Raw genomic sequence first — 72,089 nt, 5'->3', positions numbered from 1 at the left:
CGGGTCCCATGCCCGGTATACCTTCTTAAAATCTCATAAACTAACTTATACGAGAAAAATAATTTAAAAACCATATTTACTCATAAAAATAATTGAGAAAATTTTTCCTAATAAGAAAATATAGGAAAGGCGTGCAATAAAATAAAATAAAGCCTAGAAAATAAGAAAATTACGGGTTCTCACATTTTGTGTTCCTTGTCTAAGCATGATTATCTTTGTGTGTCTTGATGGTACCTCACGAGCGTAAGCTCACCTTCGCTATTTTTGTTTTCCTTACAGGAACAACTTTTGGAACTATGTTTTGGGAGCAAGTTGAGGTAGTTAGGAAATTCTTTGTTTTGTATAGCTCCTCGATAGATGGAAAAGTGTATTTTCATCCGACGATTCCTTTTGACTTGTACACGCATCAATATATATATCTCGAAGTGTTTCCACGTGTATATGTGTTATAAACTTCTGTAGTATTTTATATTCATTCGTGTTGGATAAAGTACTGGTTTTGGTTGTGATCCGGTTGAGTGCGAAGGTTAAACGAGGAAGAAGAAATTTTTGGCGAGGTTACTGTTCACCAAATCTGGCCAAGGATCCGGCCAAGTTTTGGCCGGATACCTGGCCGGATATGCAGGGAAGATTTGGAAAATTTTTAGTTTGGCCTCTGCCTCCAATCCGGCCAGATTGTGATGTGAATTGTGATGTGGCAGTCACTGTTCATCCGCGGCTTATTTTCGTTTTTCGTTTGTTTTTTTTCCGGTCGTTGTAGCGCTCGAACACTATATTATCTTTTGGAACAAGTATTTTGGGTGTGATTAGTTTCGTAGTCCTGGCGAGAGCTGGGCAGGCAATCCGCTAACCCCTTTGCTCGCCCTAAGGGAAGGTGGGGCTGTCACAAAGCGTAAGCTCTGCTAACAGCTGTGACGCCCCCACTTCTCCCAAGGGCGAACCCAAGGGTATCCGTGGGACGTCTGCCCAGCTCTCTCCAGGACTCAAGACAATTCAATTCAAACTTAACGATACATACCAAATAATACAAGTCTAAATGAAGAAAAGTCACTTCCTTAACTGAATATCCAAATCTTACATCATGTTCTCAAAAGAAACATCAAGTCCCAAAATACAACCATTAAAAGTCGACTAAACATTTACCACCAAGATTCCAATCAAAAGTATAACCTAGTCGGCTTTTCCAAAATCTTCCAATCCAACCTGTTAAGGAAAACAAACTAATGGGATGAACCAATACTCAGTGAGGCCAAGAAACACACATGCAAGCACATAATTCAAGTAGCAATCACAATTTAGCAAGTAAAACAGTAGTATTCAAGTAATTAACAATTCGAGTGAGAAAAGTAAACAGAAACAATTCAAGGATATTGTAGCTCTCAGGAGCTAAGTTCCACGTGCTTCGCCAAACCTCGATCGAATACCTTCCCGCGATGAAAATCCGTCAAACGGGTCATCATTTAAGTCCGTAGAACTCTATTTACTTCACAGTTCCGTCCACCGTAAACCGCACCAGGCTTGAACAACAATAAAGGCGCTACTACGCGAGTAGGCCAAGCAAAATCTCTCAATAGATCAAGCTTACAGTTTATCTCATGGCTCACCAAGGTTCCCGACCAACCCCATGCCGGTTCGAGTCCAAGGTCGGCCAATGAGTTTGGGCGTCCCCCAGTTCAGTTGTATATCGAGGAGATTCACTCCAATGACATTTATACAGTTCAGTTATTGTGAGGACCCGAAAATTTTCTCATTTTGTGAGAACCCGTAATTTTTCCCAGTTTCTAGGTTTTATTTGGGTTACTGGCATGTTTTCTGCATTTTCTTTATTCAAAAGATTTCTAGATAATTTTTATGAGTAAATATAGTTTTTAGGTGAGTTTTCTAGTATTAGTTAGATTTTAAGAAATTAAGAGCGTATACCGGACGTGGGAGATAATTAGAAGTTACCAAGTGGATTGATGTGAGAGGGAACAAAGAGATATGGATGCATTAACTAGGGTGACAAGTGTTACCATATGATTAGTTTTCACTTTTTGAACAATATTCACCCTTTTACCATTTGGTTAAAATAACTCAAAAATTGACCAAAAATCACTCAAAAATTAGCTCCTTGATGCCAGCCCTCTCCAAGAAAGAAAGAAAGAAAACTCTCCAAGTTCTTGCTTCCATTTAGCTCAAATCCATCAAAACAACCACTTAAACTTGCTTTTGTTCCATAAAACCTCTTCACTTAGTGTTGGTGAGGTGATTGGTGAAGTTGTTTGGAAAGCTAAGGTGACTAGTTGCTCTCTCTCTTGTGTTGCTAAGGTGAGTTGTGAAGGAACCCCTCTCCTCCATCTAATTATGTTTAATTCATGATTGGTGGTAGTTTAAGATGTAATTTTATGGATTATATCTTGATATTGGTTGAATTGGTGAAGTTTTATAATTATTGGTGATTTTTCTGTTTTCATATGATTATTATTATGTGGTCTTGTATGATGATTGGAAATGATATTTAAGGAAGCTAGAAGGTGGAAAAAGTGGTTAATTGCAGGAAATTTCTGTTTTGGAAGGAAAATTGGAAAACTAGGGTTTCATGTCCTACATTCTGCCAGGCACAGTACCTCATAGTTATAGGCCGAATTGGCCTTCGGTTAAAACATAAAAGTTGTAGGAAATGATATTTTAGAGATGCATACAAAATTTCAGGTCAATCGGAGCAACTTAGCTTGTGAAAAGACAGAATTACCCCTGCTACCCTGTTTTTACCCGAACTTGAGAATTGCTTCTGTAATTGGTTATTTTGGTTGGGAATACTTCGGAATTGGTTGTTGACATCTTCTGATGAATTGTAGCCGTGTATATTAGCTTTCGGATGGATTTGGAATTACTTGATTTAGACTTAGGTAGCCTGACTTATGATGTTTGAACCAGAATGTGGTTTGTGAACCTGTGTTTTGCGGTTCTGGGTTAGTATCTTGAATTTTTGACCTGGTTACACCCAGAACTGGATAGAGTAGCCTTCTTCAACATTGTAGCCCTATCTCTTAGCTTCGAAACGATGTGTCTTTCACCTCCATCTGACAATCGTAGGGTCAATGGTGCCAAAACCGTAAAATGATGTCAAAAACTATTTTTTTGGGTTAGAGCTTATTCCATTTCCGGATTTTCCTGGTTTACTCTAATGCTTATGTATTCTTATGGAGCCTATTTTGGTGGTATTGGGACTTGGTTTATGACTTGTAATTGAGTCTTATTGTGCTTATTTGAATATGTTAGGACGTGACGGTGGTGCAAGACGCTCTTAGGCGGAAGTGCATGAAATATCATTTGCTTGATTGGTGAGTGTACCACTCACTTGTTGTTTACAATGTGGCTTTGGTATATGTGAATTTGATGCCTTGAAGGCTTGGTTGCTGCGTTGAACTTAATTAAGTGAGGGTGTACTTGATCGCCCTCACCCATTTGGTATCTCATATGACTGTCTACTGTTTTACTGCAATGATTGAATGATACATGAAATACTGAATTGGTTCATGAATTTGGTGTCGCTTGGACGAGTATCCAACGACCATTACTGATACGACTGAGCTCAACCCCATTGGTAGTCGATTGGATCAAGCCGGCGAGGGCTTGGTCGTGAAAATTGACGAGCCATGGGGACTGTTATATGGAATCTTGTAGTAGTGAGACTCTTGATTTCGGTATACTCGAGTATTACCAAATTTCTACTGTTTGGAGTTCGGGCCCGGTAGGGGTATGTTGGGTGGAAGGAATGGAAGTAAAGTGGAGCCTACGGTTGGTTACTCTTAAACATTGACGGAGGGTCAATGAGGTTCGATCAAGAATGCAAACGAGGAAAATGGCTCTTGAGAGCCGCCCGTATCCTTTTATCACCACTATTGATGTGTGCCTTTGCTTACTTTTGATGTATTGGAATGAAAAGCGTGATGCTTATATGAACTTGGTTGCTTGAGTGGTATTATCTCACTGGGCATAAGCTCACTCTATTTCTTTTGTTTTCCTTACAGGAAAATAAATACTTTTGGACTGGATTTTATAATGGGTTGCCGAATTGAGCTAGATGGACATATCTTTTGTATAGCTCCTTGATTGAAATCCTAAATGTACTTTTGGGTCCGTTTCTCTTTTGATTTGGCAAACCGTACATGTATCCACTTTGGAATAACTTTTGTATGCCACTTTGGATTGTATATGCTTAATTTCAACATGTAAATATTTGCTTGATGTTTGGTTGGGTTTTGACGTGTCAGTTACTATTCATGGCCGACTTCGATTTCATTTTTTTTTATTTTGTGTTTTTGACTTGTTTACGCGCGTTTGTAAGTTTCGGAACGTATTAGATCGCTCTGAACTGAACCGTTAGTTCTGGCGAGAGCTGGGCTGGCAGTCCGCTAACCCCTTTGGTTCTCCTTAGGGGAAGATGGGGCTGTCACAGGTGGTATCAGAGCCTAGGTTTGAATTGACCTGGGTGTATTAGAAATGCTTGATTTGAGGATTATTTTGGTTACGTCCTTTAAGCTTATTATACTTATTTCTTCTTTTGGTGTAGGATGGACGGTCATGGTGAGCCTAGTAGTGCCCCTGCTGGAGAGCTACCCCGTGGGGTGCTTCCGGTGATTCCGTACCAGATCCGTCCCAGAGGGGCTGTTGTGCGTTGGAGCCCAGCTAACCGCCTTCGACGTTGCGAGTGTCGACACAAGTACGCTTACCCTAACGCTCTGGTGTTGGCCGTGGCCGAGGAGCGTAAGGAGTTGGCCGAAGATAAGGCTAGGCTTGAGGCCGAGGTGAACCAGCTTAGGGCGGCCAATGAGAAACAGGCCGAGCGCATTGAGGGGTTGGTGTATGACGTGCTTGAGGTAGAGGATAGGGTTGATGACCTCTGCACTTAACTTAGTGAAGTTCGTGAGCGCGAGTCTAAGCGAGCTCGAAAGGTTAAGGTTCGAGCCACATCGATCCTGAAACTCTGCACCGACGTGGTCGAGGGCATGAGTGACGAGGACTCGTGTGCGGGGCCCGAGGCTGGGGTTGGATCCACCCCGTCGGGTGGGTCTACTAGCCCATCGACGGACTAGGTCTCGACTCCTAGGTTTTTGGGATAGTTTTGTTTCTTGTATATAGGGATAGCAAAAGAGCCTAAGCTAGCCGTTTGGTATGTTTGGCTTAGCTACGTGTATATTTCTTTGGATGGGCCCTTTCCCTTGTGGATTGTCCATGTTTGTACTTGATTTGATTGTACTTGACTTGACTGGTTGTTGATATGTGTGTTGTTGCCTTGTTTGGAATGTACATATATGTTATTGGAAAAGTTTTTGGGTTTTACTTACATGCATTGATATTCTATTGGTTTAGTACTTTTGCCTAGACCAAGTAGACTTCATGGAAGGTACACGGAGTGGACGGGGACGTGGGCGCGGAAATAGACAACCCACACCGGACAGGGGTACTGGGGAACTCTCATCTGGACCTAATCCTGACCCCAACGTGCAAATCGCTGCCGCTATGCAGCAAATGACCAATTTGCAGGCACAAGTGGTACAGCAACAGGGCCAAAATCCAAACCCTAATCCTGGAAACCCTGGCAACCACATCGAGAGCGAAGACAGAGCTCTCGAACGATTTCAAAAGTTTGCTCCACCCAAGTTCCGTGGGGGGCCCGATCCGGATGTCGTCGAAAGGTGGCTCGAGAAGATGGTCGATATTTTTGCGGCCTTGCACTACACCGAAGAACGGCAGGTGACTTTTGCCGTTTTCCAGTTGGAAGGGGCGGCCCGTTCCTGGTGGAACGTAATACGGTAAAAATGGAAACGGGAACAAACGCCCAGGACTTGGATGAATTTCATAAGGGAATTCAACGCGAAATTTTTCCCTCCTCTAGTTCAGGAGAGGAAGGAAGATGAGTTCATCCGACTCCGCCAAGGGACTCAATCTGTGGCGGAATACGAGAGTCAATTTACCCGCATGTCCAAATTTGCGCCTGAGATGATCATGACCGAGCAACGGCGGATCAGGCGCTTTATCCAGGGCTTGTATGTTGAAATCCAGAAGGACCTCGCAGTGGCTCAAATCAATGCTTTTAGCGAGGTCGTGGAAAAGGCCCAACGAGTAGAGAGTGCTAGATTGCAAGTCCGGAACTTCCAGGCAAAGAAGCGGGGTTTTCCTGGGAGTAGTTCAGGACAGGGTGAGAAGAGGACCCCCTCCAAGTTTGAACGAGGAATGGGAGGTGGACGACAGTCGGGTACAGGCAGAGGGGCTCCGTCTAGGGGTGGCCAAGCTGGGCGAGGCCAAAGAGGAAATTTTCAGGGAGGCTCAGCTTCAGCACCTCGCGGTCCCTGTGGGCATTGTGGGAAGCCAAACCACACGGAAGATAACTGCTGGAGGAAGGAGGGCAAATGTCTGCGATGTGGAAGCGCAGACCACCAGTTGGCTACTTGCCTAGTCCTAAAACAAGACGGAAAGGGGAGTCAACCACCGTCGAGGACCAATGCCGGACCAGCTAAGGGAGATGGGTCCAAACCTAAGGTGCCAGCTAGGGTGTATTCGTTAGAGCCCCAACAGGTCCCAGATTCCTCAGAGGTCGTAGAAGGTACGATCCCTATTTTCCACCGTTTTGCCAAAGTTTTAATTGATCCTGGTGCCACTCATTCCTTTGTTAACCCTGATTTCATGTGTGGAATCGATATAAAACCTGCTAGTTTACCATACGACCTAGAAGTTAGTACACCTACGGGGAATCAACGTTTGGTTAATAGTATGGTTTATAGGGATTGTGAAGTGTGGGTAGGAGAGAAGAGATTGTTAGGGGACTTGATAAGTTTGGTCATTAAGGGGTATGATGTGATTTTGGGTATGGACTGGCTAGCCAAGTATAATGCCCAATTGGATTGTAAAACGAAAGTGGTAGAATTCCGCATTCCGGGTGAGGCAACCTTAAGGTTGGATATAAGGGGTAGGTTAGCCTCATCGGCTTTGATTTCGGGCATTCGGGCTAGGAAACTGCTAAGTAGAGGGGCGCAAGGATTTTTAGCCTTTCTGATTAACACCCCCTCGGATAAGTTAAAAGTGGAGGACGTGGCCATAGTAAAGGAATTTCCGGATGTATTTCCTGATGAGTTAGTAGCCCTACCTCCGAAAAGAGAGATAGAATTCAAGATAGACCTGCTACCTGAAACTTCACCCATCTCAAAAACACCATACCGAATGGCCCCTGTAGAGCTCAAGGAGCTAAAGTTGTAATTACAGGACCTTCTGGAGCGGGGATTCATTCAAGAGAGTGGGTCTCCTTGGGGGACTCCTGTACTGTTTGTGAAGAAAAGGACGGTGGTTTGAGGATGTGTATCGATTATCGGGGCCTGAATAATATTACGGTTAAGAATAAGTATCCACTGCCCCACATAGATGAGTTGTTTGACCAGTTGCAGGGAGCGGTAGTCTTCTCGAAACTGGATCTCCGCCAAGGGTATTACCAGTTATTAATCAGGAAGGAAGATATTCCGAAAACCGCCTTCAACTCGAGATATGGGCATTACGAGTTCGCAGTTATGCCCTTTGGATTAACCAATGCTCCTGCCGCCTTCATGGATTTAATGCATAGGATTTTTAAGCCCTACCTGGATCAATTTGTCGTAGTCTTCATCGACGACATTCTGGTCTATTCCAAGACACGAGAAGAGCATGGGCAGCACTTGAGGGTTGTCTTACAAACCCTAAGAGACCATCAACTGTACGCTAAGTTCAGCAAGTGCGCATTTTGGCTGGAGAAAATTTCTTTTCTGGGACACGTAATTTCTCGAGAGGGTATTTCAGTTGACCCGGCGAAAGTAGAGGCTGTGACTAATTGGAAGTGGCCAGAAAATCCCACCGAGGTCCGCAGCTTTCTAGGGCTGGCTGGGTATTACCGACGTTTCATTAAAGACTTCTCCAAACTAGCAGGACCTTTAACTGACCTGACGAAGAAACATGGTCGGTTCGTATGGAATGCCCGATGTGAGACGAGTTTTCAAGAACTAAAGAAAAGGTTGACCATGGCTCCAGTACTCGTCTTGCCAAACGGAGTGGACGGATTTGCTGTGTATACTGACGCATCACGAGAAGGCCTGGGTTGCGTGTTAATGCAGAACCGTAATGTGATCTCCTTTGCCTCTAGGAAGTTGAAACTTCACAACCAGAATTACCCAACGCATGATCTGGAGCTAGCTGCCATAGTTTTCGCTCTTAAAAAGTGGAGACACTACCTATATGGCGTAACCTTCGAGGTTTATTCCGATCACAAAAGCCTTAGGTACCTCTTCTCACAAAAAGAATTAAACATGAGGCAGCGACGAAGGATGGAATTTTTGGAGGATTACGACTGTACCATCAACTACCATCCAGGAAAGGCGAACGTAGTGGCCGATGCTTTGAGTCGCAAGGCGCAAGTAGCAGGGTTAATGATTAAAGAGTGGAATTTGCTCAAGTCGGTTTGCGAGTGGAAACCCTACCTTGGGAGTCATAAAGTGATTTTTGGTAACATTAAAGTAACCTCTACCCTCTTAGAGCGGATTAAAGAAACGCAAAAAGAGGATGCTATGGTACGGAAGTGGGGAGAGAAAGTGGAAAAAGGGGAAACGACTGATTTCAATTTAAGTCCTGAGGGTATTTTAAAATACCGAAACCGAATAGTGGTGCCGAAGGATGAAGCGTTGAAAAATGTTATTCTTGGTTTTGATGATCACAAAGTATTTTGAAATGTATCTAACCTTCTTCGATTATAAGTGTCTTTACATATCAAAGAATCAGGTATGAATAGGTCATGAAATGCATTTCAACCAAAAGAAGAAGCAAAAACAGGATACTCACGTCGGACGGCCGAAAGGAATCTGTCGGACGTCCGAAAGGATAAAGAGCATCAAGAAGGAAGCTCTGTCGGACGCTCGTGAGGAAGCATCGGACGTCCGGAAGGATCGGACGCTTGCCATCGGACGCTCATCAACCGCATCGGACGTCCGAAAAATTCCAAGCTAACTTGCCAACTCTCTGCCTACGATCGGACGCTGCGGTGTCGGACGATCAAGACGCATCGGACGTCCGAACGTCAACTTGGATGCCATCGGACGATTGGTTCGGACGATGATTTGATCGTCGGATGTCCGACAGCCCCAACGGCTAGTTGACTCTTCAGCTGCTTTCTATCCGTTGGAAGCATTGATGAAGCCCATTTCTGGTTCCCTTTAAAATCAAACTGGTCTGAACGAAATAGAGACTTTTGCACACTTTGTTTACAAGATCTAGTGAGATATTTTAGCTAGAAAATAGTCTCCAAAGCAGATTTGTTTTAAAGTGGTGTGAATTTCTGTTGAGCTTTTCTTTTGTGAGTGAAAGGATCTTTAGTGTAGCTCTGTTGAGGGTTTTCTGAGTGATTGTAAAACTTCTTGGCTTGACTAAGTGAGGCTTAGGGCAAGGAGGAAGTGCTCCCTCCATTGTACATCTAGTTGATCGACTTTCATCAAAGAGAAGTTGCTCTTCCTTGTGTTTGGTCTTCAAGTTTGGGTAAAGCTTGGTAGACACTTGGTTTGTTTCTCCATTTTACATTTCTGTTTAATAAAATCTTCATTGCTTATCTATACTTGCTTCTCCGATCAATATTGCTATTGTCTTCTAATCTACTTGGTTGATCATTACTAAAAAGGAAGGTAAATTTTCATTAACGAAAAAGTGCATAAACTTGGTTAAGATTTTAATCAAACCAATTCACCCCCCCTCTTGGTTGTCTGTGGGACTAACAATTGGTATCAGAGCTTGGTCTCCTTGAGATTAAGCTCTAACGGCTTGGAGTAAAGATGACAACCAGTCATGCTATGTTTGTTGAGGGGCAATCTGTTACTAGGCCTCCCATGTTCAGTGGCTCTAACTATGTTAGCTGGAAAGAACGAATGATTATCTTTTTGCAATCTATTGATATTGAACTGTGGTTTATTGTGAGTGAAGGACCGCATGAAGCTAACTTTCTTGATGCAGATACAGGGCTGCTTCGGCCAAAAATGAGAGCTGAAATGAATGCTCAAGACAGGACTAACCTCACATTGAATGCCAAGGCCATGAATGTTCTCTATAGTGCCTTAGATTCAAATGAATCAATTAGAGTGAAAGGCTGTAAATCAGCCAAAGAAATGTGGGATAAGTTAAGAGAAATCCATGAGGGTGGTGACAATGTGAAAGAACAGAGAAAGGCCATCTTGGTCACAAAGTATGAATCTTTTAAGATTGAACCTCTTGAGGATATTGACAAAATGTTTTGCAGATTCACTGACTTGATCAAAGATCTCGAGGTGTTGGGCAAAGAGTACACCTTGGGAGAGAAGAACAGAAAAATTCTCAATGCATTGGGCAAAGAATGGGAAAATAAAGTGACTGCAATAGAAGAGGCTAAGGATTTAAGTTCTGTGCCTATTGAATCTATCATTAACTCACTAACCTCTTATGAGTTGAAACTGAAATCTAAAGTGCAGGAGGAAGAGGATGCTAGAGCAAAGAGAAACATTGCTCTAAAGATTACTCAAAGTGAAGATGATCCAGCTCACTTGGATGATGAAGATTCGGATGGTGATGATAATGATCTTGCTCTTATCACCAGAGGCTTCAAAAGAATTTTGAATAAAAGAAAGTTTAGAAGGGGAGGTCCTAGCAATCAATTCCAGAATCAACCATCTATCGCAAAGTACAAAGGAAAACAAGATTTCAACAAGAAACAGTTGGACAAATGCTTCGAATGTGGACAGATTGGACACTATGCAAATGAATGCCCCATGAAGAAGATGAAAGATGGAAAAGCTGATCGAAAGCCAAGATTCAACAACTTTCAGATTACTTGGAATGAATGCAACTCCGAAGGGGAAGTTGAAGAAGAAGAGGAATCAGCTCAAATGGCCTTCATGGCTATTGGAAATAATGAGGTAACTTCCACTCACTCGCAATCTGAAAGTGATGATGATGAAGATGATGATCTTGAATCTTTTGTTGAAAAGCTACATAATGCCTTGAAGGAATCTTATGATAAGAACAAACTGTTAAAACAGAAAATTGCTTTTCTCATTCAAGAAAATACAAGTCTGGTTCAACAAAATAAACATCTAAAGACTGACAATGAATGCCTTGTAAGAGCCGGATGTGATGTTCAAAACGAGCTTGACAGAAAGACTAATATTTGTGAAATGCTGAAGGAAAGGCATGGTGATTTGAAGAAAAGAATGGACATCTTGGATGAAACTTTGAAATCAAGAAAACAGGATTTTCTCAAAAGAAACATGTCATCTACTCATCCTTCTGCTTGTCAAAGAACATTTGCTCACAACAAAATTGCACATGGCTTCACAACATATAGAAGAGGTGGATTGAGATATATCAAACCAGTACATGTTAAGAACTCTTTCATTATGTGTGATTTCTGTTGTCAAAGAGGGCATTTGAAAGGAGATTGCTATGTGAAAAGAAATCAGAACAAAGGGATGAAATGCATGTGGTTAGTTAGATACAATGCTAACTATTATGGACCCAAAAATTAAAATGGGTACCAAACACCTTATTTTTTCAGGAAAAAGGATCAAACAAGTCCAAATGGTTTATTGATAGCGGCTGCTCAAGGCACATGACCGGTGATCCCTCTCTATTCATAAAGCTGAAATCAAGATCAAGTGGAAAAGTGACATTTGGTGATGATGTGAAAGCTAAAACAATTGGAATAGGTGATGTTGGTAAGGATGGTGAAACTTTTGTTCATAATGTGCTCTTAGTTGATAACTTGGGTTATAATTTGCTTAGTGTTAGTCAATTGTGTGATAAAGACTTGAATGTGTTGTTTAGAAAGCATGAATGCATTGTACTTGATTCCAAATACAATGTTGTGTTCAAAGGTAAGAGGTTCAACGACATTTATATTGTGGTTCTTGATAAAATTGATTCTTCTAGCTTAACATGTCTTAAAGCTTCAAATGAAGATCCTTGGTTGTGGCATAGAAGACTTTGTCATTTTAACATGGAGTTACTAAAGGAAATTTCGAAAAAGGAGCTAGTTAGAGGCTTGCCAAAAATCAGTTTTGAAAAGGATAAAATATGTGATGCATGTCAATTTGGAAAACAAACAAAAGTTTCTTTTAAACCAAAGAAGTGTGTATCTACTTCCAAACCTTTAGAACTCTTGCATCTTGACTTATTTGGCCCTACTCAAATCTCTAGCTTGGGTGGTAAGAAATACTGTTTTGTGATTGTAGATGATTATTCTAGATACACTTGGGTAATATTTCTTGCTCATAAGGATGATGCATTCAAGAATTTCACTTCATTGTTTGCTAAAGTGCAAAATCTGCTTGGATTAAAAATTGTTAGAATTAGAAGTGATAATGGAACAGAATTCAAGTATTGTGGTTTTCCAGAATTTTGTGATCATAATGGCATAACTCATGAGTTTTCTATTGCAAGAACTCCACAGCAAAATGGTGTTGTAGAAAGGAAAAACAGGACTCTCCAAGAGGCTGCTAGAACTATGTTAAATGAATGTAGGTTGCCTAAATATCTTTGGGCTGAAGCGGTAAACACTGCATGTTATGTGATGAATAGAATTCTCTTGAGACCTATCTTAAAGAAAACTCCTTATGAGCTGATTTTTGATAAGAAACCTACAGTTGGTTATTTCAAAGTATTTGGTTGTAAATGTTTTATTTTGAATCTAAAGGAACATCTTGGTAAGTTTGATAAAAAATCTGATGAAGGAATATTTTTGGGGTATTGTGAAAATAAAAGAGGATACAGAGTTTTTAATAGAAGGACTCTTGTGATTGAAGAAGCTATACATATAACATTTGATGAAACCAATGATGATAATTCCAAAAGTCCGTGTGAGGATGATGATGTAGGTGTTCGAGCAGGAATGGAAAAGCTGTCAATTGGAAATGAAGGAAGTTCTAAACCAGCAGCAACTGAAATGGAAAATGAAGTTCATAATGATCAAGAAGAGGAAGATGAAGACAAAAATGATGATTCACTCAAAGATCTTCCCAAGGCTTGGAAATTCAGCCAAAATCATCCAAAAGAGCTTATAATTGGTGATCCATCCGAGAAGGTAAACACTCGTTCCTCATCTAGAAAATTGATTGACAATTTTGCTTTAGTGTCTCTTTTTGAACCCAAAAATGTCAATGATGCTTTAAAGGATGAAAACTGGATTTTGGCAATGCAAGAGGAACTTAATCAATTTGAAAGAAATGAAGTTTGGACACTTGTTGATAGACCTCAAAATCAGCCTATCATTGGCACAAAGTGGATTTTTAGAAATAAGTTGGATGATAAAGGTGTTGTTGTAAGAAATAAAGCCAGATTAGTTGCTAAAGGATATGCACAAGAAGAAGGAATTGATTTTGATGAAACATTTGCTCCCGTAGCAAGATTAGAATCTATTAGAATGCTTCTTGCTTTTGCTTGCTTCAAAGGTTTCAAATTGTTTCAAATGGATGTTAAAAGTGCCTTTTTAAATGGTTTTATTGATCAAGAAGTGTATGTGGATCAACCCCCCGGTTTTGAAAATACAAAATTTCCAAGTCATGTGTTTAAACTTTCTAAAGCTTTATATGGTTTAAAACAGGCTCCAAGAGCTTGGTATGAAAGATTAAGTGGTTTCTTGATTGAAAAAGGTTTCAAAAGGGGTGTTGTGGACACCACACTTTTTACTAAGCACGTGTTGAAAGACCTTCTTATTGTGCAAATATATGTTGATGATATTATTTTCGGTGCTACTAATGAGTATCTATGTAAGGAGTTTTCCACCACTATGCAAAATGAATTTGAAATGAGTATGATGGGAGAATTAAATTTCTTCCTTGGACTTCAAATACATCAAGCTCTTGAGGGAATTTTTATAAATCAAGCAAAATATACCAAGGAATTGCTGAAAAGGTTTGGCATGGAGGACTCAAAACAAGTTGGAACTCCAATGTGCACTTCTACAAAGCTTGACAAAGATGAAGAAGGTAATCATGTGGATGAAAAGCATTATAGAGGTATGATCGGAAGCCTACTTTATTTAACCGCAAGTAGACCTGATATTATGTTTGCTGTTTGCTTGTGTGCTAGATTTCAATCTTGTCCAAAAGAATCACATTTGAATGCTGTAAAAAGAATTTTTAGGTATTTGAAAGGTACATTAGACTATGGTCTTTGGTATGCTAGATCTAATGAGTTTGCTCTATATGGTTATTCGGATGCTGATTTTGGAGGTTGTCATGTGGATAGAAAGAGTACGAGTGGAACTTGTCATTTTCTTGGAAATTGTTTAGTCTCTTGGTTTAGCAAAAAGCAAAATGCAATATCTTTGTCTACAACCGAAGCGGAATATATTGCCGCTAGTGCATGTTGTGCTCAACTTTTGTGGATGAAGCACACTTTGAATGATTTTGGATTGTTGTATGACTGCATGCCTGTATTCTGTGATAATACTAGTGCTATAAATTTGACCAAAAATCCTATTCATCATTCTAGGACAAAGCACATAGATATAAAGCATCACTTTATTCGTGATCTTGTTCAAAAAGGTGAAATATGTGTAAATTATGTTTGTTCTAAAGATCAATTTGCTGATATATTTACCAAAGCTCTGCCATTAGATCAGTTCATTCATCTAAGATCAAAATTAGGAATAATCGAAAAATCATCCTAATATTTCTCAAAGTCTTCGGACGTCCGAAAGAAGATGAACGGACGTCCGATGATGTTCTTCAGCCATTTTCCAGAATTGCGCCTGTTCGGACGCAACTGTCGGACGTACAACTTCGTTCGGCCGTCCGACAGTGCAACGGCTCATTTGTTTTAAATCAACTTTCTTCCTCATTTGCTTCAATCTTTTTTTTATTTCCTCTCGGACGAAAACCCTCTCATTTCTCACTCTCAAATTCATACCATTCTGAAGCTCTCATTCCCAAATTGATTCAAACAAAACTTTTCCTGATTGATTGCGATTCATTTCTCCTAATTATTTCATCGAATCGCAAAACATTTCGAAAATTCCCAAATTTCCCTCAAAACCCTACTTTCTCATAACTGCTCTGTCAAATCTTGTTCAAGGACTTTGTGTCCCAAAATTTCTGTACGATTCACTTCCCTACTGCTGTGTGCATCATTTGCATTCCTCATTCCACACATTTCGCACAATGGTGAATCTAAGGGGAGGAAAAGTTACTGCCGGACGCAAGCATCCACTCAGGGATGAGGATGAGAGTCTTCCCACTGTCAAACGGACATCCAAACGCTTCAAAAGAGGAGCTATCAAGGGTCAAATGTCACGGCCTACACCACAACCCTCCTCTCAGCCTGAATCTGGACAGGGGACATCTTCTCAACCGCCTCCAAAATCAGCCCCTCCTCCTACATTCTTTGATGATGCTGCGAAAGACAAATACTCCTGGATATCCCAGAAGGGTGTCATCCCTCAAAGAACTGTAAACCCCTCTGAATTTCGCTCCATAGGTTTAGAATCCATTCTGAGTCTATTTGCTTTCCAGAAATGGTCACATCTTATTTCTATGCCAAATGTCTACTATCCTGATATGTTGCATCAATTTTTTGCCAATCTAAGGAAAGGTTCTGACCCAACTGAAATATTTTCCAGGGTTAATGGGGTAGACTTAATCATTGACTCTGAAATTGTGAACTCCATTTTAAATACTACCATTGAACGTTTATGCAAAGATAAGATTGCTAATTTCTTTTCTTATGAAGAGCTTCCTACTGCTGCAAATCATTTTGATGGGACAAAAATGTTAACCTATTTCAAAAGAAGTTTTTCCTCACCTGCTGATGCTAAATTGAATGATCTGGCTCCTGTGAATTTAATTGCTTTTTCTATCATTTCAAACCTGCTTGTGCCCACTGATGGGCACAGAACTGATGCAAACAAAATGGAGTTGTACCTCTTTTATTGTTTTCAAGAAAAAATTCGTATTGATTTTGGTTTTGTCATGTGCAAGTTCTTACTTCGCTATGCCACTGATTCTCGCAGAAAATTGTCTTATGGAAAGTTTCTTCAAAAGATTTTTGAGTTTAACAAAGTCCCTATTCTAGGTGTTTGTCCTAAAGAAGCATCTTCTTATGCCTTTACAAAAGGGTATTTTGAAAGAAAAAATCTTGTTTTCAAAGATAATCTGTGGGCTTATAAAGGTGCATCTTCTAGTGAACTTAGGTCTAAGACTGCACATGATCCTTCACCCATTTCACTCACTCCCATTCACCCTAGGAAGTCTGCCACTAAAGCATCTTCCTCTTCCAGTGATGAAGTAATTGAGCTCCTTCGTGAACTCAAACAGCATGTTCTTCTTCTAGAACATGGTCTAATGCTCACTATGTCCTCTGAGCAACAAACTGCCTTCCTAGACAAAAAGAACCTCCTGTTTCCCCCCCCTGTTGTTGAGGAAGTTTCCCATGACAAAGAGTCACACCCCACTGATCCAAGTTCATCAATTCCGGATCCTGGTTCTTCAACCCCTGTGACTCCTCATGGCACCTCTACATCAGATAAAGGCAAGGCACCAGTTGAAGAGGCTGCTGAAGATGATGAAGAAACTGAAGAGGAGGATCTTGATCAATATCAGCTCTCTCGGAGGACACCTGGATCCACTTAGTTCATCATTTAGGACATTTGCATGTTGTTTGTCTCTTTTATGTTTTTGTAGTATTCAACAATGAATGTGTAATGTAATGGATATTTTAAGTTTCATTTTGGATGTCTAAGTACTGTTTTGATGGATGTCTGAATATCTTGATGAATGATTGTCTATTCTGCTTATGTGAATGTATGATATTCTGATGGTCTAAGTTTTGATGTGTGAATTTGTCTAAATTTGTGAATTTGTGGATGTGGTGATGTGATTGGTTGCCCGTTTGTGATGACAAAAAGGGGGAGATGGTTATGATTGATGATTGGTAATGTTAGGATATGTTGGATTGATTGTTTAAATTTAGATTGGCTGATATGCTTAATTGATTAACTCGGATGGGCAGCTTTGTGAGGGGGAGTTTTCCAAAATTTTCAAATTTTGTGATTCACTAAGACAGGGGGAGTTCTTGTCTATTTTGAAAGAGGAAGTTTTCATTGCAATCATAAAAATTCATTTCAAACCTTTGTTTTGTCATCATCAAAAAGGGGGAGAATGTTATTCTTGGTTTTGATGATCACAAAGTATTTTGAAATGTATCTAACCTTCTTCGATTATAAGTGTCTTTACATATCAAAGAATCAGGTATGAATAGGTCATGAAATGCATTTCAACCAAAAGAAGAAGCAAAAACAGGATACTCACGTCGGACGGCCGAAAGGAATCTGTCGGACGTCCGAAAGGATAAAGAGCATCAAGAAGGAAGCTCTGTCGGACGCTCGTGAGGAAGCATCGGACGTCCGGAAGGATCGGACGCTTGCCATCGGACGCTCATCAACCGCATCGGACGTCCGAAAAATTCCAAGCTAACTTGCCAACTCTCTGCCTACGATCGGACGCTGCGGTGTCGGACGATCAAGACGCATCGGACGTCCGAACGTCAACTTGGATGCCATCGGACGATTGGTTCGGACGATGATTTGATCGTCGGACGTCCGACAGCCCCAACGGCTAGTTGACTCTTCAGCTGCTTTCTATCCGTTGGAAGCATTGATGAAGCCCATTTCTGGTTCCCTTTAAAATCAAACTGGTCTGAACGAAGTAGAGACTTTTGCACACTTTGTTTACAAGATCTAGTGAGATATTTTAGCTAGAAAATAGTCTCCAAAGCAGATTTGTTTTAAAGTGGTGTGAATTTCTGTTGAGCTTTTCTTTTGTGAGTGAAAGGATCTTTAGTGTAGCTCTGTTGAGGGTTTTCTGAGTGATTGTAAAACTTCTTGGCTTGACTAAGTGAGGCTTAGGGCAAGGAGGAAGTGCTCCCTCCATTGTACATCTAGTTGATCGACTTTCATCAAAGAGAAGTTGCTCTTCCTTGTGTTTGGTCTTCAAGTTTGGGTAAAGCTTGGTAGACACTTGGTTTGTTTCTCCATTTTACATTTCTGTTTAATAAAATCTTCATTGCTTATCTATACTTGCTTCTCCGATCAATATTGCTATTGTCTTCTAATCTACTTGGTTGATCATTACTAAAAAGGAAGGTAAATTTTCATTAACGAAAAAGTGCATAAACTTGGTTAAGATTTTAATCAAACCAATTCACCCCCCCTCTTGGTTGTCTGTGGGACTAACACGTTGAAAACGGAGATTCTAGAGGAAGCCCATCGATCCAAATATACAATCCATCCGGGTAGTAGTAAGATGTATCAGGACCTGAAAGGAACCTATTGGTGGGATAATATGAAGAAGGAAATCGCTCTGTACGTGCAAAAATGTCTCGTTTGCCAACAGGTTAAAGCAGAGCATCAAAAACCATCGGGCTTGTTACAACCCCTTGAGATACCCGAATGGAAGTGGGAGAACATCACAACGGATTTTGTTTCGGGTTTACCACGAACGCAACGAGGACACGATGCCGTTTGGGTAATCGTCGACCGGTTAACCAAATCGGCTCACTTCCTGCCGGTAAACATGAAGTATTCCATGGACAAGTTGGCCCAGCTGTACATGGACGAGATCGTAAGGCTACACGGCGTTCCAGTCAGTATCGTCTCCGATCGAGATCCACGTTTCGTATCTAGGTTTTGGCAGAAATTCCAGGAAACGCTAGGGACGAAACTCAACTTGAGCACGACCTATCACCCTCAGACGGATGGACAATCGGAGCGAACCATCCAAACTCTCGAGGACATGCTACGAACTTGCATTCTGGATTTTGGAGGCAACTGGGGTCAACACATGACCTTAGTAGAGTTTGCGTACAACAACAGCTACCATTCGTCGATTCAAATGGCTCCATACGAGGCACTATATGGACGACAATACCGATCACCAATCTACTGGGACGAAGTTGGTGAGAGAAAGGCCTTAGATCCAACCACTATTCCATGGATGGAAGAGGCTCGAGAAAAGGTCAAGTTGATATGGCAACGACTCCAAACGGCTCAAAGCCGACAAAAGAGCTACGCAGATAATCGAAGAAAAGACTTGGAATTCGAAGTTGGAGACCATGTGTTTCTCAAGATCACACCCTTACGGAGTGTCACAGCAGGCAAAGGAAAGAAGCTGCAACCGAGGTTCGTTGGACCTTACAAGATCCTGCAGAGGATAGGTGCGGTAGCATATAGGCTAGAGCTGCCGTCAAGTCTCTCGAGAATTCACGACGTTTTCCACGTCTCGATGCTCAAGAAGTACTATCCCGACCCATCCCATATCTTGCAACCAGAGGAGATCGACGTAGACGAATCGCTTGCTTACGAAGAGAAACCTGTCCAAGTGCTTGACCGGAAAGTCAAAAAGCTAAGAAACAAGCAGATTCCGTTGGTTAAGATACTGTGGAGAAACCATGGGGTAGAGGAAGCTACCTGGGAAGTGGAAGAAGAAATGCGAAAGAAATACCCTGAACTTTTCGTGAGTTAAGGTGAGAAATTTCGAGGGCGAAATTCTTTTAAGGGGGAGAGAGTGTGAGAACCCGTAATTTTTCCCAGTTTCTAGGTTTTATTCGGGTTACTGGCATGTTTTCTGCATTTTCTTTATTCAAAAAGTTTCTAGATAATTTTTATGAGTAAATATAGTTTTTAGGTGAGTTTTCTAGTATTAGTTAGATTTTAAGAAATTAAGAGCGTATACCGGACGTGGGACCCACTAAGGCGAAAAGTTCGAAAAAATTCGGCCAACTAGGTTAAGTTTCGGATACTGGGTTTAAATTATTGGGTGGTAAGAGATAATTAGAAGTTACCAAGTGGATTGATGTGAGAGGGAACAAAGAGATATGGATGCATTAACTAGGGTGACAAGTGTTACCATATGATTAGTTTTCACTTTTTGAACACTATTCACCCTTTTACCATTTGGTTAAAATAACTCAAAAATTGACCAAAAATCACTCAAAAATTAGCTCCTTGAAGCCGGCCCTCTCCAAGAAAGAAAGAAAGAAAACTCTCCAAGTTCTTGCTTCCATTTAGCTCAAATCCATCAAAACAACCACTTAAACTTGCTTTTGTTCCATAAAACCTCTTCACTTAGTGTTGGTGAGGTGATTGGTGAAGTTGTTTGGAAAGCTAAGGTGACTAGTTGCTCTCTCTCTTGTGTTGCTAAGGTGAGTTGTGAAGGAACCCCTCTCCTCCATCTAATGATGTTTAATTCATGATTGGTGGTAGTTTAAGATGTAATTTTATGGATTATATCTTGATATTGGTTGATTTGGTGAAGTTTTATAATTATTGGTGATTTTTCTGTTTTCATATGATTATTATTATGTGGTCTTGTATGATGATTGGAAATGATATTTAAGGAAGCTAGAAGGTGGAAAAAGTGGTTAATTGCAGGAAATTTCTGTTTTGGAAGGAAAATTGGAAAACTAGGGTTTCATGTCCTACATTCTGCCCGGCACATTACCTCATAGTTAGAGGCCGAATTGGCCTTGGGTTAAAACATGAAAGTTGTAGGGAATGACATTTTAGAGATTCGTACAAAATTTCAGGTCAATCGGAGTAACGTAGCTTGTGAAAAGACTGAATTACCCCTGCTGCCCTGTTTTTACCCGAACTTGAGAATTGCTTCTGTAATTGGTTATTTTGGTTGGGAATACTTCGGAATTGGTTGTTGAAGTCTTCTGATGAATTGTATCCGTGTATCTTATCTTTTGGATGGCTTTAGAATTACTTGATTTGGATTTAGGTAGCCTGACTTATGATGTTTGAACCAGAATGTGGTTTGTGAACCTGTGTTTTACGGTTCTGGGTTAGTATCTTACATTTTTGACCTGGTTACACCCGGAACTGGACAGAGTAGCCTTCTTCAACATTGTATCCCTATCTCTTAGCTTCGAAACGGTGTATCTTGCACCTCCATCCGTTAATTGTAGTGTCAATGGTGCCAAAACCGCAAAATGATGTCAAAAACTGTTTTTTTTGGGTTAGAGCTTATTCCATTTCCGGATTTTCCTGGTTTACTCTAGTGCTTATGTATTCTTATGGAGCCTATTTTGGTGGTATTGGGACTTGGTTTATGACTTGTAATTGAGTCTTATTGTGCTTATTTGAATATGTTAGGACGTGACAGTGGTGCAAGACGCTGTTAGGTGGAAGTGCATGAAATATCATTTGCTTGATTGGTGAGTGTACCACTCACTTGTTGTTTACAATGTGGCTTTGGTATATGTGAATTTGATGCCTTGAAGGCTTGGTTGCTGCGTTGAACTTAATTAAGTGAGGGTGTACTTGATTGCCCTCACCCATTTGGTATCTCATATGACTGTCTACTATTTTACTGCAATGATTGAATGATACATGAAATACTGAATTGGTTCATGAATTTGGTGTCGCTTGGACGAGTATCCAACGACCATTACTGATACGACTGAGCTCAACCCCATTGGTAGTCGATTGGATCGAGCCGGCGAGGGCTTGGTCGTGAAAATTGACGAGCCATGGGGACTGTTATATGGAATCTTGTAGTAGTGAGACTCTTGATTCCGGTATACTCGAGTATTACCAAATTTCTACTGTTTGGAGTTCGGGCCCGGTAGGGGTATGTTGGGTGAAAGGAATGGAAGTAAAATGGAGCCTACGGTTGGTTACTCTTAAACATTGACGGAGGGTCAATGAGGTTCGATCAAGAATGCAAACGAGGAAAAGGGCTCTTGAGAGCCGCCCGTATCCTTTTATCACCACTATTGATGTGTGCCTTTGCTTACTTTTGATGTATTGGAATGAAAAGCTTGATGCTTATATGAACTTGGTTGCTTGAGTGGTATTATCTCACTGGGCGTAAGCTCACTCTATTCCTTTTGTTTTCCTTACAGGAAAATAAATACTTTTGGATTGGATTTGATAATGGGTTGCCGAATTGAGCTAGATGGACATATCTTTTGTATAGCTCCTTGATTGAAACCCTAAATGTACTTTTGGGTCCGTTTCTCTTTTGATTTGGCAAACCGTACATGGATCCACTTTGGAATAACTTTTGTATGCCACTTTGGATTGTATATGCTTAATTTCAACATGTAAATATTTTCTTGATGTTTGATTGGATTTTGACGTGTCGGTTACTATTCATGGCCAACTCCGGTTCATTTTTTTTTATTTTGTGATTTTGACTTGTTTACGCGCGTTTGTAAGTTCCGGAACGTATTAGATCGCTCTGAACTGAATCGTTAGTCCTGGCGAGAGCTGGGCAGGCAGTCCGATAACCCCTTTGGTTCGCCTTAGGGGAAGGTGGGGCTGTCACACATTTTATCTTATATTACTGGCTTATCTAAATGTTTATTCACCTGTTTTCTCCGAACAGTTTATTTCAACCATTTTAAATTCATTTTTATGGAACTATGTCTTATTTATACCTTTAAAACTCTCGCTAACAAATTTAAATTTTCCGAAGGCTCGTTTATTAAGGAATAACAAATACACACCTTCGAGATGATAGTCGATCTGAGAGTATAATGATTTTGGGAGTATTAAGGATGATCAATAGGGGACTAAGAAGAGTTAATTGAGAGATTAGATGTGATTAAGTTAAATAAAGTTTTTATTATGCGTACGTCGAAAATTTCTCGAAATTCGTACCGCACGACAAATTGGAAACTAGAGAAATTAATACTAGACTCATGTGAGGACTCACAAATTTACTTATTTAATTTCCTATTTGTAGCTTATTTAATTATTTACTTGGCCATTTACTCCGAATATTATTTTCTAACATTTTTAGACCTAATTATATGGATCTATAGCTTAGTTAAAGTGACTTGTTTCAAAATTTAATTTTTGGAAGCTTGTTAAGTGAGAATAGTGAATACGCGTTTGGAGATAGTAATCGATTCGAGGATATAATAAGCTTGGAAAAATTGGAGACTCATACATTAGTCTTGAAATAGGAATATTTTATGTTTAAATACTCAAGTAATAGTTAGTTATACCATCGTTATAAGAAATTCATGGAGATTTCACTTTATCGCGCTTAAATTGGAAGTACGCGTTTTTACGCGCACAATTAATTGAGGGACTATAGACCATTATTTTTAGACTATTAAGAGTGAATAATGACAGTATGAATAGAAGTGCATTAGAGGGTTAGTGCACTAGTGAAACAAACTCGAGAGGAATCGAGCACGAAACGCGCGCATACGCGCGCGATGGAGAGTTGACTATTGAAACAATTCTTGTCCACAAATTTATAAGCTTCCCAAGAAAGCTTCCTCATCAGCAACGTTACTTTCTTCTTCCTCATTCCAGCCGTGCAACTCCAAGGAAGAACAAGACCAAGTTCTCCATTTTCCTTCATCAATTCTTGCTTCAAATCTCCACCAAATCACCTCAAATTTTAACTACACTTAGCTAATCACTTGGAAACCACATCAAGCTAGGAAAGAGGGCTGCTTTCCACGGTTTTTCTTGAGCATATAGGACCGAAAATTTCTGCTTGGTTCATCTAAGCAAGTAAGTGATGATTAACCTTGAAATTTTTGGTTTATGGAAGTAATATAGCACTTATAAGTTCATATTTTCATGTGGGTAGCTTTGTTTACGTTGGAAAGTTGTTGTGTGGGCTCTATGAATTCCCACTATGGTTGGATGGACTGATTTGATGAATTATGGTGTTATTAATGTTGGTTTAGTGCTTGTTATACTAGAAATGAGTGATGTTAAGGATGAAAACCCAAAAGAGGTCAAAGGGAGAATTTTTCCGATTCTGCCCCTGTAATTTCGTGCACTTTAGTGCAAAATTTTGAGGTTCTAATGACTTGTTTCTGATGTATATGTGTAATATAAGTTGTGTACGAAGTTTATCAAAAAATTCCGTGATTTGGTTGGTCAAATGTTTTGTTTTCGGAAAACAGCAAAACTAGAAATGTTTCACGTAACTGTTCTGGCAGTGTTTTTGTTTTGGCTATAACCTTTTGCTCCAATGCCAAAATTGAGTTCCGTTTGTGGCACTGGAAACTAGACATTCCCAGATTTCCAACGATATAAAATGCACATTCTGGTTCCACCTGAGTCGTCCATACCAATCGTTTGAACATGACTGTCCTGTTTCATGTCTACACTGGGAGCTTTGTTTTGAGCAGCGCATTGGTGCCCAAATATGAGCTAGCCGTGGACAGATTTTGAGAACGATTTCTTCTAAGAAATTGTAGATTTATGAATCTAGTTTTCAACGTCACTGACCACGCTCAATTCCAAGTTGAATTGAGTGAGTTGTGGCCGAAATCCAAAACTGACTCAATGATTTGAAACCCTCTTTTTGGCTAGTAAATGTCTAAATCTTGATTGGGACTTGTTGTTTCGAAATTCTTGGTGTTAATCACCTACCAAATGTATCTTGGATGTTTCTTAGACATTACCTACACAAAGGGACCGTGTTTGAGACATTTTTGTTGGCCAAACGTTTTGAAAATAGAAAACTCATGTACAAGGCAGATTCGCCTTGGGAATTTGGAAACTTTGGTGATCTGGTTAATCAATTTTCCGTGCGTATTTTTCTATGAAATTTGATAGAGGAATAGCCCTTATATGGTAGTATAATCATACCAAATTTAGTGCCATTTCGAGTCCATTTCGATGCTCAAACAAAGTCCCAAAGTTTGTAACTTAAATCTGGAAATTTGCCCAACCGTCTCAATTTTTCAGCAACTTTGAGCTACTATAACTTGGTACACAAAACTCCAATTCTTGTTATGTTTGTTTTGTTTTAAACTTTGAATGCAACTCTAATTGATTTTCAAATTTGAAAGGCTAGTTCAAATTCTGTGAATTTTACCGAATTTCCAAAGTTGGCGAAAAACCAACCTCAAAACTGTCTCGCAAGCCTAAAACAGTGACTTCGAGCCAATTTTTGAATGCCCTCCGTTTGGAATCATGGAAAAGTGTCTTCTAAAAACTTTTAGTACTTTGAAAGAAATTTCCATGGGTACCATGTTTTCCAATTTTGGACATGTAAAGAGTGAGATACGATTTTTCAAAGATCTCGTATCAAACCTGAAATTTTTGAAACTTAAGGAAATAGAGTTTTCCGAATTCTCCTTTTTCCTTCGATATCACATGATCGTTTTACACTGGAATTTAGAGATGAAAACCAGATTTCTCTTGTGTTTTAAAACCCCGCCTTTGAGTCTCGATTTACGAGTAAATAGGGCTCATTTTCATGAGATTTTCTTAGATTATACTCTAGTACAATCTTCTTCGATAATTGGGGTTTATGAGTGATAGAATATTATTAATTGCTCAGGCACTCAAGAGGACCTTCAAGGGGATCTCACAGGAGACGCCTAACTTATCGCTTGTACTTGCTACTTGAATCACTCGGTGAGTGTCAAGTGTGTGAAAACGTGTTAATTGCTTTGATAATAGAATGTTTTGAAAATGCTGAGTCAAGTGTGTACTTTATCGCACTCGTTCTCATTTAAGTGAAGTGTACTTGAATTTCGTAACATGAAATACTTGAATTGTTTGAAGTGACTTGTTAAGTGAATTTAAGTGAAGTGTTTAAGTGATTATTTATGCTATGGCTGCATAAGTCGATCGGAGTGAATCTCCTCGACTCTTAAGTGTTAAGTGGGGGACACCCAAATCTCACTGGCTAACCTTGGACTCGAGTCGGCATGGGCTTGGTCGGGCTCCTTGGCGAACCATGAGAAAACACAAGTTTGATCTATTAAGAGATCTTGCTTGACATACTCATGGAGTATCACCTTATAAACGTATTGCGGGCCCGGTGAGGTATGTAAGGTGAGATGGGGAAAGTATAAGTGAAGTTCTACGGATTAAACCTACCTGATTGACGGAGTGTCAACTCGCGGAGGTTCGTGATCGTGCAAGTGGAAAATAGCTCCTGAGAGCTCCTATATCCTTGAATTGTTTCTGGTTACTTTTCTAGCTTGAATTGTCATTTATTGAAATATTATCGTTCTACTTGTTAAATTGGGATTGTTACTTGAACAACGTGCCTGCATGTGTGTTCTTGGCCTCACGAGCATTTTGCTCACCCTGTAATTTTGTTTTCCTTAACAGGAAAGGATCAGAAGTGAACCTTGGAGAAACCCCTTTTGAATGTACTTTTGCATTAGGAATTTTCAATGTACTGGGTTAGACTCTTGATTATTGTATATTTTGGGATTTGATGTAACCTTTGAAAACTTGATGTAAGGATTGGATACTTGATGTATTTTGGAACTCGTGATGTAAGTTTGAATGTTATTTATGGGAGTGACCCACCTTTCTTACTTATATCATCGTGATGGCTGGTATTTCGTTAAGCTTGAACGGGAATTGTCTTGAGTCCTGGCGAGAGTTGGGCAGGCTGTGACAGCCCCACCTCTCCCTAGGGCGAACCCTAGGGTATCGGCGGACTGACTGCCTAGCTCTCGCCGGGGCTCAGTCGATCAAAGAACTAACAACTCAAAATAACTGGTGAAATAACTTCAAATAAAAGCGTACAAACCCTAATGACATATAAACGTCAAGCCAACTTTCCAAACTTAAAATGGCAAGCTAAAGGTCACACTTACCACTCCATACTACAATTACATAACATAAGGCGAACTTATGAATTCAAGCTTACAAAAGTCCAAAAGTAAAGTCGTCTTAACAAAAGGGTTACAAGTTCAAGCAAAATAAAGCTAAGAAAGCGCTCGACCGTTAGTCCATCCCTGATCTGTTAAGGAAAACAAAGGGAGTGGGGTGAGCTAAAGCTCAGTGAGGTTCCAAGTAAAACAAGTAAACACATAACCAAATAAAGGCATAAAATAACCAAATAAATACTGCATAGTACAATGACCAATTTAATCACAGTTCAATTCAAGGATACGGGTGGCTTCCAAAAGCCAAAACCCCTTGAGCTTGATCATACCAGGGTCCGTTGACTCTCCGTCAACGTTTGTATTTAAAGAATATACGGTCCGTAGAACACCACCTTCCACAATCCCCGTCCACCAATCAATCCCCTACCGGGCCCGCACGCCACGAACAGTATTTTGGTAATACTCGAGTATACCGATTTCCAGTGTTCAGTAAACAGTCCCCAAGGTTTGTCAGCTTTCTCGACCAAGCCCTTGCTAGCTCGATACGTCCGACTCACCAATGAGGTTGGGTACCAAAACAGTAGCAGTGGTTGATGAGATATCACCCAAACAACTAAAACACAGTCATACATAGAGATATCACCTCTCACAGTAACAGTACACAGAGCTTCAGTGGAAAACAAGGGAGATGGAGTGCGATAAAGTATACGCTCGCCTCCATTTTATCAAAACAGTATTTGGCTCCAACAGTTATCAGTCAAGTATTTCAAATATTCAGATATTTCACATAACAGGTAGCAGGTAGTGAAACACTCACCTGTCAAGCCAAGCAGTAGTTAAACGTCAAGTGTCTCGGTTACGACCACCTTCGTTTCCCACTCCTAGGGCAACGAGTGAAAACCGTTAACAATTAGATTCATTTCTCACTCAATCGTAGGCTCATTAAGAGACCAAGTGAGTGGTTAAAGTCACACAATTCATCATACAAATTTGGCCCAAAAGGCAGTAAAAGTTCATGAGAAAACAAGTTCAATAAGTACATGAAAGTTGGGCAAAAGAAAAGCTTCATTCTAGGTTAAATCGTTCTTCGCGCATAAAACAGTCGTGCCCGCGCAGTCTTGGTAAAACGGCTATATCTCACTGTAGGAAGGTTGGAATTAGGTGCCATCAGTGGCGTTGGAAACTAGACTCGAAGGGATTTCCAACGATACCAATTACACACTCTAGTTCATCTCCTATCAGTACCAGTAGCTCGGACAATTTGGCTGTTTTTCCAACCCTGGATCAGCCCTAACCGCAAGCAAAACTACATTGGTTCTTGGTGCTATCTTCATTTGTTTTAGTCCAAATTCAACCAAATCAGTCCTCAAATGTTCATATACAGGGGGTCACATCACCTAGGACCATTGGAGTTCAAAATATAACACATCAACATGAAATAAATAACCATAGCAGCCTTGCCTTCAAGAAAACCAAACCAGTCCACTATATAGACCAAACCACTACTTTCCTTACTCAAATTTCATTCCAATTCACACATGAGCTTAACCATTCTCTAGCCAAGTTTCTTAGGCATGATTAAGGTGTAAATAAACCACAAAAATCAAGATGAAACCCCTTCTTCTCATGCCGGTCAGCCAAGAGGATGAAAACAGTCCACAATTTTCTTTATTCATCCAACCTTCATCCTCAAATGATTTTCACTTAAACCGCATATCAGGTGTTAAATCTAACTCAAAAGAGGTTTAAAACATGTAAATACATCATAAACAACCATGAACAAAGGTTAGGCATTTCATCAAACACTTGGTAGGCATACTAACAAGCTTAACTACTACTTGTTTAATTCAAGGAATTAACTCCAAATCTCAACCAAAACAACTTGTATTTCACCATGAAAACTTAAAGTAGATGATATAACATCAAAACCCCCAAATTTAAAGGTCATTTACCTCTCTTACAAGTTGCTTAGGTCACCAAACAATCCACCAAGATGGAAGCTTCAAGCTTGGATCAACCACTAGGAATGAAGGGAAGTTTCTCAACCCACTCAAGATCTTACTCTTTTGATTTTTGCTCTTGATTTACTAAGGCTAGAAAGCAAGGAAAATGGAGTTTCTCTCTTCCTCTCTAAGCTTCATGAATTTCGGCCAAGCTATGGGAAAGAAAGCTTCAAGATGGTTTAAATTATCTACTAACTCTTGGTCAAACAAGATCCATGGCTAGGGTTTTGCCACTTGTCCCCATACTTGTCCAATCCTCCCTTAATCTTTGACTAATGATATACTAACCTTTCCAAATGTACCAATAATTCTTTAACACCTCTAATCCTACATGTAGAGTCTCTACCACTAATATAAGGACACTTGGTAGAATATAAATGGTAGAAAAATATAACTATCTCAAGAAAATTGTTTTAATTGAAATAAGAGGAATAAAATGTAATGTATGGAAATTGTTATAACACATAAGGAATATAATGTAAGGGCATATAATAAATGGTCTAGATCTTAGAATAAAGCATGTAGTTGAGGAAAATTTTGGTTTTAAAGTGAGGGTTCTCACACAGGCGTCTTGCGGATACCCTTTGGTTCGCCTTAGGGAGAAGTGGGGGCGTCACAGTTGGTATCAGAGCTTAGGCTTTAGTTCTTTGTAGTGTATCCTAGGCTTGAAGTTTAGGATGTCGGACTGTGGGACTGATTTGAAAGTTAACTGACTATTTGTGGGGATGAAAATTAGAACCTAGATTTGAATTAATGGACAAGTAGGGGTCTCGATCTTGTAAGAGATATGTGGGATAGTATGAGATGATCAAATCTAGTCTATTTAGTATACTTGGACTCATTTAAGATTTTAATTTTAATTGTAAGTTACGGAAGGTAACAGTGGTATTGAACCGTCTCGGGGATGCATTCCGGTGGCCATTGTCGGGAAGGGCCTAGGGAAGCTCGTTGGAGGTATAACCCAACTCGCCGAACTAGGACTTTATGTGATTTCCAAAGGACTTACTCATGCCCAAATAATGGGGTGTTAATAGTGGCCGATCATTGGAAGTGGCTATTCGAGGAAATTAGGGTAGTTCAAGAGGATAATCGAGGACTGAGGGCAATTGTTGATGCCCAGACTATTAGAATTTTTGAAGTGGAGACTGAGGTACTTGAGGAGCGAGGAAAAGACAAAGGCTCCTAGTGAGCAGCTTCAAAAAGCTAAGAACCGACTTGCTAGGGTAATACACGAAATTAAAGGCCGGATGAATAAGTCGATGGCTGGGTGTGTTACCTTGGTTGAACAAGTGAAGAATGACAAGATACTCAATAAGAGATATGAGATTAAAACTCCTAGTGCTGGAAATGAAAATGATCCTACGGAGGTAGTAGAGACTTTTGGCTCCGCCAATCATTAAGCTAGTGATTTAAACTATTTTAATAGTTTTGCCAAAGATAGACAGGGTGGTGCTCGCTTAAAGGCCATTGCATTTCGTATTTTGTTTCACTATGTTTCCTACCTTTTGAAGCAATTAAACGTTACTCATGAGATGCTTGACTTTATTGCTTTATGACTTCAAATCTATGATTGGGTTGTACACATTTGCGATTATCTCGGTGTCTTCCCTTTTATTTTCGTTTTGCATGATCAAAGTGTCACTTTTCAACTTCATTTTATGTGCACCCATATTACATCATGCCTTTATAAATGTTAAATTTGTGGGTGGCCAAAGAAGTGAAAGGGGATTGAGGACGAGGGGTTACGCAACTCCAAACTCAAAGGGATGATTAGGGAACGACTGCTGGACTGAACTAAAACCCTAGAAATGAAGGAAAACAATCACGTAGCTACTGCTATTGACCATATGATTGATGTCCTAGCACGGTTGATTGAGCATCAAAGCCCTAGACTAATAAGCCAACCTAAGTATCAAGAAATATGTGAAAATGGAATGATTCTTGAAGTTCGCCTATCTAGGTTTCGTGGAAGATCTAACCTCAAAATAGTAAAATTGATTTGAGGGGATAAAATAAGGTGCTAGTGAAAGCAAGAGGTTAGGGTTTCTTCTCGAGCACTTTGTAATTAAGTATTGGAGAGTGAATTAGGATATGGAACTTTTAAGGAATAAGATCTCCATATTTCGTTATGTTTAGAAGTAATGATAGTAATCTTGAAAAGACTCAAGAGCCCGTCCATGTTAAGTAGAGAACAGGTAAGATTTATAAGTGAAATAACCTATAAGTCAAATAATGAAAGAATGACAGGGCCAGGGATTCCATTGTGGATAGCTACTTATTTTGATCATTGATTTGCCTGGCAGGCTAGCACTTGACTTAAACCAACCGGTAAGAGGATAACTTTGGAAGAAATGCGTAAGGAAATGGACATTCTTCGAAATGAGGTAGAATTTCAAAAGAAACTGGCTGACTACTGGGAAGGACGGTGGAAACAAGAATATGCAGAGAAAACTGAGTTGCTACGTAAGAACGTAGAACTGGAGAAGAAATACAAAGGAAATCCTCAAACTGGTCAAGCCGTCACTTCTCACGCAAATTGTGGATACTATGGCAAGATTAACCACACTGAGGCCAAGTGTTGGAGAAAGCAAGGAAAATGTCTGAGGTGCGGTAGTACCGTGCATAAGTTTTTGAATTGCCCTGGTACCTCTAAAAAAAGGAAATGCTCAGTGGCCAGCTAGTTCTGCCACCAAGCAATCAAGAGCCAGAAGGGAATCTAAGCGCTGGAAGTTTTACGAGTGGGGGTGGTTAACTCCACTCGAGGGATAGCGGTTGTAGTTTTACCCTATTCTAGACTGGCACTTTTGGAGATTTAAATCTTTTGTATAAGGGAACGTCTTTTGTTAAATTGTGTCATGGCAATTTGGCACATTTTGTTATAATCTTGTTGTTTCCCCTTTTCCTTTTGAAATGATTTGATAAACCTATCCCAACTTGATGCAACTATTATGATTTTCTATAACGTATGGTGATGTACTTTGCTTTTAATTGATTTCATGGCTTATATATATATTTAAATTTTGCCCCACACTTTTAGATTGGTAATAAGACATGGACGGTAGTAGACGTGGTCGAGATTGTAATTGAGAGCATAGGCAACCCCGAGGTCTCAGAGATGACCAGGGATCAGTGATGAAAAAAAAACCGAGAACTTAGGGTTGAAGTTGGGACCCGATATTTGATTGCCAAATTGATATATTAAAGTTGTGAGGTTTGGGTTAGTGAAAGGAAATATTTGATAGATTGAATGAGCCTAACAATTAAGGGACAGGGTATAGTATCTGGGATGGAAGTTTGAAGCTATACATAGACTATTGAGACTTGAACAATATGACTATTAAGAACAATTGCCCTTTCGCCTCGTATAGATAAGAGTTTGATCAACTACAAGGGCCGTGGAATTATTCAAGTTGGATTTAAAACAGAAGCTATTGCTAGTTGAGGATCCTAGAAACTAACATACTCAAGATCACTTTTAATTTAAAACATGGCACTCCGAATTCACAGTTATGCCTTTTGGGTTGACTAATGCGCTAGCAGTAGTAATGGACTTAATGCATCGAGGTTTTACACTGTATTTGGATCAATTTGTGGTGGCATTTATTGATGGTATATCGGTATGCTCTAAGATTAGAGAAAATCATGAAAGACACCTGATGATAGTTTTACAAACCCCGAGGGGGCACCAATTTTTGTTAAGTTCAATAAGTGTGAGTTTGAATGAAAGAAATAGGATTTGATGAGAATTTGACCTATGATAAAGGACCGGTAAAGATTTTAGATTGAAAAGTGAAGATCTTATTTGTGTGAAATAACTTTTGAGGATTTCATGGATCACAAGAGTCTTAAGTACCTGTTTTTCCCAAAAGGAGTTGAACTTGAGATAATGAAGATGGGTGGAGTTGGAGGACTATGATTGTACGATCAATTACCACCCATAGACTGATGGACAGTCCGAGAGGACAATTCAGGCCTTAAGGACATGTATCTTGGATTTTTGGAGAAAGTTGAAATAAGTACTTAACACTGGTAGAATTTACTTAGCTAAGATTCTAAGTGACCATGGTATGACACATTCCTTTCGCAAACCCTAGATTCATGAGTAAGATGTGAGACCGATTAAGTTATCTTATGACTTGGAAGTTAAAATGCTTATTGGGGAAAAATCAAGGTTTGATTGCTAGTTGGATGAATAGAAATTTCGAAGTATGGGTTAGAAAACGTAAGTTAGTGATTGATCTGATAGGCTTAACCATTAAGGGAATGATATTGTCCTAAATGTGAATTTCGAGGACGAAATTCCTTTTCAGGAGGGAAGGATGTGAGGATTCGAAAATTTTCTCATTTTATCTTATATTACTGGCTTATCTAAATGTTTATTCACCTGTTTTCTCCGAACAGTTATTTCAACCATTTTAAATTCATTTTTATGGAACTATGTCTTATTTATACCTTTAAAACGTCTCACTAACAAATTTCAATTTTTCGAAGGCTCGTTTATTAAGGAATAACAAATACACACCTTCGAGATGATAGTCGATCTGAGAGTACAATGATTTTGGGAGAATTAAGGATGATCAATAGGGGACTAAGAAGAGTTAATTGAGAGATTAGATGTGATTAAGTTAAATAAAGTTTTTATTATGCGTACGTCGACAATTTCTCAAAATTCGTACCACACGACAAATTGGAGACTTGAGAAATTAATACTAGACTCGTGTGAGGACTCGCAAATTTACTTATTTAATTTCCTATTTCTAGCTTATTTAATTATTTACTTGGCCATTTACTCCGAATATTATTTTCTAACCTTTTTAGACCTAATTATATGGATCTATAGCTTAGCTATATTTTTAAAGTGACTTGTTTCAAAATTTAATTTTTGGAAGCTCGTTAAGTGAGAATAGTGAATACGCGTTTGGAGACAGTAATCGATTCGAGGATATAATAAGCTTGGAAAAATTGAAGACTTGTACATTAGTTTTGAAATAGGTATTTTTTATGTTTAAGTACTCAAGTGCTAGTTAGTTATACCATCGTTATAAGAAATCCTTGGAGATTTCACTTTATCGCGCTTAAATCGGAAGTACGCGTTTTTACGCGCACAATTAATTGAGGGACTATAGACCATTATTTTTAGACTATTAAGTGTGAATAATAATAATATGAATGGAAGTGCATTAGAGGGTTAGTGCACTAGTGAAACAAAATCGAGAGGAATTAAGCACGAAACACGCGCGTACGTGCGCGATGGAGAGTTGACTTTTGAAACAATTCTTGTCCACAAACTTATAAGCTTCACAAGGAAGCTTCCTCATCAGCAACGTCACTTTCTTCTTCCTCATTCCAGCCATGCAACTCCAAGGAAGAACAAGACCAAGTTCTCCATTTTCCTTCATCAATTCTTGCTTCAAATCTCCACCAAATCACCTCAAATTTTAACTACACTTAGCTAATCACTTGGAAACCACATCAAGCTAGGAAAGAGGGCTGGTTTCCATGATTTTTCTTGAGCATATAGGACCGAAAATTTCTTCTTGGTTCATCAAAGCAAGTAACTGATGATCAACCTTGAAATTTTTGGTTTATGGAAGTAATATAGCACTTATAAGTTCATATTTTCATGTGGGTAGCTTTGTTTATGTTGAAAAGTTGTTGTGTGGGCTCTATGAATTCCCACTATGGTTGGATGGACTGATTTGATGAATTATGTTGGTTTAGTGCTTGTTATACTAGAAATGAGTGATGTTAAGGACGAAAACCCAAAAGAGGTCAAAGGGAGAATTTTTCTGATTCTGTCCCTGTGAATTTCGTGCACTTTAGTGCAAAATTTTGAGGTTCTAATGACTTGCTTCTGATGTATATGTGTAATATAAGTTTTGTACGAAGTTTCATCAAAAAATTCTGTGATTTGGTTTGTCAAATGTTGTGTTTTCGGAAATCAGCAAAACCGGAAATTTTTCCCATAACTGCTCTAGCAGTGTTTTTGTTTTGGCTATAACTTTTTGCTCCAATGTCAAAATTGAGTTCTGTTTGTGGCACTGGAAACTAGACATTCCCCGATTTCCAACGGTATAAAATGGACATTCTGGTTCCACCTGAGTCGTCTATACCAATCGTTTGAACATGACTGTCCTGTTTCATGTCTACACTGGGATCTCTGTTTTGAGCAGCGAATTGGTGCCCAAATATGAGCTAGCCGTGGACAGATTTTGAGAACGATTTCTTCTAAGAAATTGTAACTTCATGAATCTAGTTTTCAACGTCATTGACCACGCTCAATTCCAAGTTGAATTGAGTGAGTTGTGGCCGAAATCCGAAGCTGACTCAATGATTTGAAACCCTCTTTTTGGCTAGTAAATGTCTAAATATTGATTGGGACTTGTTGTTTCGAAATTCTTGGTGTTAATCACTTACCAAATTCATCTTGGATGTTTCTTAGACAATACCTACACAAAGGGACCGTGTTTGAGACATTTTTGTTGGCCGAAAATTTTGAAAACGGAAAACTCATGTACAAGGCAGATTCGCCTTGGGAATTTGGAAACTTTGGTGATCTGGTTAACCAACATTCCGTGTATGTTTTTCTATGAAATTTGATAGAGGAATATTTCTTATATGGTAGTATAATCATACCAAATTTGGTACCATTCTGACTCCATTTCGATGCTCAAACAAAGTCCCAAAGTTTGTAACTTAAATCTGGAAATTTGCCCAACCGTCTCAATTTTTCAGCAACTTTGAGCTACTATAACTTGGTGCTCAAAACTCCAATTCTTGTTCCGCTTATTTTGTTTTAAACTTTGAATGCAACTCTAATTGATTTTCAAATTTGAAAGGCTAGTTCAAATTCTGTGAATTTTACCGAATTTCCAAAGTTGGCGAAAAACCAACCTCAAAACTGTCTCGCAAGCCTAAAACAGTGACTTCGAGCCAATTTTTGAATGCCCTCCGTTTGGAATCATGGAAAAGTGTCTTCTAGAAACTTTTAGTACTTTGAAAGAAGTTTCCATGGGTACCATGTTTTCCAATTTTGGACTTGTAAAGAGTGAGATACGATTTTTCAAAGATCTCGTATCAAACCTGATTTTTTCGAAACTTAAGGAAATAGAGTTTTCCGAATTCTCCTTTTTCCTTCGATATCACATAATCGTTTTACACTGGAATTTAGAGATGAAACCAGATTTCTCTTGTATTTTAAAACCCCGCATTTGAGTCTCGATTTACGAGTAAATAGGGCTCATTTTCATGACATTTTCTTAGATTATACTCTAGTACAATCTTCTTCGATAATTGGGGTTTATGAGTGATAGAATATTATTAATTGCTCAGGCACTCAAGAGGACCTTCAAGGGGATCTCACAGGAGACGCCTAACTTATCGCTTGTACTTGCTACTTGAATCACTTGGTGAGTGTCAAGTGTGTGAAAACGTGTTAATTGCTTTGATAATAGAATATTTTGAAAATGCTGAGTCGAGTGTGTACTTTATCGCACTCGTTCTTATTTAAGTGAAGTGTACTTGAATTTCGTAACATGAAATACTTGAATTGCTTGAAGTGACTTGTTAAGTGAATTTAAGTGAAGTGTTTAAGTGGTTATTTATGCTATGGCTGCATAAGTCGATCGGAGTGAATCTCCTCGACTCTTAAGTGTTAAGTGAGGGACGCCCAAATCTCACTGGCTAACCTTGGACTCGAGCTGGCATGGGCTTGGTCGGGCTCCTTGGCGAACCATGAGAAAACACAAGCTTGATCTATTAAGAGATCTTGCTTGGCATACTCGTGGAGTATCGCCTTATAAACATATTGCGGGCCCGGTGAGGTATGTAAGGTGAGATGGGGAACGTATAAGTGAAGTTCTACGGACTAAACCTACCTGATTGACGGAGTTTCAACTCGCGGAGGTTCGTGATTGTGCAAGTGGAAAATAGCTCCTGAGAGCTCCTATATCCTTGAATTGTTTCTAGTTACTTTTCTAGCTTGAATTGTCATTTATTGAAATATTATCGCTCTACTTGTTAAATTGGGATTGTTACTTGAACAACGTGTCTGCATGTGTGTTCTTGGCCTCACGAGCATTTTGCTCACCCTGTAGTTTTGTTTTCCTTAACAGGAAAGGATCGGAAGTGAACCTTGGAGAAACCCCTTTTGAATGTACTTTTGCATTAGGGTTTTTCAATGTACTGGGTTAGACTCTTGATTATTGTATATTTTGAGATTTGATGTAACCTTTGAAAACAAGATGTAAGGATTGGATACTTGACGTATTTTGGAACTCGTGGTGTAAGTATGAATGTTATTTATGGGAGTGACCCCCCTTTCTTACTTATATTACCGTGATGGCTGGTATTTCATTAAACTTGAACGGGAATTGTCTTGAGTCCTGGCGAGAGTTGGGCAGGCGTCTCGCAGATACCCTTTGGTTCGCCTTAGGGAGAAGTGGGGGCGTCATAGTTATGGGTCGAGGAGATTCACTCCAACGACATATGCAGCCATTGCATATAATTCAGTTCAATTCAGTTCAGATAATTCAATTCCATTTCATTTAAATGAGAACGAGTGCGATAAAATACATACTCGACTCAGCAGTTATAAGCCATCCATTTCATAATGAGCAAATCACATAATTTTCAACTAGTCATGCACTTGACACTCACCAATCAAAATAAGGGAGTAGTGCTCAATCAAGTGTTTAGGCGTCCCCTGTGAGATTCTCTTGAAGGTCCCCTTGAGTGCCTGAACAAATAATAATTGACTATCACACATTATCACTTAAAAACCCCTAATTAACAAGGGAGATTGTACACTTGTACAATCTAAGAAAATATCATGAAAGAGAGCCTTAATTACTCGTAAATCGAGATTCAAAAGTGGGGTTTAATAATGCAAGGAAAAACTGATTTCCTTCATAAAGGCAAGTCTAAAATGGTCATTCAATATCGAAGGGTAGTGAAGAGTTTCTTAAAACTCAATTCCCTCAAAGTTCAAAAATTTCAGTTTTAAGGAGCAATCTTTGAAAAATCATATCTTACACTCTGTAAGTCCAAAATTAGAAAACTTGACACCATTGGAAACTAGTTTCAAAGTAGTAAAAGTTTCTAGAAGAACTTTTCCAAGATTCTAAACGGAAGACATTCAAATTTCAGCCCAAAGTGGCTGCTGTAAGCACACAAGACAGTTTTAGTCTTGTTTTTCAGCAAACTTTGGAAATTCGGTAAAATTCACAGGAAGTGAACTAGCCTCTGAAATTCGTACTACAATAAGAGTTATAGACAAAGTTAACAAGCAGAACTAAATTTGGAGTTTTGAGTGCCAAAATATAGCAGCTCAAAATTGGCCCAAAAATTAAAAACTGTTTGCACATTTTCCAGATTTGAAGAATAGGTTTGGGGCATTATTTGTATATTGAAATTGTCTTAGATTGACACCAAAATTGGTAAATTTCAAGTTCCATATGAGGGCTACTCCTCTATCAAATTTCACGTAAAAATACGTACGGGAAGGTAGTTAACAAAACTACTAAAGTTCAAGAAAGTTCCAAGGCAAATCTGCATTCTCGCTTTCTTTTCTTTTTTCAAATATTTAGCCCAATGAAATCAACTCCAATCTGACTCATTTGTGAAACCAAGACCAAGAAACATTTAATATACATTTGGTAGGTGGTTGACACCAAAATTTTCAAACCAACATGTCCCAAGTCAAGCTAGGCCATTCGGCTAGCCAAAATTAGGGTTTTCTAGCTTTGGTACAGTTCGGGAATTGGACTATATCTCACTCAATACAACTTCAAATTGAGCACGATCAGTAGCGTTGGAAACTAAAATCATAGGGCTACATTTCATCAGAAGAAGTTATTTTGAAATTCAGTTTTCAAATGAGAGAAAATAGAGCCACAAATTGCAGCTTCTACTTTTCTCTTGGTTCGACTGATAGAACAGGGAAGTTGACTTTGATCAATCACCACAGATGACTCAGTTTGAATTAGAAGGTGCGTGTATACTGTTAGAAAACTACGGATGTCTAGTTTTGAATGCCACTGACGGCACTCAATTCTGACATCGGGACAGAGAGTTATGTTCGTTCAAAAAACACTGCTAGAGGACCACTGTTATACAAATTTCCAGATTTGTTCTTGCCAAAATTCAATTTTTATCCAACCAATTCAAATAATTTTTGGTAGAAACATTCTACACACTCTATATAACATATCTATATCAGTTTCAAGGTCATTTGAGCATCAAAAATTTGAACCAAAGCTTCGAGAAAAATAGGACAGATTTCGGCCTCTTCCTATACAATCTTCCTTTGGTTTTCCTTTCACTTTTCCAACAATTCTCATCTTGTTTATCACATAACTAACACAAACAACACTCATCATCATCATATCAGTTCTATATCATCAAGGTGGGATTTCATAGAGCCCACTGCAACCATTTAAATCCAACAACAACAATAATAATGAAGCTACAAGCTTCCTAGCAAAGATCAACCAACTAAAACCAAGGTTAGATGGTTGGATGATTACCTCCTACTCCCTTGAGTGAAATAAAAAATTTTGCACCTCTAAAGCCCCAAGAAAACTGTGAGAAAAATGTCCTCTACCAAGCCAAGGTGAATCTCCAAGTTGTTAGAAGTTGGATGGTGTTTTTGGGTGCAAGATTGGAGCAAAAATGGTGCAAGGTGAAGTTGGGTTTTCTCCTTCTTCTTCCTTGAGGGTGGCCGGCTATGGAGTGAAGAGAGATAGAGTGAAATGAGTTGTGTGGCTTCCTGAGGAAGATTGGAGGGAAAATAAAGTGAAAGCTATTCAAAATCAACTAGGAATAGTGTTCCCCCGCGCGCGTTTCGTGTCCATTTTCTCTCGGATTTATTTCACTTGTGTACTAAACCTTTAATGTACTTCATTTAATAATACTATTATTATTCACTCTTAGTAGTTTAAAAATAATTTTCTAAAGTCCTCCAATTAGTCGCACGCGTGAAAGCGCGAACTTCCGACTCTCTCGCGATAAATTGCAATTTCTAAGAAATTCTTGTAACGATAATATAACTAACCAATATTAGGGTAATTAATCATAAAAATAACTATTTTAAGACTAATGCATGAGTTCTCAAATCTCCAAGGTCACTTGTGAGAACCCGAAATTTTCTTATTTTTTAGGCTTTATTTAATTTAATTGCATGCCTTTTCTATATTTTCTTTATTGGGAAAATTTTCTAGATAATTTTTATGAGTAAATATAGTTTTTAGATCATTTTTCTAGTATAATTTAGTTCATGAGAAATTAGGAGTGTATACCGGGCGTGAGACCCGCTAGTGCGATAAGTGTGATAAATTCGGTCAATTGGGTTAAGTTTTGTATACAGGGATTAATTTACTAGGTGTTAAGAGATAATTAGAGGTTACCTAGATGGATTAGTATTAGAGAGACAAAAGGATAGCTTTGAACTAAAAAGGTGACAAGTGTCACTTTGTGATTAAAGGTTGGACTTTGACCATATTACTTACCTTTACCAATTAACCAAAAATTGACCCAAAAATCATCTTCATTTCAAGCATCTTGGCCGAAACTCTTAGAGAGAAAAGAGAGGAGAAGCCTTCAACTTTCTTCATCCCAAGCTTGCTCAATCTTCAAATCTAACCGATAAAACTCCAACTTTCTCCATAAAAATCATTTGCAGATTTCAGAGTGGCGGATTTCTGGTGAAGATCGTCTAAGGGCTCTTTTGCTGCTTTTGTTCTGGCCGTCACTCTCTTCCTCCCCTCTCCCTTTTGTTCCCAGCCGACAATCTCTCTCTGCTTTCTCTCTCACGATTTTCCTTTTCTTTTCGCAGCCCTCCTGACTTTTTACTCTCAGCCGTCGCCTTCTATCTAGCCCCCTCTCGGTTATGTCTTCAGCCGCCAACCACTCTATCTCTCCACCCCCAGCCGTCATTCCTCTCTCTGGTTTCTTTCTTCAGCCGTCCAAAACCTCTCTCTGGTTTCTTTCTTCAGCCGTCCAAAACCTCTCTCTTCGAAACCTTAGCTTTCCACAGCTTTTTATATCAGAAACTCTCTCCTGAAACCTAGCATCTAAGGCACGAAAAAACTCCATCTTGTTTTTGCATTTTTTACAGCCTTAGATTTTCATGTTTTCTGATAAACCTTGGATCGAGCCAAGTGTCTTCTATTGGGATCATCAGACGGAGGAGAAAATTGAGTAAACAATGGAGTTGAAAATTTTGCCTTTTTGTATCTGTGTTTTTGCAGATGAAATGTAGAGGGGTTTTGATTGTATGCTTCTCGGGTGCATGAGCTCGCTTTTTTCTTTTCTCTTTTTTCATTTTTCCTTTTCCCTCTTTCCTTTTTCTTTTTTCTTTTCTTTTTCTAAAATTTAGTGTAAAATGCTCTTAAATCGATTAAAATAAAATGAGAGACACGTAACATAAACAAAATAAAATAAAATAAAAACCTAAAATTGAATCAAATAAGTCTAAAAATAAAAAATTTGGTGTCTACAATATCTCCCCATGGTGCACGAGAAATAGGTAATGATATAGGCAACCCTAGGGGAAGACCCTCCTAGAACCTCCCAACCTTGTAATTATCAGAGTTGGATCTTTTCTCCCAACAGAAATTGAACTCGATTGTTCTCATGAACTCAAGACCTCTGACACACAAAGGTAATCAGCAACCTTAAGCAAATAAGGATGGATGAAGCGACACCACGATTAGGGAACAAGCTAATCGATAAAGTCTGATTCGAATCCTAAGCCATGAACTCAAGAATTCAAGAGTAAGTTCGATTAAGAACTTGAAGGAAAAATTCCTCACGATTTCTGGTTGTAATAATCTGTCTGTTACTCTTACAAGAGGTGCCTTTTATAGGCTAAAACTAGGGCAAAGATCCGGCCCACATAAACCTGGAGAAAATTCGGCCCGCACAAAGAGCTCAAAGAGCCAGCTCTTTAAGGCTTTCCGGTAAGGCCCAATAAGTAATAAACCTGGAAGAAATTCGGTCCGCACAAAGAGCTTAAAGAGCCAGCTCTTTAAGGCTTTCCGGTAAGGCCCAATAAGTAATAAAATACTAAACGATTCGAACCTAGCTTGCCCCTTGCTTGTATGGTGAATGATCAAGGCTCGTAAAGCTTCCTTCACCTTCTTGGTTCTTGATCTTGTCATCGGACCACCAATGTTGATCAAAGGGTCCTTGACCCAAGGTTGGAGTTGTTGTGCGCCCGTATCCTTATCAGGTAATGGGGTGTAAAGGCCATATGGGTGTACCTTAGATTTAGCTTTCTTACAAGCTAAGCACCGTTCCACCACCTGTGCAACATCTCTCCTCATGTGCGGCCAATAGAAGTGTTCCTGCAGTATGGCAAGAGTCTTATCAACCCCAAAGTGTCCCATAAGTCCACCTGAGTGGGATTCCCTTACCAAGAGTTCTCGGAGTAATCCATGTGGGATGCAAAGCCGATTGGTACAAAACAAGTATCCATCGGAAATGAAGAACTTACCTTGCCCAGTGTGTTTGCAAGAAGTGTAAAGCTCACCAAAGTCACTATCTTGGGTATAGAGCTCTTTAATCAGCTTAAACCCTAACAACTTTGCATCTTAGGAGGTGAGTAGAAAGTACCTTCGGGAGAGTGCATCCGCAACCACATTAGACTTACCAGCCTTGTATTTAATTACGTACGGAAAGGACTCCACGAATGCAATCCATCTTGCATGCTTCTTGTTCAAGGTGTGTTGGGCCTTAAGGTACTTAAGGGACTCATGATCGGTGTGTATCATGAATTCCTTAGGCCTTAAGTAGTGTTGCCACACTTGTAGTGCTCGAATGAGGGCGTACAACTCTTTATCATAAGTTGAGTAGTTTAGTGCAGCCCCATTGAGTTTCTCACTAAAGTAGGCAATAGGCCTCCCACCTTGGTTCAACACAGCTCCAACTCCAATACCTGAAGCATCACAATCAATTTCAAATGTCTTACAAAAGTCAGGTAAAGCAAGTACAGGTGCGTGTGTGAGTTGGTGCTTTAAAGCGCAAAAGGCCTGTTCTTGAGATTCTCCCCAATGGAAGTTCTCATTCTTCTTGATCAACTCAGTCAAGGGTGCAGCAATGGTGCTAAAGTCCTTCACGAATCTCCTATAGAAACCCGCAAGTCCATGGAAGCTTCGAACATTACCCACGGACCGTGGTGTCGGCCACTCTTGAATAGCTTGCACCTTTTGATCATCCACCTTCATTCCTTGCGCACTTATAACAAACCATAGGAACACAAGCTTGTTAGTGCAAAAATTGCACTTCTTGAGATTGGTGTCACGGCCCCACTTCCCCCTAAGGCGAACCAAAGGGTTCGGCGGGCCGCCTGCCCGGTTCTCGCCGGGACTCAGTCGTTCACTACAAACCTCAATTGAATACAAGATAAAATCTCAAATAGAAATCAAATATTCCAACATTTACATATCAAAAGCGAAGCGTCCACGCTTCCACTGCGCCACTCTGATTCTTGATACCAACTATTATACAGGAGGAAGTCCGAAACTAGACTATTACACATCCAATCAATTCTAAACGTTCAATACAATCCCAATATGAACGATTACACAAAAGGAAATCCAAATTCAAGCCACACATGAGATAATCCATGAATAAACACTACAAGCCACTCCTTCGCCTTGAGCCCTGTGGAGGGGAATAAAACATTTTGGGGTGAGCTAGAAGCTCAGCGAGTAACCAAGAAATTCAGTTATCAAATCAGTTTCACAATCGTTCATTTCAATAATGTCATGCTTCAACAATCAATGCACTTTCACTTCTCTCATGAGCCAGTGAAATCATGGTACTTAGACGTCCAACGCTCCAAACAATCATTTAACATTGAACATTAACATTGAACATTGAACATTGAGCCCATTGGTGCTCTACAGGAACATTAAACGGTGGAGGAAACGTCGGAGTCTAGCACACGAATTCCAAGTACTCATTTGAGCCAAAACATGTTAAGAACTTATATGCCGGCACACAGGATATGCAATCAAAGAAACGATGCAAGAAACATTTTAAAGTAACGTTGCAAGTAGTTTAAGGTCACTCACCTCCACGGCTCACAATCCTCGTCCAATATAGCCAATTCCATCATTCAAGTCCAAGCCTTTCACATGAAACTTAAGGTAACCAACGCTATTAAAAATCGGACAGCATTTCCCCATAAATTCATCCTTTCCATCCTACAATCAAACCCAATCACATAGCAATTAACCACAATTGCTCAAAACCAGAAAACAGTTTTGACGTCCTTTTGCGGTAATGGCACCAAAGGTATTACGAGTATCGGATGGAGGTCCAAGACCCACCATTTCGAAGCTAAGAACCAGGGCTACAACAATTTAGAAGGTCACTCAGTCCAAATCCCAGCACAACTAAGTCAAATATGCCAAATAACAAACCAGAACCGTAATTGCAGGTTTACAAATCACACTATGCTGTAATTAGTCCAACTCAGTCTGTACAAGTCCAAATTCATTGATTCCAAAGGCATACGGTAGCTAAGACATCAAGATACATTTCATCAGAAGACACCAACATCCAAATCCAAAGCAATTCCAGTCAAAACAGACGATTACAAGCGCAGTTCGCACATTCTGATCAACCCAGAACAGCAACAGTAAAATCGACATATCTCACTCTACAGTACTCCAAATGACCTGAAATTTTGTAGGCACCTTTAAAATGTCATTCCCTACAACTTTCATGTTTTGAGATAAGGACAATTCGGCTTCTAACCCTATGATCCAAAACCGGACAGAATTGGGGGTTATCAACCCTAACCTTTCTCATTTCAATCCAAACCCAAAATTGATTGCAATTTCCTATCATATGCACCTACTAGAGCCATAGCCCCTTATTACCAACCATCAAAAACAACCACACCATCAAGATCACATAAAACCAGAAAATTTCTCAAAAAAATAAAAACTTAACCAAATCACTTCAAACCAAGAAATAAACCACAATTTCTAACACAATAGCCACTATTAGGCATAAATTCAACATCATTAGGTGTAAGAGGATAGTCAATCACTACTTACCAAGTAAACAAGAGAGAGGAAGATGTTGGACACCTTAAGTTCTCCAAAAAGCTTCACCAAAACACTCACTAACACCAAGTGGAAGGATTTTATGGAGTAGAAACTAGTTAATGCAATTGGTTTGGAAGATTGAGCTAAATGGAAGCTTGAAATTGAAGCAATTTTCTTCCTTCTTGAGCTCTCAAGAGTCGGCCAACATGGAGTGCAAAATGGTGATTTTTAGTCAATTTTTTGAGATATTTAACTTAAGGGGAAAAAAAGTCAAAAGATGAATAGTGTCCACCCAAAGAGATAGTGACACTTGTCACTCTCTTAAATGCATTTCTATCCTTTAAGTCTCTCTCACATCAATCATTTCACACACTCTACTTATCTCTTAACACCCGATAAATTTTACACAGTATCCGGAATTTAACCTAATTGGCCGAATTTTTCCGAACTTTTCGCACTAGTGGGTCCCACGTCCATAATATATCCGTAATTTTTTAAAAACTCTACAATGCTTGAAAAGCATATAAACACTATAATTACTCATAAAATTCACCAAGAAAATTTTCCTAAGCCAGAAAATGCAGAAAACATGCCATGAAAGGGAAAAACCCTAGGAAAATATTAGGGAAAAACGGGTTCTCACACTCATACTTTTCGGGGCGTCACAATTGGCATAGAGCTTCTCTCTTCGAAGTACATCCATAACAGCCCTAATATGCTCTAGATGCTCATCATAAGACTTGCTATAAATTAAGATATCATCAAAGTAAACTACCACAAATTTTCCTAAGAATGGACACAGAACATGATTCATTAACCTCATGAAGGTACTAGGTGCATTAGTTAGCCCAAAAGGCATTACTAACCACTCATACAATCCATACTTAGTCTTGAAGGCAGTTTTCCATTCATCCCCCTCCTTAATCCTAATTTGATGGTACCTACTTTTGAGATCAATTTTGGTAAAGAACACAGCCCCATGTAACTCATCAAGCATGTCATCTAAGCGAGGTATAGGGTGGCGATACTTTACTGTGATGGCATTTACGGCTCTACAATGGGTGCACATTCTCCACGTACCATCTTTCTTAGGTACCAGAATGACTGGAATAGCATACGGGCTTAAGCTCTCACGTGCCCATCCTTTACCAGGCAACTCATCCACTTGCCTTTGCAACTCCTTAGTCTTCTCCGGGTTGCTCTTGTAAGCTGGTCGATTTGGCAATGAAGCCCCAGGGATGAAATCAATTTGATGCTCAATGCCTCTAAGTGGCGGCAATCCACTTGGCACATCCTCGGGGAAGACATCAGCATACTCCTGTAAAAGAGACTTAACCTCGAGAGGTATGTCAATATCAAGTTCATGCACATTCAGAGCTACTTCTTTGCTAACAAGCATAAGAAGTGGCTGCTCATCTCTCATTAACTTCCTCACTTTCTTGGCTTTTATCAGGAGCATTTGTTTTCCCTCAGATTTTACCTCACTTGCCGAGCTATCTATAGCCTTTTTCCTCTCTTTTTTTGCCTCGGCTCTCTCATTTTCTTTTCTTTTTGCACTATACTTCTCAAACTCTTGTTGCAATTTCAATTGGTCCTCATGCACTTGTTTGGGGGAAAGGGGAGCTAGTGTGACTTTCTTACTGTTGTACAAGAAGCTATACTTATTAGTCACACCATCAAAAGTCACCTGTCTGTCAAACTGCCAAGGCCTACCTAGTATAATGTGACTAGCCTGCATAGGAACTACATCACATAATACTTCATTAGAATATTTATGGATTTGGAAGGATATAAGAACCTGTTTGGTTACTCGAACCTCCCCAGAGTTGTTGAGCCATTGGAGTTTGTAGGGTCGCGGGTGATCCCTTGTAGGCAACTTCAAGTTGTCCACCATGAGTGAACTAGCAACATTTGTGCAGCTCCCACTATCAATAATCACACTACAAAGTGCTTGGTTGACGAAGCACCTGGTGTAGAAAATGTTCTCCCGTTGAAGCTCGTCCTCCTTAACACGTGCAGTTAATGCTCTCCTTGCAACCAATGCAGTCCCAAAATGACCCTCGGGTGCACTAAACTCCTCTTCATTTGGAGATTCCCTATCACTATCTCCGTCAAGAGGTGGTATGCCTTCGTACTCGGCTTCGTCCTCACTCACGATCTCATCATTTTGCATCATAATCATAGTCCTTTGATTGGGACATTGACTAGCAATATGGCCTCTACCTTGGCATTTGAAGCATCAAGTATCACGAGCTCTAGTTTGTACCCTAGGCTCCTCAAATTTTGGAGTAGAAAAGGGCGGCTTACTAATACTAGGGTTGCCCACCTTACCTCCCTCGAATCTCGGCTTTGGTGTAGGAGCATTTGGTGGAGGCCAAGAATCATTCCTTGGTTGGAATGGGCGGTTGGTAGAGTAGGTGGTATTGCCGAAATTCGATCGAGTGGTACCCCTCCTCTTGAGCCTTTGCTCGACCTTAATAGCCTTGTCTACAAGCTCATGCAACTCCATATAATGTTGAAGTTCCACTCGTTCAGCAATATCGGGTCGTAACCCGCTCAAGAATCTCGCCATGGTGGCTTCAGGATCCTCCTGTACATCAACTCTAAGCATCATGATCTCCATCTCCTTGTGGTACTCATCCACACTCCGGTTGCCCTGGACTAAAGTTTGTAATCGGTGCTACAAATCCCTAGTGTAATGTCCAGGTACAAAGCGGGTGCGCATCATGGCTCGAAGCTCGGGCCATGGAACGAGCTCAGGTAGCCCATTTCTCCTTCTAGACTTCTTGATTTGGTCCCACCAAACCACCGCGTACTCAGTGAATTCCATGGTTGCCAACTGTACCTTTTGCTCCTCGGTGTAGTTTTGGCACGCGAAGACCATTTCGATCTTGGATAACCATTCGAGAAAGGCTTCGGGGTCGGACCGTCCTTTGAATTCAGGGATGTTCATTTTGATTCCCTTGAACACATCGGTATGTCCAGTCTGGTTCCTTTGCCTTGGTCGAATTCGAGGTTCCTCATCATCATCATCATTGTTGGAACCATCGGACTCCTCCACGTCCCTTCGCCTTCGCGTGGACTTAGAGGTTTTTGGTGTCCCAGACGCTCGGAGTTGCAGCAACTTATCTTGAATGGGTTCTAGCATGCGTTGAAAATGCCTCTCTATCTGCTCCATCATCTGTTCAAAGTTCATGGAACGGGAAACTCCTTCGTTTCCACTAGACATGGAATCTGGAGTGTACCTGCAGGGGTTAGTAGCAAAGAAAGGGGAAAAAAACAACCTTTTTTTTTTAATCACTTCACTCCCTAAGTGTATACGCTCACACTTGTGTATGGTCACTCAGATCACTTTAATAAGCTCACCCAAATATTTTCTCACAGCCCCTTGCAAAACCTTGAAGAAAGTAGAGCTCCTCAAGTGCTCACATTTAGCTTAAAAATCAAGTTCACGCTAGAATTTGAGGTTCGTAAGAGTGGGGATTTTCTTGAAAAACAAAATTAGAACACTAGGAATGGAGTGGTAGAATATATTCAAGACTAAAAACTGGGAAAGGAATTGACACAAAAGCTGAAAAAAATTAAGAACGACACTAAAAAAACTCTAACCGACAAGGAAAGCGGTCCTTTTGCTTTGCTGGAAATTTTTTTTTTCTGGGCCGTTTACTAAAATATAGCAGGTGATGCAGCTAAAAGATAGGCAGGATTTAGGCACTGTGCAGCTATAAAATAGGGAACAAGATGCGGCTAAAAGTTAGCCTATCAGTTTTGGAAGTCTTTGGCTTTTAGAAATCTTTCGGGTTTTGGAGACTAGGAAGCTGCCTTTTCTTTTTCTTGCTTGGTGTTACCTGATTCCCCTTACTTGGTTGCGGAACAAGATGGGCAGTTTATTTTGTTCCTTTCAAGATCAAATTGGCTGCTGCAACAGTTTTTTTTTTTTTTATACAGCCAAAAGATGAACTATGGGTTCGGCTCAAACACATAAATTTCTAGGTTTGGTTGCAGCTTTGGTGCGGCCTGTTTTGGCGATTTTTAATGTTTGGGCAAGTTGTGATTCTTGGTTCCCAACAATTAGAGCTCAAAGTTCAGGTATGTTTCAATGTCACACACAAGAAAGTTTCAAGAATTCAAGATCAAACCACAATTTCCAGCAAATAACTTCAAGAATATCAAGGCTAATTTCCAGATTTCAAGAATATCCAGAATCCCTTCAAGATCTTCGTGAAACCAGCAAATTTGGCGCAAGAATTTCAAGAACAAGGTACCAATACTTTCCTAGATGATAAGCAACTCAAGAAAAATGACATGAACAGATTTGGAAACAACTAAAACTCAACAAGAAAGACGAACAGATTTTGGAAACTATCAAAACTCAGCAAGAAGGAATGAACGGATTTCTTCTTTTCTTTTTTTTTACACCCAACGATGTAACTGCCAAACAAACAGCCTAAGAATAACACAAATAATTCCCAGAATTTCTAGAAATTAAAAGCGGCACAAGAAAGTCACAAAACACTGACGGGCAAATTTTTTTGCAAAGAATAAGACTGGCGGTCAGTTTGCATGTGATTGCGGACAGTTTGCAGACTTGAAAACAAAGAAGACTCGAAAACAATGCCTGTGACGCCCCGAAAAAAAATGAGTTTGAGAATCCGGAAATTTTCTAATTTTCTAGGGTTTATTTTGTTTAAAACAAAACCCGCCTTTTCTACATTTTCTTGATTAGAAAAATTCCCCAGATCAAGTTTATGAGCAAATATAGTTTTCAAATGATTTTTCTAGTATCGGTTAGTTTTTGAGAAATTAAAAGCGTATTTTGGACGTGGGACCCGCAAGTGCGGTAAATGCATTATATTTTTGACAACTTGTTGGAATTTTGTATTAAGTGATATTAGTTTACAATGTGTTAAGATATTTGTCTTGGAGAGACAAAAAGATAAGTTTTAAACCTAAAGGTGACAAGTGTCACCATTGTATTGGAAATAGCTTAAGAGTTACTATTCACTTTTTTTGACTTTTGACCCATTTGAGTTAAATATCTTCAAAAATCACTAAAAATGCACCATTTCTTACCCTTGGATGGCCGGCCCTCTTAGCTCAAGAAGGAAGAAAGTTTCTTCAACATTTCAAGCTTCCAACTAGCTTAATCTTCCAAAATCAATCACATAAATTAGTTTTTACTCCATACAATCTTGCCTTTTTGTGTTAGTGGGGAGTTTGGTGAAGTTTTTGGAAGAGCTAAGGTGGTCTATAACTCCTTTTCTCTTGTTTCCTAGGTAAGTGATGGTTGAACATCCTACACACCTAATGATGCTTAAGTGATGCTTAATAGTAGCTAAAGTGATGGATTATGTGAATTAATTCTTGACTTGAAGTGATTTGGTGAAGTTTTTATATTTATGAGGAATTTTCTGGTTTAATATGAATGAGATGTTGTGGTCATCTATGATGGCTGTTAATGAGTGGAAATGACTCATGTGGGTGTGAATTGGTGATAATAGCAACCAATTTTGGGTTTGGAAGAAATTCTGGAAAATTAGGGTTCTTGAAGCTACATTCTGTCCGAAATTTTAGGTCATAGATAGAGGCCGAATTGGAGTTTGCTCAAAACATGAAAGTTGTAGGTATTGATGAGTTTGTAGTGCCTGAAAAATTTCAGGGCATTTGGAGTAGTATAGAGTGAGTTATACCGTTTTTACTGTTGCTGTTTTTGGTGAACAGAATGTGCGAACTGCGATAGTAATTGTCTGTTTTGACTGGAATTGGTTTGGATTTGGTTGTTGGTGTCTTCTGATGAAATGTAGCTTGATGTCTTAGATTTCATGTGCCTTTGGAATCAATGCAATTGGACCTGTTTAGGCTGAGTTGGACGAATTACAGCATTGTGTGATTTGGGAACCTGCAATTACGGTTCTGGGTTGGTTTTCTGCCTTTTTGACCTAGTTGTGTTAGGATTTGGACTGAGTGACCTTCTACATTGTTGTAGCCCTGGTTCTTAGCTTCGAAACGGTGGGTCTTGGACCTCCATCCGATACTCATAGTACCTTTTGTGCCATTACCGCAAAAGGACGTCAAAACTGTTTTTTCTAGTTTTGAGCTTAACTTTCATTTCCGGACTTTTCCCTAGCTTGACTTGTACGAGTACTACTTGGAGCTTGCTGAATGGCTATTGGATGAACTTGTTGTTGTGTGTGTACCTTTGGGACTGGCTGAGGATATAATGAAGCCGTGGTGGCTGGAAAAGTAAGAAAATTCAGGGGAAATGCTGTCCGAATTTGGAATGGGCTTGATTGCTTTGCGTTTGTGCTTTAGGGCTTGGACTTGAGTGAAGTAATGCAATATGATGGATGGTTTCAGAGCCGTGGAGGTGAGTGACCTCAAACTACTTCTAAAGTTATTTATGAACCGTTTCTTACATTATATACTTTTGAACTGTTTCCAAAGTTACTTTTGAAATGTTTTCTTGCATATCATGCGTGCTGGCATGTGAGTGTGCCTTGTTTGCTATATTTCTTGACTTCATGACTTGTATTTTGGTTGAACGTGTTAAGCGCTTATAATGATTTCCAAAACGATTTTTCGAGGCGAGTGTGTACTTTATCGCACTCGACCTCGATAAATGTGAAATTTTCGATTGAAATGTTACTTGCGCATGAATGTAAGCCTTTTGGGCTGAACTGGCCATTGCCCCTTGTTACCGGTCGTCTTGAGCCAGAAGCGGACTCGGTCAGGCGATTAGGAACTTGGGTGAACGTTTGGTATACTCGAGTATTACCTATGTAGGTTGGTGGAGCCTGGCCAAAAGCCAGGGACGGGGTGAATGAAATGAAATGAATGACCAAATGAGCGAGGAAATGTCAGGAGAATGAATGTATCCTTTCATGAATGTTACTATCGCTTTCCATTGTAAATGTTTCTTGAATTATTGCTAATCCATATTTACTGTTTTGCAAATGTTGTAGTGGTTTCCGGATTTATCATTTGATTTACGACATCATTGCTATATGACATCATTGAAATGAACTATTGTGAAACCGATTTGATTAATGATTTTCTGGTTACTCGCTGAGCTTTTAGCTCACCCCAAAAACTATTTTATTCCCCTCCACAGGGCTCGTGGCGAAAGAAGGACTTGTTGTGCTTATACACGTGAATGGATGGCCTAAACTTTGTACAATTTTGGATTTGGAATTATTTTATGTATATTTGGGATTAGTTTCCGCTGCATTTGAGACATGTAATTATTGGAGACAGATGTGTATTTGTGGACCATTTGATGTATCTTTGAGGTTTATTCTTGTAATTCATTTGAGGATTGTAGTGAACGACTGAGTCCCGGCGAGAGCCGGGCAGGCGGCCCGCCGAACCCTCTGGTTCGCCTTAGGGGGAGGTGGGGTCGTCACAATGCCGACCAAACTTGAAAACAAAGAAGACTCAGACCCCACACGATGTTCCTGGGTTGTTTGTACACGACTCAAACAACACACTACCCCACACGCATGAAACCAGCAGCGGGACAGAAACTAGAGCCAATGAAATTCCAACAACCTGATTTAAGGCTACTTGGTGTGACTCTCCTTTTTTTTTGGTCTCTTTTTTTTTTCTTTTGTTTTCTAAGCAGGACACGAGGACAGCAAGGAACAACGAGTCTAGACACAATAAACAACAACAAAACGTGGTGATACAAAACTGAAGACTAACGCGAGACACGATGCACACAACCTGGAAAATTGGGGGCAGCAGTGGAAAAGACAAGGAACAAAAGGATTAGATACTATTTTTTTGATTTGATTACTTCAAGATCCAAACTCACTGAACTATGTCACAACTAAAGGACAAGAGTCGCAGCAACAACACAAGAAAATAACATGGACAGGAATGGGAAAAATTGCGGACAGCCAAGGTAAAAAGAAAACTAGCGATTGGAATTTTTTTTTTTGAAACTAATGAGATAGACTGAATTAAGACACCAAAGAGAGGGATAAACGATGTTACCAATAAGCTAGCTCTAATGCCAGCTGATACGAATCTCGTTGGTGAGGAGATTCGCGACCCAAGATCGCTTGTTGGATTTGACGTCGGATGCAAGAAACGGTGGCAGCGGAAACCCTACGACCCCTCTAATCCCCGTGACTACGAACTTGTTGATACTATCTCAACCCGTAATCAAACGAATTAGTGAACCTCAGGCAAGAGTAGAAGGCGCCACAATTCAAGTGCGATTCTTGAATTGATAAGCCGAACAAGAACACTAGAGTATAACTCTAAGTTGTTCAAGGTTTGCTCGAAAGCTATGGAGAAAATTCTCTCAATATTTTTATCATAAAAGTGTCTGCCTTTGTGGGAGTAATGGGGTGCCTTATATAGGCTACAAGTAAACCCTAAACTGGGAAGGAAAAAGGAACTAAAGGTGTGCTAATATGGGCCCTCGATGAGTCGGGCCTCATGTGGGCTTTCCCTCCAAGGCAGCTCACCTTAACAAATAATGATGACTAAAAAGCAATCTTACCCTTGGCATTTCTATGTGCAACATCCACTTAGCCAATTATTCAATCTAATCAACTAATGTGGAATTAAATGACTATAATGTGAATCTCGCTAACTAGGGTTTGGTAAGACCCTAATACTCAGGTGTAGCTTCAATGCTCAATACCGGACCGCGATCACCTTCACTTGAGTGTATGAATCCTTCAAAGGACTTGTGTATGGCCTGAATAAGTACACTGAGTTGCTCACGAAGTCTCTTTGCTCGAGCTCTAGTAATGGATTCACTTGGGGCTTGCACGCGATCCTCACCCCCTTGATCACTCGAGCCATTGTAGACATGATCACGTACTAGGATGCTATCAACAATTCCCCCAATAAAACCAAAAGTTCTCAGTTCTCAAATCAATTACAATTACAATATCAGGCTCAAATATTACATCTAATACTCATTAAGTGAAACAAATTCAAATTATACATGAGATATTGTGAGAACTCGTAATTTGCCATTTTCTAGGTTTTAGAATTTTTCATGGCTTGTTTTCTGCATTTTCATGCTTAGGAAAATTGCTAGATGAATTTAAGGAGCAGATATAATTTTTAGATGATTTTTCTAGTATCGAATAGGTTTTGAGAAATTAAGAGCGTATACCGGACGTGGGACCCACTAGTGCGAAAAGTTTGGAAAAATTCGGCCAACTAGGTTAAGTTTTGAATACTGGAATTAATTTACCGGGTGTTAAGAGATAAGTAGAGGTTGCAATTTGGATTGATATGAGAGAGACAAGTTAGGTAGGTATTTAATAAAAGGTGACAAGTGTCACCATTTGAGTGGTTCACCTTTAAGACCACTATTCATGGTCTTACCATTTGACTTAAATAAGCCAAAAATGACCAAAAATCATCAAAAATCATCAAGAAGTGGCCGGCCCTCTCTTTCTCTCTTTCACTCTCTCTTACTCCAAGCACAAGGAAGAAAACTCTTCAAGCTTGCTCCAAATCATCAAAACCAACCATCCAACCTTGATTTTGCTCCATAAAACCACTTAAGGAAGTGTTGGTGAGTTGTTGTGTGAAGTTATTTGGAAAGTCAAGGTGACCAATTGCTCTCTCTCTCTTGTTTTTAAGGTAAGTTGTGAAGAACCACCCTCCTCCCTTAATTGATGCTTAAATCATGCTTAGTGGTAGTATGAGATGCAAGTTTATGGATTATTTCTTGATTTGTGGTTGAAGTGATGAAGTTTTATTATTTTTGGGAATTTTTCTGTTTTAATATAAGCATGATTGTGTGGCTGTCTATGATGATTGGAAATGGTCTATAATGACTCTAGGAGGTGGAAAAAGTGATTAATTGCAACCAATTTCTGGTTTGGAAGAAATTTCAGAAAATTAGGGTTCTTGTGGGAACATTCTGCCCGAATTTTTAGCTCCTAGTTAGAGGCCGAATTGGCCTTGGATTAAAACATGAAAGTTGTAGGGAATGACAGTTTAGAGGTGACTACAAAATTTCAGGTCAATCGGAGTAGTGTAGAATGATAAAAGTCGAAATTACTATTGCTGTTCTGGTTTTACCCGAATGTAAGAACTGCGCCTGTAATTGGTTGTTTTGGCTCGAATTTATTCCGAATTGGTTGTTGAGGTCTTCTGATGAAATGTATCCATGTTTCTTAGCTTTCATCTGGTTTTGGAATTCCTGGATTTGGACTTGGAGAGCCTGAGTTATGATGTTTCCGCTAGAATGCGTTTTGGGAATCTGTTTTACGTTTTTGATGTAGTATCTTGCATTTTTGACCTGTTTTCACTCAAAACTGGGTTGACTGACCTTCTGTGATGTTGTAGCCCTGTCTTTTAGATTCTAAACGGTGGGTCTTGCACCCTCATCCGATAATCGTAGTGAAATTGGTGCCATTACCGGAAAATGAGGACAAAAACTATTTTTTTCAGGGCCAAAGCTAGTTACATTTCCGAAATTTCTGGTTTCCTCTAATGTTTGTATATGCTTATGGAACCCTATTGGGGTCATGTTTGGCCTTGGTTTATGACTCGTTATCGAGTCTCATTGTACTTGTTTGCATGTTTTAGGGCGTGACGGTGGTGCACAACGTTCTTTGACGGAAGTGCATGAAACCACATTTGCGAGCTTGGTGAGTGTACTACTCACTTGTATGTTAATATATGGCTTTGATACTTGAACTTGGTGCTTTGAATGTTAATTGCTTGAAGTGAAAGTGTACTTTATCACTCTCACTATGTGCTTTATATCATTGTTATCATGTGATTGAAATGTTACACGAAGTGTTACTTGAAATGAAAGTACATGGCGTGGTGTCGTTTGGACGAGTATCCAACGACTACAATTGTTATTTTTGAGCTCAACCCCATTGGTAGTTGATTGAATCGAGCCGGCGAGGGCTTGGTCGTGCCAATTGATATGCCTTGGGGAAGTGTTATATGGAATCTTGTAGTATGCGAGACTCTCGATTCCGGTTTACTCGAGTAATACCAAAGTGCAAGTGTTTGGATTTCGGGCCCGGTAGGGGTATGTTAGGTGGAAGGAGTGGAAGTAAAGTGGAGTCTACGGTTGGTACTTTTGAACATTGACGGAGAGTCAATGACGTCCGATCAAGAAATGCAAACGAGGATAGGGCTCTTGAGAGCCATCCGTATCCTTTTATCACCATATTTGACGTGTGCCTTTGCTTATTTTTACTATATTGAATGAAAGCTTGATGCTTATATGCACTTGGGTGCGTAAGTGATAGTATCTCACTGGGCAATTAGCTCACACCGATCCTTTTGTTTTCCTTACAGGAATATGATTCTTTTTGGAATGAATCTTGATAGATGGTTGCCGATTGAACTAGATGTATATCTCTTTTGTTTTGTACATGAAGTGAAACCCTAAATGTATCTTTAGGGCCGCTTTCACTTTCAATTTGGCAAACCATGTATATATTAACTTTTGAGAACTTTTGTATGTCACTTTGGATTGTAATTGCTCAAGTTCAAGATGTGAATGTTTGCTTGCTATTTGGTTGGATTCTGACAGGTCGGTTACTATTTATGACCGACTCCGGATTTCATTTTTTTTATTTTATTTTGGGTTATTTTGCCATTTTGACTCGTTTACGCGCGTTATAAGTTCCGGAACGCAATAGATCGCTCTAAACTGCACCGTTAGTCCTGGCGAGAGCTGGGCAGGCAGTCCGCTAACCCCTCTGGTTTGCCTTAGGGGAAGGTGGGGCTGTCACAGGTGGTATCAGAGCCTAGGTTTGAATTAGCCTGGGTGTTATAGAAATGCTCGATTTGAGGGTTCTTTGTTTATGGCCTTTAAGCTTATATTTATGGTTAATTGCTCTTTTGGTGTAGGATGGCCGGACAGGGTGGACCTAGTGATAGTCCTCCGGGCGAGAGACCACGCGGAGCACTCCCAGTGATTCCGTACCAGATACGGCCAGGAGGGTCCGTCGTGCGCTGGAGCCCGTCTAACCGTCTCCGACGGTGTGAGTGTAAACATAAGTATGCCTATCCGAACGCTCTGGTGTTTGCTCTGGACAAGGAGCGTAAGGAGTTGGCCGGAGAGAATGCTCGACTGGAGGCCGAGGTGACCCAACTTAGGGCGGCCAATGAGTGACAGGCCGAGCGCGTTGAGGGCCTGAAGTACGACGTACTTGATGCAGAGGATAGGGTAGATGACCTCTGCGCTCAGCTGAAGGAGGTCCAAGAGCGCGAGAGTAAGCGAGCTCGCAAGGTGAAGGTTCGATCCTGAATCTTTGCGCTGACGTGGTTGAGGGCGTGAGTGACGAGGACTCTTGCGCGGGTCCTGAGGCTGGTGTTGGATCCACTCCGTCGGGTGGATCTCATAGCTCGTCGTCGGTCCAGGTTATGACTCCTAGAGTTGTTTTGGATAGTTTTGGCTTTGTATATAGGGCGGATAGGGAGAAGGGCCTTAGCTAATCATTTTGTACGGCTAGATTAGCTACGTGTATATTTCTTTTGATGAGGCCATTCCCTTGGGGATTGTCCATGCTTGTACTTGACTTGACTGAACATGACTTGACTGATTGTATATATGTGTGTTGTTTGCCTTGTTTGGAATGTATATATATGTGTGTTTGGAAAGTTTTGAGTTTACTTACATGCATTGTTTTCTATTGGTTTAGTACCATTGCCTAGACCAAGTAAAGTTTATGGAAGGAACACGTAGTGGCCGGGGACGTGGGCGCGGAAATAGACAACCCACACCGGATAGGGGTACTGGGGAAACCTCTACTGGACCTAACCCTGACCCCAATGTGCAAATCGCTGCCGCTATGCAGCAAATGACTAACTTGCTAGCACAAGTGGTGCAGCAACAAGGCTAGAATCCAAACCCTAATCCTGGAAACCCTGGCAATCATGTCGAGAGCGAAGACAGAGCTCTCGAACGCTTTCAAAAGTTTGCTCCACCCAAGTTTATTGGGGGACCTGATCCGGATGTTGCCGAGCGATGGCTCGAGAAAATGGTTGATATTTTTGCGGCTTTACATTACACCGATGAACGGCAGGTGACTTTTGCCGTATTCCAGTTAGAAGGGGCGGTCCGTTCCTGGTGGAACGTGATACGCCAAAAATGGGAACGGGAACAAACGCCCAGGACTTGGGTGAATTTCATTCGGGAATTCAATGCGAAATTCTTCCCTCCTCAAGTTCAGGAGAGGAAGGAAGACGAGTTTATTCGACTCCGCCAAGGAACTCAATCGGTGGCGGAATACGAGAGCCAGTTCACCCGTTTGTCCAAATTTGCGCCTGAGCTGATCATGACGGAGCAACGGCAAATCAGGCGTTTTATCCAGGGCTTGAACGTCGAAATCCAAAAGGACCTCGCAGTGGCTCAAATCAATGCTTTTAGCGAGGTCGTAGAAAAGGCCCAAAGGGTAGAGAGTGCTCGATTGCAGGTCCGGAACTTCCAGGCGAAAAAGCGGGGCTTTCCTGGAAGCAGTTCTGGACAAGGGGACAAAGGTACTCCCTCCAAGTTTGGACGCGAAGCTGGAGGTGGGTGACAGTCAGGTTCCGGCAGAGGGGCTCAGTCTAGGGACGGCCCAGCCGGGAGAGGCCAAGGTGGAAACTTCCAGAAGGGCTCAGGTTCGGCGTCTAGTGGACCTTGCGGGTACTGCGGAAAGCCGAATCACTCTGAAGACAATTGCTGGAAGAAGGGAGGCAAATGTCTACGTTGCGGAAGCGCAGACCACAAGCTTGCTACCTGCCCACTTTTGACGCAAGAAGGAAGGGGAGCTCAAACCACGTCGAAGACCAATACGGGACCGAATAAGGGGAATGAGGCGAAACCTAAAGTGCCAGCTCGAGTCTATTCCTTAGAACCTCGACAGGTCCCAGATTCCTCAGAGGTCGTAGAAGGTACGATCCCTATTTTCCACCATTTTGCCAAAGTTTTAATTGATCCTGGTGCCACTCATTCCTTTGTTAACCCTGATTTCATGTGTGGCATCGATATAAAACCTGCTAGTTTACCATACGATCTAGAAGTTAGTACACCTACGGGGAATCAACGATTGGTTACTAGTATGGTTTATAGGAATTGTGAAGTGTGGGTAGGAGAAAGGAAATTGCTAGGGGACTTGATAAGTTTGGTCATTAAGGGGTATGATGTGATTTTGGGTATGGATTGGCTAGCCAAGTATAATGCCCAACTGGATTGTAAAACGAAAGTGGTAGAATTCCGTATCCCTGGTGAGGCAACCATAAGATTGGATATAAGGGGTAGGTTAGCCTCATCTGCTTTGATTTCGGGCATTCGGGCTAGGAAATTGCTAAGTAAAGGAGCGCAAGGATTTTTGGCCTTTTTGATCAATACCCCTGCAGATAAAGTGAAAATGGAGGATGTGCCCATAGTGAAGGAATTTCCGGACGTGTTTCCTAATGAATTAGTAGCCTTACCTCCGGAAAGAGAAATTGAATTCAAAATAGACCTGCTACCGGGATCCTCACCCATCTCAAAAACACCATACCGAATGGCTCCTGCCGAGCTCAAGGAGCTAAAGTTGCAATTACAGGACCTTCTGAAGTGGGGATTCATTCAAGAGAGTGGGTCTCCTTGGGGAGCTCCTGTATTGTTTGTGAAGAAAAAAGATGGTGGCTTGAGGATGTGTATTGATTATCGGGGCCTGAATAATATTACAATTAAAAATAAGTATCCACTGCCCCATATCGATGAGCTATTTGATCAGTTGCAAGGAGCGGTGGTCTTCTCGAAACTGGACCTCCGCCAAGGGTACTACCAGTTACTAATCAGGAAGGAGGATATTCCGAAGACCGCCTTCAACTCGAGATATGGGCATTACGAGTTCGCAGTGATGCCCTTTGGACTAACCAGTGCTCCTGCCGCCTTCATGGACCTAATGCATAGGGTTTTTAAGCCCTACCTGGATCGCTTTGTAGTGGTCTTCATCGATGATATCCTGGTCTATTCCAAGACCCGTGAAGAGCATGGGCAGTACTTGAGGATTGTCTTACAAACACTAAGAGACCATCAACTATACGCCAAGTTCAGCAAGTGTGAATTTTGGCTGGAGAAAATTGCTTTTCTGGGGCACGTAATTTCTCAAGAGGGTATTTCGGTTGATCCAGCGAAAGTAGAGGCTGTGACTAATTGGAAGAGGCCAGAAACTCCCACAGAGGTCCGCAGCTTTCTAGGACTGGCTGGATATTATCGGCGTTTCATCAAGGACTTTTCCAAACTAGCCGGTCCTCTAACTGACCTGACGAAGAAACATGGTCGGTTCTTATGGAACGCCCGAAGTAAGACAAGTTTTCAAGAATTAAAGAAGAGATTGACCATGGCTCCAGTTCTAGCCTTACCAAACGGGGTGGACGGATATGCTGTGTACACTGATGCATCACGAGAAGGCCTGGGTTGTGTATTAATGCAAAACCGAAATGTGATCTCTTTTGCCTCGAGGAAGTTAAAACCCCACGAGCAAAATTACCCGACCCACGATCTGGAGCTAGCTGCAGTTGTTTTTGCTCGGAAGAAGTGGAGGCACTACTTATATGGAGTAACTTTCGAGGTTTACTCCGATCATAAAAGCCTGAGGTATCATGCTTAAATCATGCTTAGTGGTAGTATGAGATGCAAGTTTATGGATTATTTCTTGATTTGTGGTTGAAGTGATGAAGTTTTATTATTTTTGGGGATTTTTCTGTTTTAATATAAGAATGATTGTGTGGCTGTCTATTATGATTGGAAATGGTCTATAATGACTCTGGGAGGTGGAAAAAGTGATTAATTGCAACCAATTTCTGGTTTGGAAGAAATTTCAGAAAATTAGGGTTCTTGTGGGAACATTCTGCCCGAATTTTTAGCTCCTAGTTAGAGGCCGAATTGGCCTTGGCTAAAAACATGAAAGTTGTAGGGAATGACATTTTAGAGGTGCCTACAAAATTTTAGGTCAATCAGAGTAGTGTAGAATGAGAAAAGTCGAAATTACTATTGCTGTTCTGGTTTTACCCGAATGTAAGAACTGCGCCTGTAATTGGTTGTTTTGGCTCGAATTTATTCCGAATTGGTTGTTGAGGTCTTCTGATGAAATGTATCCATGTTTCTTAGCTTTCATCTGGTTTTGGAATTCCTGGATTTGGACTTGGAGAGCCTGAGTTATGATGTTTCCGCTAGAATGCGTTTTGGGAATCTGTTTTACGTTTTTGATGTAGTATCTTGCATTTTTGACCTGTTTTCACTCAAAACTGGGTTGACTGACCTTCTGTGATGTTGTAGCCCTGTCTTTTAGATTCGAAACGGTGGGTCTTGCACCCTCATCCGATAATCGTAGTGAAATTGGTGCCATTACCGGAAAATGAGGACAAAAACTGTTTTTTTCAGGGCCAAAGCTAGTTACATTTCCGAAATTTCTGGTTTCCTCTAATGTTTGTATATGCTTATGGAACCCTATTGGGGTCATGGTTGGCCTTGGTTTATGACTCGTTATCGAGTCTCATTGTACTTGTTTGCATGTTTTAGGGCGTGACGGTGGTGCACAACGTTCTTTGACGGAAGTGCATGTGTGATAGCCCCACCTTCCCCTAAGGCGTACCAAAGGGGTTAGCGGACTGCCTGCCCAGCTCTCGCCAGGACTACTAAAACGGTAAAACATTAATTCAAGTCGTTCGGGAAACTACTAACGCGCTTAACCCAACCATCAATCAAGAAACGGAAAACAAAAGTTAAAACGTAAAGTGAATAGTGACTGCCACGTCACAATCAGCCAGCACCCAATCAAATGCAAATAACTGCTTACAATCCCGGAAAGGAATATATATACAAGCCAAGTAGAATACATGGAACATGAATACCCACACACTGTTACCAACCACATTTGTATGATTACAAGCCAAAAGGAAACATGTAAATCCAAGTACAATCAAGTTGCCAACTATTGAGGAGCTATACAAAATCTCTCAACTAGCTCTACTTAACTCATCTTCAAACTCAAAAGTCCAAAAGGTAAATCCCTGTAAGGAAAACAAAATTCACGGAGTGAGCTTTCGCCCAATGAGGTACCATCACCAAAATATACCAGGATCACATAAACACAAGAATATTCAGTCCAAATATGCACGACAAGTAAGTAAAATCAACAACACCCAAGTGTAGGGAATAAAAGGATACGGATGGCTCTCAAGAGCCCTTTTCCTCTTTTGCCATGCTTGATCTCATCTCATTGACTCTCCGTCAATGTATACCAGGTAATCATGACCGTAGACTCCTCTTTACTCCAATTATCCGTCCACCTCACTTTCCCCTTACCGGGCCCGAACACCAAACAGTATAGAATTGGTATTACTCGAGTATACCGGAATCAAGGGTCTCATACCCAAAGATTCCCAAATACAGTCCCCATGGCTTGTCAAATGTCCCCGACCAAGTCCTTACTGGCTCGAGTCCATTGACTTCCAATGAGGTAGAGCTCAGAGTGAACACTAAAGTTGGTATCCAAGCGATACCAAATCCAGTACAGTCAATAATTTTCAAGTAATATCATAAACAGTCAAGTAAGCTTAGTATAATAACCAGTCAAAGAGGCTAGAGAGTACGAGAGTGATAAAGTACACCCTCGCCTCACCTAGCTCAAACAATCATCACAACTAGTCCAAACCACAGAATTCAAGTACAAGAAAGCCACGGAATAACAAACATGTGAGTAGTACACTCACCAAGTTCAACAAAGAAATTTCACAAGTTTTCGCCCGACGTGAGCCTCGGATCACCGGCACACCCTATAACAATCAAGAAAGTACAATGAAAACGCAAACACAAGTCGAATACCTTTTTCTAGGAACTATTAAGGCAAGACCCAAATATAGCTTGGAAATGAAAAATACATAACATTTAGGGTTAAAAGTAGAAACAAACCCAAAAACCGTTCATTTCTAGCCAATCTCAACCCAACTCACAAGAATCTAATACCCTAGACACTCGGACAGCATTTTCCCTAAAATTTCAGCTTTTCCAACCTGCAAGACAACCAAAAACAAAACTATCCAACACAACCACAAGCACCCAAACAAGTCATAAGCCATTCAATATACTTCATTAGGGTCACAATACCCTTCAATTATAGCCAATTAGAAGTTCAACAATCAACAATAGAAAACCCCCAATTTGAAACCCTAAATCTGAAATTTTCCGCACCAGCGGAAATTTTCCGCAATTAACCACAATTAACGCACAAGAGAGCTATATAATGCCATTTAGAACCATCAATTCCAGCTCAATCATATCATCATAGGAAAACAGAAAAATTCCAGAAAAAATCAGAAAATTAGGAAACTTCACTCAAATCCACCAAATCTTCCGAAAAATCGCGTAAATAGCTACTATAAGGCACCAATTGGCCAAAATTAAAACCAAAAGATGAGTTCCAAGCAAGATACCTTAGTTCTTCAAGAAAGGTTGTAGCTTGTGAGGTTTTCTTCCAAACCAACACCACTAAGTTCTTCAAACACTCTTAGGAAGATGATTTTATGGACTAATTTGGAAATTAATCGGTTAGTTTTCAAGATTTGGAAAGGATTTGTAGATGAAAGGTTGAAGAATTTTTTCTCCTTTGCTTGCTAGAGGTTCGGCCAAGAGATGGTGAAGAATGAAGATGATTGAGTCAAATTTGGACTTTAAGGAAAGTAAAGAAAGTTTAGTCAAAAGTTAGGCAAGTTTGGTCCAACCAAAATTGGACACTTGGCACTTTGTCTTGCTAGAGTTATCTTCTTGTCCCTCATGGCTAATCCATCTAGGCAACCTCCAATTATCTCCTAATACCTAGTAACAAAATTTCTTTACGCAAAAATTTAACCTAATCGGCCGAATTTCTCTCACTTAATGCACTAGCGGGTCCCACGACCAAAAGACGTTCCAAATTTCTCACGAACTACCTTATACTAGAAAAATGATTTAAAAGCTATATTTACTGATAAAATGTTGATAAAAGTAATATAATAAAAAAAATAAAAAAAAAACGGGTGCACAGGAATAAAATAATAAATAATTTTTTTTTTCCTCTGGGTTCTCACAGCATGAAACCACATTTGCGAGCTTGGTGAGTGTACTACTCACTTGTATGTTAATATATGGCTTTGATACTTGAACTTGGTGCTTTGAATGTTAATTGCTTGAAGTGAAAGTGTACTTTATCACTCTCACTATGTGCTTTATATCATTGTTATCATGTGATTGAAATGTTACACGAAGTGTTACTTGAAATGAAAGTACATGGCGTGGTGTCGTTTGGACGAGTATCCAACGACTACAATTGTTATTTTTGAGCTCAACCCCATTGGTAGTTGATTGAATCGAGCCGGCGAGGGCTTGGTCGTGCCAATTGATATGCCTTGGGGAAGTGTTATATGGAATCTTGTAGTATGTGAGACTCTCGATTCCGGTTTACTCGAGTAATACCAAAGTGCAAGTGTTTGGATTTTGGGCCCGGTAGGGGTATGTTAGGTGGAAGGAGTGGAAGTAAAGTGGAGTCTACGGTTGGTACTTTTGAACATTGACGGAGAGTCAATGACGTCCGATCAAGAAATGCAAACGAGGAAAGGGCTCTTGAGAGCCATCCGTATCCTTTTATCACCATATTTGACGTGTGCCTTTGCTTATTTTTACTATATTGAATGAAAGCTTGATGCTTATATGCACTTGGGTGCGTAAGTGATAGTATCTCACTGGGCAATTAGCTCACACCGATCCTTTTGTTTTCCTTACAGGAATATGACCCTTTTTGGAATGAATCTTGATAGATGGTTGCCGATTGAACTAGATGTATATCTCTTTTGTTTTGTACATGAAGTGAAACCCTAAATGTATCTTTAGGGCCGTTTTCATTTTCAATTTGGCAAACCATGTATATATTAACTTTTGAGAACTTTTGTATGTCACTTTGGATTGTAATTGCTCAAGTTCAAGATGTGAATGTTTGCTTGCTATTTGGTTGGATTCTGACGGGTCGGTTACTATTCATGACCGACTCCAGATTTCATTTTTTTATTTTATTTTGGGTTATTTTGCCATTTTGACTCGTTTACGCGCGTTATAAGTTCCGGAACGCAATAGATCGCTCTAAACTGCACCGTTAGTCCTGGCGAGAGCTGGGCAGGCAGTCCGCTAACCCCTCTGGTTCGCCTTAGGGGAAGGTGGGGCTGTCACAGATATCCCTTCAGACACTCTTCCTTTGCCTCGAGCCCTGTGGAGGGGAAATAAATATTTTGGGGTAAACTAGAAGCTCAGCGAGTGTCCAGTAAAATCAGTAATCAACCAGTTTCACAATAATGCATTAAATGATAGCATGAATCAGTGATCAAATGTATGTATGTTGCTCTTGTGAGCCAGTGAAATCATCGTACTTCGAACTCCAACGCTCAAACAGATCCAATAAGTCAAACAATACACGGGAGCCATTTGCTCCAAATAACCAGTGGTGGAGACATTGGTTCTAAGTACAAGATTTCCCAAGAACTCATTGGAGCCAAATCATGTCATGACACACACACAAACACAAATGATATGCAATCGAATAAACGGTGCAAGAAACAGTTCATAAGTAACTTTGGAAATAGTTTGGGGATCACTCACCAACCACAACTCAGGAACCATCCATCACAGACATTGCCTTGCTCAAGTCCAAACCCTAGATCATAATTATCATGTCAAACAAAAGGAATTCTAAAAGCATCAAGTTCCTATCACCTTTTGGCATTTTAATCACAATTGAAGCTACACTTATCTGATTGAAACGAATCTTATGGCGTTATGAAGCTAAGACATATACCAACATTTCTTATGAATACCTCCAAAGCCCAATTATACATTTTCATGGTCCAAAGTCGAAATCTTAGAGAAAAATGGAAACTGTCCGCGAAACAGGGCTTAAGGGCAGTCAAGGGTATTTCGGTCAATTCACAAGCTTCAGTACTCCAATCGAAATTTTGTAGGTAGATAGCTAACTCATATATCTACAACTTTCATGTTTTGTCCAACAGCTGGTTCGGTCTAAAACATGGATAAATTTGCAGTCCAAGTTAAGTCCAGAAACATGGTAAATGGAAATTACACTTCTAAACTAACCCTTGTATAGAACCACAAGTACACATACGAATCATAAGATATACCACATATCTAATTAGGCCACAATGCCCCTTCAATATGAGCCAATTGATAGCTCCAAAACCAATCATAATTAAGCCCCAATTCGAAACCCTAACATTGATATTGACCTACACAAGCTGGAATTTCCGTACGCAAGCGAAACTAGCACATATAACCTCAATATTTCACATAACAAAACTATCAAATGCTCTCAAAGATTGGACAGCATTTCCCCTTAATTTCCTTATTTTTCATCCTATAAACAACACCAATACCATCTCAATTCAACCACATTTTCACATACAAATCATAAGCTATATAACACACCTAATTAGGGCCACAACACCCTTAAATCTTAACCAATTAAGAGCTCAATAACCAACCATAAGAAAGCCCTAATTTGAAACCCTAAAATTGAAATTTTTCGCACAAATATGGAATTTTCCGCAAACAACCACAATTAACACACAAAGGCTCCATTTGACACCATATCAAGCCATTATTCCATGGCGAACCAACCATTATCATATAGAATCAGAAAATTCACTAATAAATCAGAAATTTATCAAATTCTACTTTAAATCATGAAATCTTTCACAAAACCACATATTTAGCTACTATAAGTCACTAATTTACCATTATTAGGACAAAAAGGGAATTTTCCAAGTAAGGTACCTTATAAACTCAAGAAAGATAATAGCTTAGAGCTTCTTCTCCAAAAATCACTCCACCACAGCCTTTATTCCTCCTTAGTGTACACTTGTACGGAGTAGTTTATGATTTCACTGGTTAAAACTCAAGATTTGAGCAAAGATTGAAGCTAGAAAATGAAGAACTCTCTCTCTTGTTTTCTCCCTCAATACAGCCGGCCAAGCAAGGAGAGAAATGAAGATATTTCAGTCAAGAAACAGGATAAGAATGATGGAACATCAGCCAGTCAAAGCGGGTTGCCAAAGTGCCACATCACAATTCAGCCGGAATCTGACCGGATTAAAGGCAGTGGCAAAATCAAATTTTTTTCAAAACTCCAAGGCAATCCGGCCGAGAACTGGCCGGATTTCCGGCCGAATTCTCACAGTTCACCAGAACGTTTTCTTTCTTCGTCTTTCAGGGCTTCACAAACTCCCCCCTTAAACGAATGTCGTCCTCGACATTCCAACTTGTACTAATCAAATCAGAATAGTCCTCGAAAGTTAGTCAAGTACTAAGAATCACTCCAATCCCACTTATCACTTTGTAACGGGCCAATAGATAGCTAAACAAGTAACCAAAAGAACATGCAAAAGGGCTCGATTCAAACAACTAGCCTTGAGTTGGACTCAAAGTCCCAGATAGTTGGAAGAAATTCAGGACATTGCGAAGCCTCATATCGGAAATTTACCCCTGGTGGTACTGGACAACACAACAAGCTAGCACACGGCTATACTTCACCAGAAAGTCTCAGGAATTTGTCCCCGGTGGTGCTGGACAACACAACAAGCTAGCACAACGGCTATACTTCACTAGAGAATCTCAGTTCAGGTATTTGTCCCTGGCGGTGCTTGATAACACAACAAGTTAGCACAACGGCTATACTTCACCAAAGAGTCTCAGGAATTCATCCCAGGTGGTGCTTGATAACACAACAAGCTAGCACAATGGCTATACTTCACCAGAGAGTCTTAGTTCAAGAATTTCATCCCTGGTGGTGCTTGACAACACAACAAGCTAGCACAACGGCTATATTTCACCAGAGAGTCTTAGCTCAAGAATTTCATCCCTGGTGGTGTTTGATAACACAACAAGTATGCCTCGCCAGAAAAATGGCGATGCTTGATAACACAACAGGTAATGCCTCACCAGAGAGGCTCAGTTCAAAAGTTCATCCCTGGCGGTGCTTGATAACACAGCAGGCATGCCTCGCCAGAGGAATGGCGGTGCTTGATAACACATCAAGCAATACCCCACCAGAGAGGTTCAGTTCAAGAATTTCATCCGTGGTGGTTCTTGATAACACAACAAGCTAGCACAACGGCTATACTTCACCAGAGAGGTTCAGTTCAACCGCTACAGAAGAGTAGTAGCCGGTCTACAACCACACATAAAAGCATACAAGTTCAAAAGCAGGGTCAACTACTTCAAGTTCATGGAGCACAAGTACAAAGAAGAACTCACTCTCCTAGCTTATGCCCAACAACTTACATTCTCAAGTAGTCACAGTATTCAAGTCCACATACAGGTCATATACGAATCACACTACTTGCTCATGCGTAAAAGAGCTACCATATATTCAGTCAAGTCAAGTTAGGTCCATTAAGTGTACGTAAGAGCACACTCGCCTAAACAGGTTCAAGTCTCAAGTGAGCTTAGCTTAGTCAGTCTCAGGCAGTTCAAGTATTTCAAATTCCAACACTTACAAATCGGGTGGCGCAAACCTTAATCAAACAAGAAGACAAGAAGAAGGATGCAAAACCAGTAATTTTCTCAACAAATCCAAACACCATCATAATCTATCAAAACCCTAGCCAAAATCTTATTGGACAAGTTCTAGATAACATTCATCATTTCAATCTCCTCATCCAGTTAAGTCTCGAGTACAATACGAAAGCTTCTGTACTCCAACTTGTGCTATTACAACTTATCTCAAACTCACTTATGATTCCTATTCACATCATCATACACTAGACCATGTTCCTTCCAAATTCACAAGCATTTCCTCAGGAAAAGTATCGAGTGCTCAAGTAAAAGAATTCAAAACTAAGAAACAGTACAACTCAGGCCATACGCTAGTACCAGAATCGGTTGATGTACGCTTGGGAGCAACCAAGTCATATCTTACACTTACCACTTTCAAACCAGTCCCACAGTCCGGCATCCTAAACATTAGCCTAGGATACACTGCAGAGATCTGAAACCTAAGCTCTGATACCACCTGTGACAGCCCCACCTCCCCCTAAGGCGAACCAAAGGGTTCGGCGGACCGCCTGCCCAGCTCTCACCAGGACTCACTCACTCACTACAGTCCTCAATTAAATTACATCAGTCACATCCAATAACATAGGGTACAACCTCAATAATAAACGAAATAACATTTCCCAAGCTTAGAACGGATACTTACATACATTACAAATCTCAAGTAGTGGTACAATTCCCCGAATAAAACCAAAAGTTCTCAGTTCTCAAATCAATTACAATTACAATATCAGGCTCAAACATTACATCTAATACTCATCAAGTGAAACAAATTCAAATTATACATGAGATATCCCTTCAGACACTCTTCCTTTGCCTCGAGCCCTGTGGAGGGGAAATAAATATTTTGGGGTGAACTAGAAGCTTAGCGAGTGTCCAGTAAAATCAGTAATCAACCAGTTTCACAATAATGCATTAAATGATAGCATGAATTAGTGATCAAATGTATGTATGTTGCTCTTGTGAGCCAGTGAAATCATCGTACTTAGAACTCCAACGCTCAAACAGATTCAGTAAGTCAAACAATACACGGACCGATTTGCTCCAAATAACCAGCGGTGGAGACGTTGGTTCTAAATACAAGATTTCCCAAGAACTCATTGGAGCCAAATCATGTCATGGCATACACACAAACACAAATGATATGCAATCGAATAAACGGTGCAAGAAACAGTTCATAAGTAACTTTGAAAATAGTTTGGGGATCACTCACCAACCACAGCTTAGGAACCATCCATCACAGACATTGCCTTGCTCAAGTCCAAACCCCAGATCACAATTATCATGTCAAACAAAAGGAATTCTAAAAGCATCAAGTTCCTATCACCTTTTGGCATTTTAATCACAATTGAAGCTACACTTATCCGATTGAAACGAATCTTATGGCGTTACGAAGCTAAGACAAATACCAATATTTCTTATGAATACCTCCAAAGCCAAATTATACATTTTCATGGTCAAAAGTCAAAATCTTAGAGAAAAATGGAAACTGTCTGCGAAACAGGGTTTAAGGGCAGTCAAGGGTATTTCGGTCAATTCACAAGCTAAAGTACTCCAATCGATCTGAAATTTTGTAGGTAGATAGCCAACTCATATATCTACAACTTTCATGTTTTGTCCAATAGCTGGTTCGGTCTGAAACATGGATAAATTTGCAGTCCAAGTTAAGTCCAGAAACATGGTAAACGGAAATTACACTTCTAAACTAACCCTTGTATAGAACCACAAGTACACATACGAATCATAAGATATACCACATATCTAAATAGGCCACAGTGCCCCTTCAATATGAGCCAATTGATAGCTCCAAAACCAATCATAATTAAGCCCCAATTCGAAACCCTAACATTGATATTGAACTACACAAGCTGGAATTTCCATAGGCAAGTGAAACTAGCACATATAACCTCAATATTTCACATAACAAAACTATCAAATGCTCTCAAACATTGGACATCATTTTCCCTTAATTTCCTTATTTTTCATCCTATAAACAACACCAATACCATCTCAATTCAACCACATTTTCACATACAAATCATAAGCTATATAACACACCTAATTAGGGCCACAACACCCTTAAATCTTAGCCAATTAAGAGCTCAATAAGCAACTATAAGAAAGCCCCAAATTTGAAACCCTAAAACTGAAATTTTCAGCCCAAATCTGAAATTTTCCGCAAACAACCACAATTAACACACAAAGGCTCCATTTGACACCATATCAAGCCATCATTCCATGGCCAACCAACCATTATCATATAGAATCAGAAAATTCACTAATAAATCAGAAATTTATCAAACTCTACTTTAAATCATGAAATCTTCCATAAAATCACATATTTAGCTACTATAAGTCACTAATTTACCATTATTAGAACAAAAAGGGAATTTTCCAAGTAAGGTAAGTGACAGCCCCACCTCCTCCTAAGGCGAACCAAAGGGTTCGGCGGACTGCCTGCCCAACTCTCGCCAGGACTATGGAGTCGAATCTCACAAACCCTATATTACGTGTGATGGAACCCAAAGAAAATGAACAATTGGAGACCACCAAGACAAAATATAACTTACCAAACCATACGGTGATATGGAACTTCGATGAAACACCTCAACAAAAAAAACAGGAAAACGAAAATGAAACGAAAATGGCCACGTCACAATCGGACAGGAAGTTGGCCGAATTCAGGGCAATGGCTAACCCAAAATTTTTTCAAATGCCGCACTCGCCCGATCATCCAATGGTTACAAGAAACATTCACCAAAGCATAGAAGCATAACATCTCAAAGGAATACACTTTAAAAAAAACAAGGTTAAATACTTATATACATCGGAGTCTTGAACAAATTAACTAAAGTACAAGCCAAAGTATTCATACTATTCAAAATACAATTAGGGTTTCGGTTGCAAAAGAGCTTAACAAAAGAACCTATACACTAGCTCGACCCTTTATTCCAAAACCACGATTTCAAAGTTTGTCCCCTGTAAGGAAAACAAAAATAACGGGAAGGGGATGAGCTTACGCTCAATGAGGTACCAAAATAATAGCAGTCAAGAATCATGGAACTTCATGTTCAATTAGTTACATGTGCCTATCAAATAGGAAATTAAACAAACACTTTAGATAGAAAGGATACAGGTGACTCTCGGGAGCCCAAAGTTCCCATTTGCAGTACTTGATCCAAACCCATTGACTCTCTGTCAATGTATGAAGAACAACCATATCCGTAGACCCCACTTTACACCAAATTACGTCCACCAAACATACCCCTTATCGGGCCCGCACAACTTAACGGAAACAGAAGTGGTAACACTCGAGTATACCGGAATCAAGAGTCTCAATACCAAAAGATTCCCATAAACGGACTACCGTGATTCGTTATCTAATCGACCAGGCCCTTGCCGGTTCGACTCGAGTAACTAGTCACAGGATTTGAGCGTAGAGGTCACAGAATAGTCGTTGGACTCAACCCTCCAAGCGACAATAGATTAAGCACATATAATAGAGTCAATTGTACACAGTAAATAGGCATACAGATACGAGAACGAGTGTGATAAAGTACACCCTCGTTTCAAACAAAATAAATGGATAGTACAGTCATTCAAATCACAAATTGCATGTACAGGAACCAAGTTACGCAACAAATGAGGGGAGTGGTACACTCACCAGTTCCAGTACAAATACTTCAAAAGTTTTCACCCAAAGTGGCTTTAATCGCTAAGAAACCCTAAAATAACCAAGATAGAACAATTATAGTTCGCACATCCACAAACCTAGTAAATGGAATGCATAAATGAGGCTCGACTACAAGTCGTATGCCTTTCCAGGTT

The sequence above is a fragment of the Coffea eugenioides genome, chromosome 1, assembly GCF_003713205.1.
Source record: "Coffea eugenioides isolate CCC68of chromosome 1, Ceug_1.0, whole genome shotgun sequence".
NCBI classification, from domain to species: Eukaryota; Viridiplantae; Streptophyta; class Magnoliopsida; order Gentianales; family Rubiaceae; genus Coffea; species Coffea eugenioides.
The sequence above is the reverse complement of the archived record's forward strand: the minus strand, read 5'-3'. Positions refer to the sequence as shown.